Below are 62,425 nucleotides of genomic sequence, written 5' to 3'. Positions count from 1 at the left end.
GATAAGACATAGTAATAAAAAGCATTGAATTAAAGGAAGTACTAACCTCCGAACAGTTTCTGGTCAGACATCAAATGGTCACAGACATATGCAAAAGCAAGAGACCCCAACACAGAAGCAATTTTAGCTGCCATTTTTCAATCCAAAAACTGCGCAATCAAGATCAAGTAATAAAAAAATTATCCCGGATCATGATGTATAAACACGCATCACACTTTGAACTTATTGGGAAAGATTAGCGGAAGAAAAATGTTTGAAGGTGAACTGAAACTAGAGGGAAAGAAAAGAAGCCAGATAGTAGTTTTGAGTGAACACATGCAATTTTCGAGATGATATGGGCATGAAAACCACTACTCGACGGACATACTGAGCAACACAAAATGATAGTTTACCATGGTGTCTCTGATACTCTCAGTCAAGCATACAAGATGTATAGTATGTTTTATAAAAATTAATTAAGCCTGCAATTTTGTCAGATAGACCACTTGCATTAAGTTCTGTCCATGGTTCAAAGTCGCGGTATCAATGATAATATTGATGGGTATTGTTCCACATCGATCGCAGCGTATAGAGATATCCTGGGACGATACCAAATAAATATATTATATATTTAAAAAATTCTAAAGAAAATTAGTAAAACTATAAAAACTACAAGTGTCACAAATTACTATTTAATATTACAAACAAAACTTTTATGATATCGAGCATTGTTAAATTAATCATAGAAGTGATTAAGAAATTGATACATATATAAAACTAAAATATAAGCACACAAAATATACTGCAACAGGGTTCTCTCAACTATATTTATTTCTCAAATGAGTGATAATTCAGTAAAAGTTTTGTCAAAGTTGTCTAGGAGTATAGGTCTCAGAATAATAATAAGAGGCTCTTTAGGATGTTTAGTAAGTTCATACTATTTCTCAGCGTCTTCAAGCTTGATGCCATCAATCAATTTCATATTAAATCCATGCAACAAATTAGTCAACATTATCTGAACAATCTTAAGTGGACACAAACATTCTCAAGATTAATTTTCTTTGTATCAACTAAATGAGTTCCAATAGAAAACAAATTCATGTTTTGATCAAAATAAACCACAAAACAACTTATGCTTATTGAATTTCAAAGTGTTTGGAGAGAATTTTTTTTAAAGAAATGGCCATATGAGTTTTGGGAAGAAATTTTCTTTTGTTTTTTCGGATAAAATCGAATATTATCGGCGATAATATTGGATACGAGCGATAGTATCATTATACCGATGACAATAAATCAACCGATATCATTGGATGTTGGCCTGTACTTTTGAACCATGGTTCAATCTGAAGCCTCCCAAAAGAACATACCATAATAGCAGGAGGGGCGCTCATCTCCACCTTTATGCAAGAGTTAATGTGAACTGTAAAGGTAACATGAAGAAAGCACTGCCGGTGAGTGCCACAAAACGTTAACTTCAAACTATAGGCTGCATTTGGTTCAAAAAATTTCGATTTAAGGAAGTAAACGAATAGCTCAAAGTAGATGTCAAGGATTAGAATACAAAGAAAGATCTGACGCAGAAAAAGATCCGACCAGAAGCAAACAATTACCATTTCACAGTAGCCATATACGGAGATACCCATCACTCTTATCCCACAAGCAACAGATCATTTCCGCGAACAAGAACACATTAAACACCTTTTAATTATGAATAACACCATACCAACATATTTGCGTAACATGATGCATATTAAATATTTGAAAAGAGAAAAACAGAAACGCCAAAAAAGTTCTCATTTTGACAATTAAATCGAACAGCATTCAGAAATCAACCGCACAGTCACTAGATCCCAATATTACCAACCAACAATCGACATGAGTGCGTATATTTCCGCACGTAAAAGTGACACAACTCAAAGCGCGCATCAAAACTTAACCTCGATCGACGATCGTTGAATAAGCTCAAAGTTCAGAAACTCGATTGCTAAAAACCAGTACGACGGTCGCAATATGCAGCAAAACACAAACCTCGAACTTGCAGTTTCTAAAATGTGAAATTTGAAACCCAATTCAGACCAACAAACAGAGAACAAAATCGCATCACAGGCACGCAAACACTACACACCCCATGCATATGAATGTACGAATAGAGAGAGAAAGCTCTTAAGCGACGGATTTGTGGGGACTGAAGAATCGGTCAGGTGTGAGTGGAAGAACGATGATTCGCCGCTGCTGAATCGGTCACTGATGATGATGCAACGCTATATATATATACACACACACTAAATTTTTAAAGGACAGATTGCATTTGATGCGTTATGGTATTTTTTAATTCGGGTACCAACATAAATTTTACCCTTTATTTGAATAGGATTAATTTTATTATTATATTAAAATACTAAGTGTGCCATAAACTATATGAGTTCAAATTATTGTCAAGGTGTTTGGTGGAGGTATTCAAACGTCTAATTTGTGTGTTAATTTCATGTGACTAGGTCTTACTTTTTCGCGATAATAAATCAATTATAAGGATTTAAGTCGGTCCACATAGTACAAGCTTAATCTTTCTTGCCGGATATACGAGGTACCATCCATTGTTTCCAATTTTATCTAAAAAGAAAGAAAAAAGTGTTCCATGAAAATACCCAAAAACATTTGAAAGAGATTGAGCTGAATAAGTACATTTGTTAAGCTCAATAGCCTAGTGTAATGTGGGAAAAAAAAAAAAACAATAAATAAGCTCAATACCCTAATTGTATATGTAAACTCTCTATAATTTGAAAAAACTATATTAAATACCTTTGAAATTTGCTCGTGTCTAGCAAATAAGTTCTCCCTTAGATAAAATTCACCAAATTTGTTGATGTTAACAAAAAGAACTAGATGAAAATTCATATTTACCCCCTGATTAGCTTGTTATTGATCATTTATCAAACTATCCTTATACTTTTTCATATACTAATGCTTGTGACGAGGTATAGTCAAAACTCAATAAGTTGAAAAGATTTATTTGACTTGCAATAAGTCAATTGAGAGCAAATATTGATATTCATCAATTTTTTTTTTATTAATATTAATAAATTCGGTGAATTTCGATCAACGGGGGACCTATTTTGTTAGACGTAATCAAACTTTAGAAATACTAGATATAATTTTCAAAACAACAGGAAATTTACATATAATTACACCAAATTTCAAGAGAATGTGTGTAATTATCCCTTTCTTTTATTTACCTGCAACAGCTGAGGACAATTTAGGTATGCATCACTTGAATATAAACAAGTAAAGAAAATAAAACTCAGTGTTACTAAATAAATGTAAACCCATCCCACATTATTTAATTATACACTTATCAATATCATTCATTAATTTATTATCACATATATATAAATATGAATATAAATATAAAGTAGCCCTATGTATATATAAGAGTAAAGAGAGTAATATGATCAACTCCCACAAACAGCACTGTTTCCTGATCAGTACTGGTGAAGACAAAATACACAATTCCTTGTCATAATTAACGTAAAAATATGATGTTGAAACATAAAAACTGGACTCATCATTCTTGTCTTGTTTTTTCTTTTTTTGTTTTGTACATGAGAGAAAGGGTCTAAAACTAGCAGGTACGTACGCTACAAGAGCCCTCACACCTTTGCTAAAACCTGAAAGTTCATCACTTCCACACCTCCGGGAGGACAAAATGCTCCAAATTTATGCCCCCTGCCCCTTGTGCTATCGCTATGTGGATTTTTACACAAATCGGAGAAAGAACAAAACTCAACTTTAGTCATACTGCAAATCCACAAACTCGAAAAACTGGCTCTTTCTCTTGCCTAATGCGATGTTTGCTGCTTGTCGGGCGCATTTTTTAGCATGTGGGCTCCTGCCGTTGTGAGTGCAAATGAAACGGCTGTCGTCTTGCGTCTTTGTCAACATCCGGCCGCTTTCAAGAAGTTGTCGTATGGACTTGATGCTGGCAGGCTGAATGAGTGAGGGTGGTGCTGGTACTCAGTTGCACATAATACCGGAGGCCCTCCCACCGGTAGGCCAGGAACTACTCCTGGCATGTTTTGATCCAAGAATGGATTTCCACTCTGCCATTTTTTACCGATGTTTCATAAGATACACGTAAACCGATCAAATGATGAAAAGGTAGTACTAATAAACGCTGTGTTTCATTACGTTCTAAACGTCCTCCGTTTCAGTTTTTCAGAAGATGCTTGTAGTAGTAGAAGAGACGTACCTTATGTACACCAGAATATGGAGCTATCTGTTTGTCCGCTTCGCCAAAATTCCGTGAAGGTATTGCCAGCAAATTCCCATGCCTAGAATTGGTGCTTATGAGATAGGACATTTTCTGCTGCTTCCCTACCAAGAGCGTCTCGCAATGATTAGCCATGTCCCTGTAAGATGTATCGGGCGCTGTGCTCACAGACATTCTGCCTACATGATGTGCTGTCTCCAAAACCTAGGTGCAAATACACAAAATAATATGGTTGAGCTTATAAGATGTTTTAAATAAAGGTAGCGACGTATTCTCTTGATCTGTATAATGAAACAACTTACAGATTGGAGAAGTTGGTCGACACTTAGAAGACTGGGAAACTCAATAGTCAATTTCGCATTTTGTGGCACGTTACTTTCAACTGAATCTGTACGAGGATCGTCATCTAGTCCAAATAATGAGACGGCCTGCAATGCGGTAATAACCTCTATGAGACCTCAAGGAACAAAAATTTTGTATTATGTTATTTTGGCCCATGACCTTTATTCAATAGGCCTAAGCCCAAGCACCACCCAACCCACTTGGATGGCTCAAGCCCCATCCACTACCCAGCCCACCCCAATCTCCCAACCAATTTCTACTTAACCCTACAGAACCCTAACCCCAATTCATTTTTAACATGTTTCCTTGATTTCTGTCTCTGCATTCCACCCCTCCTCCCTCGATTTCCATAATCGCCATTTTCTCTCTCACCGATATCAATAGCTTCCCTATATATTTACCACCTCCGGTAGCTGTAAAAGAGAAGATAACTGAAGAAAAAGAATAACCCTCTTCTTCTTCTCTCTTGATCGAAAGTTCTTTGTGAACAAAGTTTCCTAAGTGGAATTTCTCAGTGGTTTTGAGTGGAAACCTGTGTGGTCTTGGATTGGGGTTTGAGTGGTCCTTTATGGACAAGTTCCTTAGTGGATTTGGGTTCTAAAGAAACCTGTGTGTTTGAGTTACCGACCTTTGTGTGGGCTATCCTTTCACCGGATCCAGCTCCCTGAATCGTTTACTATTGCTGTTTTTCTTATTATTATCTACTGTTAACATTGATCTGTAAATATATTATTTATATTTATGTATTCTTAGATCTGTAGATTTATCTGTTAATATTCCTGTATTATTGATTTGTAATATTTGGGGTCTTAATAATCTAAGATTCTTTGTAATAGTTGAGTAGGGTTTTGTGTTTTTGGGCTCATCACTGCTGGGCTAAACCCTCAATAGTGGTATCAGAGCCGCGGTTTTTTCTTTCCGACTCCGACGCGGTATGATTGTTTTTTGTGCTTGTGTAGATATGTAGATTAGTAGATCTGTGTTGGTCTGAGTGATTATCTTCGTAGATCTATGTGGATCTGGCTTTGTGCCTATATTCTGCTTAGTGCAATATTTATTTTGTTTAATCAGTTCTATATCCATTAGATATGTTAATTCGATATTTGGCTTTGTGAATTTGATCTGCTGTATGCGAAAATTTATTCTACTTATTGCTTAATCATATTGCTTGGTCAATTTGATTAACTACTATTTACTACTGTTTTCTATTAATTGGCTTAGTGTTATTCTTCAACAAAATATCTAATTACCTTGCTTATTTCTCACTTGGCCGAGCCCTTGAGGTTGTCGAGTATCTAGTTGAGATTAAGTTAAGGATTCTCCTATTTATCTGTTAATATTGTTTTTGCATTTGTTGCATATTCTCTTGTTATTTGTTAATATTATTTTCTGCTTTTGTTGCTACTATTAGATCTGTTGAACATTTTGGATTTACTGCATTGATAGTAATTTTTACTGAAAACTGGTATTTTTACGTTTTCTGCCAAAAAAATTTCAAAAATAATGGCTGGTAATTATTTGCAACATTTTGATGGTAAATCTGACATTTTTACTTGGCAACAGAAAATGAAAGGTGTTATAATTCAACAAAAAAAATTTAAAGCTATTGATGGAAAATACCTTAAAAAATTTTCTGAAGAAAAGAAAATTGAAAATAATCAATATGCTTATTCTTCTATAATTCTAAATCTTTCAAACACTGTTTTAAGAAAAGTTGGAAAACAAGATTCAACAAAAGATTTATGGAATAAATTAAAGAACTTCATACTAAAACCTCTTTGCCTAGTAAACTATTTTGACTTGAAAAGTTTTTCCGTTATAAATTAGATTTGCCTAAAAATATTGAGAAAAATTTGGATGATTTTACAAAGTTAATCCAAGACACTAAACTAACTGGAGATAAAAATATAGATGGCTATTCTCCCATTGTTTTATTAAATGCTATCCCTGAAGCCTATAGTGATGTAAAAGCTGTTATAAAATATGGTAGAGGTAATGTCAGTCTAGACACTGTAGTTAATGGATTAATTAAAGAAATAGATCTTAAAACTAGTAAACCTAATCAGGACTAGAATGAGGTTAATTATATTAAGGAAAGATCTATAAATAGAAATTCAGACTATAGACATAGAAGACATGTCAAGATAGAAGTAGGCCCAAAACTAGGGGTGAAAAATCTTGGGATAAAAGATGTTATAATTATGGAGAAAAATGACATTTTATTAAAGATTGTAAATAACCCAAAAGAGATAACAAAAATAAAGAAGATGTAAATGTAATCACTGAAGAAATTTCTGGAAAGTATTTGTGGATTATTAATTCAATTCAAGTATTCTTTGCATTTTTTCTAACCCATATATGTACAAGTCTCTTTTTGTTTTGTAGGTACTATCTCTGGCTAAACGACAATGATGATGTCGGATCCATTATTGGACTAGGTTTCCTTTTTTTGGGTCCTAGTCCAAGATGGGGAATGTTATGTTATTTTGGGCCATGACCCTTATTTGGTAGGCCCAAGCCCAAGCACCACCAAACCCACCTGGATGGCTCAACCCCATCCACTACACGACCCACCCCAATCTCCCCATTGGTTTCTACTTAACCTTGCAGAACCCTAACCCTAATTTATTTTTACCCTGTTTTCTTGGTTTTCGTCTCTGCATCACCCTCCTCCCTCTCGATTTTTCATAATCATCGTTTTCTCTCCCTCACCAATATCAATGACTTCTCTATATATCTACCACCTCCAATGGCTGTAAAAGAGAAAATAATAGAAGAAAAAGAATAAGCCTCTTCTTTTTCTCTCTTGACCGAAAGTTTTTCAAGTGGAATTTCTCCGTGGTTCTGAGTGCAAACCTGTGTGGTTTTGGATTGGGGTTTGAGTGGTCTTTTGTGGACAAATTCCTTAGTGGATTTGGATTCTAAAGCAACCGATGTGTTTGCGTTGTTGGCTTTTGTGGTTGTGGGCTACCCCTTCACCAGATCCGACTCTCTGACCTATTTACTGTTGTTGTTTTTCTTATTATCATCTGTTGTTCCTGTTGATTTATACATATAGTATTTGTATTTCTATATTCTTATATCTGTAGATTTATCTGTCAATTGTATTATTGGTTTGTAATATTTGGGACTTTAGTAACTCAGATTCTTTGTAATAGTTGATTAGGGTTTCGATTTTTTGGGTTCATCACTGTTAGGATAAAATCCCAGTTGTTGAATGCAATAAAAGTAAACTTACCTTTTCGAGTTTACCGTCTTGTCCTTTCTTCGGGCTATCATTGAATAACTGCCCTCCAAGAGAACACAAGTCATCATGTGAAAAGTCCTCGAGCAACTGTTGTCTTACGCTATCCTCGTCCAACTGTAGCACGTAATGTTATTATGAAAGAACTGCTTAAAGTCAAAACTAAAACAACTATACTAAAAATACTTACCTCTACCTCGCCCATATTTTTAACAATAAGCGAAACAAGGTGTTCCCTCATCTGGTCCTCACTGAGCTTTATTTCTGAGAGACACTTCAGAGCAGAACTGTCATCTTCTTTCGATCCGTAAGCAACATGCCCTGCTCTTGAACTGATCTCTAACTTACAATCTTCTGCCAATGTCAAATACGGATCGATCTGACAGAGAATACCAGAAAGAGCTCAGCATTTTTATGTATATAACGGAGGAAAACTAACGACGAACAGTAACCTACCACTCTATCAGAGATTGTGACCTTGACATGTGGGACGACAGGAAAAATGTTGTAAGCCTTTGATGAGAAGATAATCATGCAAGTCGACAGTACAAAAAGGGATCTGCGACGTGATGGTGGCAGAGTCCCTGAAAGGAATGATATAAGTTTCGTTAAATAAAATATATTGATCATTTTGAAGGTGAATGTGCATACCTCCGTCCTTAAGAGAAAGGATCCTCAACGTAAAAGCCAGTTGAAAACTTCGAATAAGAGCATCGACATAGGAGGTCTGCGCCAAACGAAGAGATTTATGTGAAATTTCTAACCTATAGGGGCAGTCACACACTATTCAGATTGGAGCATTGATCTCGGTGAATTCTTCAAATAGGATAACTCTATTTCAAAGAGAAATACAGTATATATGAAGTCGTTCATCATCATGTGATTCTTGATGAAGCCGATAAATTATGATATTACAACTTACATTCAAGAATTTATGGCCAACGGATGGTTTTCAGTGTATGGCTTCTAAGAAATTACTCCAACTGTAATTTACCTTAGCTCGAGAAAAAAGCAAAACCAAGCTGTATGTGTGAGCAATAGCTTCGTAATTTTCGGGCATGTTTGCAGGAGACAGAGATTGTTCCCAAATAGAAGAAAGCAGGAGGGTGATCTGGTGGCTGCTCAATCTAAGAGGAACGGCATCCTGAAATTGAAAGGAAATATAGTCGTAAGTGTGCATCCTAAATTTCGGCTTACCTGTGTCTTAGAATAGGTTGAAGAAACCTTTTCCCAATCTAACTTAGCAAGTTGTTCGGACGATCACAGAAAACAAGAAAAAGTAAGACAACGTGAGTTGTAGACAGGCAATTAATGAATCAGAAACGATCACGTTTAGCAGAGATCTAAAACTATGGTCTTATTAGAAAGTAAGATAAAACACTAACGGGACGCACCGGTTCTTTACTTGGGTTGGTTGTTGTAGCATCAGCGCCTTCTGGTGCCGGTGGATGTCTGAAGCTATATACTCGACTGTATGTCGACCTAATTCTATTCAATACTCCAGCTGGAGGAGGTCCGTGATCAGCTTCTACCAGAGGTCTTTGGATGATGGGTTCAGGAGGCTGAGGACCTTTTTGGTTTTTCAACTTCTCAAAAAGGGCAGCTGATGAAGAAAACACAGAAACAGTTCTTGATAGTGTTCTTGGGACGACCATGTTGTTCTTCTTAGCAACAGTGACAGTTGAAGTCGTTTGAGGGCAAACAGAAGATGGCACGAGGACAACGGAGAATATCTGATGAGCTCCTATTCGAGTCACGTAATCAGGATGGAGCATGGCCGGGATTAACTGATGAAATAAAGCCTCTGGGAAAGCCTAATGATAAAAACAAGTACCATCAATCAAGTAAGTAGCTCAATGAGTGAGTGAGTGAGAGAGAGAGAGAGAAGCAGCAGAGGCCTTGCCTTATTCTTATAAGATATGATTGGCAATGAAGCTATAATTTGAGCGGTCCGATACACAGCAGAAATAGTTGTTCTAGCTATAACAGTAATGCTTGAAATGTTCTCTAACATAGAAGCCATTACGTCAAGGATTAAACCAGCGTCTCCAACCTGTTAACAATCGAAAAGAGACGTAAAAAATGACTCTGGGAATTCAACCAAGTCTGAAAGAAGATAAAATGTCCGAGGGAGGCGACCTTTGATGACAACTCTGTGAGACATTCGTCGACTACTTGATGGAATTTTCTATTCCACTTGATCACTTCATTTCCAAGATTCGCATCATCAAGTGTATAATGTATACTTTTTCGTAAATGCCTCATGATGTCACTCACAGCGCTGACTATAGCCACTGAAGACTGGACTTTAGTGAGGCGAACGAGGGCAGTGACAACCTCAACAATGTCAAGCTGCATGTCGGGCAGCTTAAGGACGTTTTTATGGTCGAGATGCTTGATTAATATAGACAACAAAAAGTGGGTGTTCTGCCCTGCACAACCGAAAGTACAAAGTATAACATTATCACAACCGAGTAGTTCTAATACTATTCCAAGAATCAGTAGGACAGAAACTAACCAGAATCATCCATCACAAGCTGCATGTCTTTGAGAACGGGAAAAGCAATCCCGAACTGTATAGGCCAAAGATTTCCATTATCAAAATATCGAAACAAAGATTCCAAAACACGTCGCATCGTTGTAGCCTCTTTGCCAAGCTTGGCCATGTTCTGCAGGCACACCCTAGACCAAAAGGACGGGCTCTTCGACTCCTCTCTGTTTCATTTAACCAAGATAAACTTCATCTGTGCACTCAAATGGTGATGGAATGAAAAAATCAAAGTTGAGACAAGAAAATTACGTGGTCACATTAAGTTGTCCTTTTTCATCTACAATAAGTCTCCAAGAAGGAACTCTCGCAACGCCTTGATCAGGAGAGGTAGTTCTCTCGGTTTCACTAACTTCTTCCGACTCCTTATCTTGACCTCTGTAATTTTCCAAGACTACGGAAACAATCTGAGGAATCGGAGAATAAGATCGTTAGTTAAATGAGATCTATACCGATAACACAAGAAAAAATTTTCATGAAGTAAAATACTTGAATTGCTATGTGAACTCAAAAATCATTATCTTGTCGCATAATTGATATGTCAGAACTTTATTATGGATAGAAAGAACAATGACAAATAGCTAATAAAGCGGACAAAACTGATAAACTTCAATAGTTGACACAACTTACTGCAACTTAACATAAGAAAAGAAAGAAAGCTGCTTGAAATCATAATGTCCTAAAACTAAATCAAGAAATTGATGAGAGGAACAGATGTATAGCTGTCGACATGCAGATAGCAAGCATAACAAAAGAGATAAAAGAAGATCGATGATAAAATTAAAAAAGATAAGAAGCATAACAAAATAAATAATACAGCTTATAAATATATGCTTACATTATCAAATTCAACTGAAATATGGGAGTTCTCACCCATGAACCAAACCTGTGCGACACAAACACACAAATAAGTAACCAGATGGACTAAACAAATGTCCACATGAAAATATAAGAGAAATAACAAAGTCGACTAATAAAATCCGGAAGTAATGAATTTAGTTAGCATTATGCTTTCAAGAAACTGCACGCCAAACAATCTCTGGTGCCAAAAGAATACTACATATTTGAATGTTTTTCTCCATTAATGATTTCAAGAACGAAGTAAAATTCTTTAGATAGTTTTGAGAATGCTACAGTGAATTCCAGTCTGCTCGAAAGTGGAGTTACTTAAAGTTCCCTTCCCTGCATCAGTAAGTTACTTCTATACCACCCCGTTCATTGAAGTAACGGGACCTAACAGATTCAGATTGAGATCCTTCCTCAAAACCATCAATCTTAAACACAATCCAAAGATTGATTGAATGCAAAACGAACCATAGCAGATAGAGCTTGCAGGGCAGCTGCCCGTAGATTTTCTGCCCTCTCATCGTCTCCCGGTTCTTGAGCCAGTTGGCACAGTTTTGGTATCAATCCTTCTAGGTTAAACATGTAAGTTCCATCATTCTGGAAAGCATACAAGAATTGTATCAGCGCAACGTTCCACAAGAGGGAAAGAAAATGCTAAAACTTATATCAGAAGCCTGTGGAGGAGCTAATTACAGCTTCCAAAAAACAAAGAATCACAAGGCAAGACGATACCTGATTATTAACGAAATCAAAGACGGAGTGGCATCCAATGACTAACATTTCATCTTGGCTTGTCTGATCCAGCAAGGTGTTGATAATAGTCAATAGACTATTTGCAAACAATGGCCTGAAATAAAAATCAAACAGTAAGTTTCATTGATGAAAATCCACCGAGAAGCTAAATGCAACGAAAGCGGCAGGAATTTTTCTTCGAGGCAGCTCACCGAGAAGAATAAAATTTTCAGATGCCCATTGACAGATTACACCAACAAGAAGCCGACTCAAATGATGAAATACTACATAAGTTAAACACCTCTTGCACATTACTAGAAACATTTAAATGGAAGAGAAAAACAATAGCAGCAATGACTTACATTTGCTCCTTGCAAGCTGACAAGAATTTCCTGTAAATACACATAACAACTTTCACTGCCCGAAAGTTTTCATTTCTTAGTTCCTTATAGCATCTTTGTTCAAGGCTATTAGCTATCTGTATTCCAAAGCAAACGACATAATTAGTAATTAGCTTTAACAGAAGATGACAAAGTAATCCTCATGCATACACATTGTGGCCAGAAAACAAAATGTTATGAAGAAAAACGAAAAAAACGCACTATACTAGTTTTTGCAAAAACTATTTCAACAGTCAAAAAACAATGAGTTTTGCCATTCACCAATCCCCAAGTATTCTTGGCCAGACCCCTAGGAGTAACTATTGAAGTTTATCTGTTTTCATATTAACGTTCATCTACTTAAATTTGCAGTTCATTGAAATCGACCACATAAATAAATAAAGCAAGAATGGCAGAAGGATGTGCAAGGGGGAAAAGAACCTTCAACCTACGGGTCTAAATAGGAGTATGTTTAATAACTCTAAGCATTTAAATTCTTTCAGAGAAAATGCATTCTTCGTCTGGCAGTGCAATGATCAACTGACAGCACAATAACCGTATTGCTGAATAGGAGAAGCAATTTTATAACGAGAATACCTTCGGAATGCGCAAGGGGTTCTTTGCAGCATATTCGCATAATTTCCCAATCTTCCTATCATTTGGTTCTTCGTCCTATAAAGCAAAAGAAATAAACGGTTGTTTAGTTAAGCAATTCTAGAAAAAGTGATACATGCAGCATCAAGAAGCCACAAATTCACTCATTTCATAATGTCCCAACATAACGTAGACACAAGTCTCATATGTTCACCAATGAGGAAAGTTTAAGGTGACTGATAAATAAAATGCAGCACCTGAAATCAGACAGCACTAAATTTGTGTCCATTCGTCCAAAATAAGTTAGCTAGAGCAATGCAGCTTTATATATGACTTAATCACTGCGTTGAGGTATATGAATGCTACATGTATGGGGCATATAATCTGACAATTTTGCTCATACCGAATGTAACATCCAAAAGTAATACCATTTGATTCATGAAACTCACCAGGGACTTGGGGAAAATATCCGAAATCAACTTCTTGTACCTCTTCACAGGCTGTCTAGACCTTTCCCGCAACGCGGGACAAAAGAAACAAAGGCTGCCGCATGCTGGCAAGACTTGCCTTGAGATCACACCAGAAACAGCAGCACTCATTTTTATATTATCAATTCAATGAACTCTTCTTTTCTCCCAAATCCACCTTCAAAATTCACTGTTTTCTTTCCTTTGATCTCGAAATATACGTACACGAGATTCTTGAAAGTCGAAGGGAGAATAAGAAGGGAAAGGAAAGCTGGTAAGATCAAGCAGGCACTTTCCGGTTTCGGGTACCAGCCTACAGAAATCCAAATATGTAAACATCTCACCTTAGAAACAAATTCTCATCAACCATTCCAACAAACAATAAACTTCAGCAAAATTCAAACAAGAAGGGGAGTCTTGATCTATATTCATGCAATTACTTTAACGAAAAATGGGCATTTTTCAAGAACTGATAAAGATCATTCAATTTCGTTCAAAACTTCAAGATTCTTCAACATATACAGATCATATCACTACTAAAAAGCTACAACAATCTTGATAGATAACACAAAATCACTCTACATATACGAATATAACATCAATGGATCTTTCTCTAACATCCTTATTTTTCCATAGTTTTTCTTGAATTCAAGAAGAGAGTGTTATGTTAGATTTTTACCTTCAGATCAATGCCTGTAAGGATCAGGCAGAGAGAGCTGGTAACCCATTAAAGATTTCCAACAATGTACCGATTCTCCAGCATTTCCCGAAACTTATGACTCTCTTTCTCTCTCCTCTCTCTAAAACCAAGAAGTGGGTCAATGCAATAGCAATATAAAGAAATCATCATATCTATATTTTTTTTAAAAATTAAATTTAAAATTTCAGCGGCACTGACATTAATGATTGAGAACGTGTCTGCTTCCACATTCCCGACATGCACTGGCTACACGCCAATCAAATACAAAGAAAATACTTTCAAGAAACGTTATCACAATTTTGAACCATTTCTACACGTATACTTAGGTTCTTGTAATAGTGTATACATAGTTCTTGCATTATTGTTGGTTGACAGTTGTTTCATAACATAACTCCATAATCTCTATAGAAAAAAGTTTTATTTTTTTCAATGGGTTTTAACTTCGTATTGTAATTTTTAAGATTTGTCTTTGACGTCAATTCACATAATTTGTGGGATTATCAAGAATTTTTATATTTAATACGATTCCACGTTGATAATTGATTTAGATTTATATTGTGTCTGAATATCTATAATAGATTGTTCTTATATTTTGAAAGTATTTATCGCGCAAAGCAATATTAGTAAATATTTATTTCTTTCAAATATCAAATAATTCCCATTAATGTTCATTTGCAAAAGTGACGAGTGGTTTGTGTAAGTTCACTTACAGCTTAGTTGAATGTTATTGTAATTTACTTTTAAAAAAAAATAGTCAACGAAATGCTATAATAATGCGCAATAAATGTACATTCTTGATAATTGCAGCTTATTTCCTTTGGGTAAGTATAATCCTAACTTATTTGCCATACAAATGTACGACTTCTATAAATGTAATTCATAAAACCCCGCTCAAACAGTCATAACGATTCAAGCACAATGTGCGGATCTCATTATAATTATATTTTTACCTTTTTTTTGTAAAATAATTTATTTCCATGTAAAGAATAGTGAATGTGTCGAAATTTCTGGGTACATTATTTTTTCTAAATTTAGCTCACTTATAATTATGTCATAAACTTAAATATATGTTTAACTTGTTATGAAAAATGATATAACCAGAGACTTTTCTTGCTAGAAATAGGATATTCATAAAGGCAAAATTTCATTTTTAGTTTGGTAACTACAGAAATATTGTATTCTTAGTCTTTTTTTTTTTTTATATTGCAAAAACACGTTTAATCATTTAATATAATGAGGTCAATACATTTAGTCCCACAATAAATGTGTCCATTTTTCCAATCGGATCTTCAATCGCTAGCGAATTTGGGACTAAGTGTGTCTTCTTACAAAATTAAAGAATTAAATGTGGTGCTAATATTTAATTACAGGACTCAAGCAATTACGGGATCAACTTTGTTAACCTCATAATATTTTGAAAATTAGAATATATTTTTTTAATATGTAAAAGTTAAAAAGTATAAAACCCCATAAGTACATGACTAAAAATGATATTTTGCCCATCTAAAAATTGCACTAATCCATGAACAAGAATAATAATTTTTTGAAGTAGTTCACGTCGCTTGTCCTGTAGTGTGCACAGAGTGTAGCCTTTGTTGGCGCAGTTCAAACTTTTTTATAATAAATTGATATTAGTCAAAAGGAAGGCCTAATTTGGCCTCGCAATAAGCACTTCACATGTATGTGAATTCTAAATAATGCAAAAGACAGAATAAGTAGCTTTCTGTTCACAGTTTCAAATTTTGACCAACACTTCCGATTAGGCTTTTAAAACACCTTCATGTTCCCTCTCAACATGGTCTACGAGGGTAACAGGATCGCGGAATCCTTTACTACATTTGGGGCAGACATCGAGTGCCATGTTCATAATCCCATTCCTGTCATGGACCTTTTCCACATGATCCACCAGCGCCCCAATGGTAGAGAATCTCAAATTGCATTGTGGACACACTTCTATTTGTCCAGTTGCATTTTCAGTATGGCTGACAGTGCTGCTCTGCACCGCTCCATCCCTGCCTAATGCTTGATTGAGTTCAACGCTCAATCTAGCCATTCCAGCTTCAGCTGTTGCTCGAACAGATGACGGTGTAAATCTAGCCATTCCAGCCATTCCAGCTTCAGCTGTCGCTCGAACGGATGAAGCTGCCTTGAAGAAACTTGTAGCCCAACTTGATGAAGATGCACCTGGAGCTTGGTTTAGCTCCTCTTTTCTACTTCTATTTAATAATCTCATAAACTGAAAAGCTACTTCAGATTTCTTAGGTCCAGCACAATTGTGGTCTGGTCCAAACCTATGTTTCAAACAATGATCGACACTGCAATCCCTACACTTAATCGTGTTTGAGAATGTTAGAATCCCTCTGCATCCAGGTACAGGACATGTCCTTTTCTTTGTCACTTTGTCATAATTTGATGGGTCGCACTCAACGTCTACATGTGACTCCCAAGTAATATTTGGATCTTCCTCAGGAATTAAGCGAACTCCTTTAGCGCAGAGGGGGCAGATGACAACAGTGACATTACATTCCTTGGCTTTTATACATTGGTGTCTGCTGTAGCTCCGATGCTCAAGACAATATATCTGCAGGAGGTTGCTAATAGACATTAGCATATGAAGAAACATTCTAAATGTATTTGCATCGTACAGCATTAATGAGCAGAATAAATCGGACAATTAACAATAGAGACCATCCTAACCTATAACACCACAACTAAAATCATTGGCTAGGGCAATAACCAAAAATCAGGGGAGAAAGAATCCAAGAACAGATCATAAAACATACAACCAGCACTAACTTCGAGCCTTGCCAGACAAACAATCAATAGATAACAAAAATGAAGTGGGTTGATTGAAGTAAATTATGTATGGACGAGTATTACTGCAGGTGTCTTCCAATCTTCCACACAGCTCAGTGTAAATCGAGAATTTATCGTCTTCGAATTTCTCATAGCAAGACTTCGAAAAGCGTAACTGACAAATATGGAAAGATTACCAAGAGAAAGCAATGAACTTTGCTTTGGAAGCATGTTGCATGATAGAAAAAATCAGTATAGATAATATAGATTGATACAAGTCATCTAATGACTTCAACAAACAAGTACCATCCAACCAATAAAATTCAGACGAGCATTGATATTATAGCTAGGAAGACGATGAGAAACAAACATTAATGAACAACAGTGACATTCAGAGTCACAGAGCAAAAGAAACAAAAGGCACTTTCCTATTTACAACATATATGAAACAGAGACCTATATGTGCGGAGGATTAGAAACCACGACTCTATATATTTCCTCTAACTGTTGCATGCAACAAAACTAATTTTCTGCTCATCAGTTCATAGTCAGCTGCACTTCTTTTGAAGTATGATCGCTGTAAATTTCATAAAGTCTCAACTAAATCAAAACATTAATACAACTCATGCCCACTCACAAAATTTCAGTTCGGAAAACATCTTCTAATCGAAGAACATATCCAAATCTTCTTAATTATTACACAAAAAGAATTCTGCGACACTCTTTTGAAGCACAACATCCACATATTTCTTCTCGATCACGCAACAGGAAAAACCATAAAATTCCAACTCCTCAAGCAGAATCAAAATCATTGCAGAACCAAAAAAGAAAACAAAACACACAAATCAATCAATTGCATAAACACATGAAACTACAGGTATACCTGGCGGCAGCAATCGCAGGTGAACGGCAAGAAATCAATCTGGCGGCAATCGTCAACGCTGCAGTGTTTCCCGAGATTTGGGATTGCCGGAGTCCCCATTCTTTTCCTAAAAAAGGAACCAAATAATCCCGGGAATCAGAGTTATGATGCTGAAATTCCAGAGAAGGAATTGTATTCCCTGGAATCGAGGCTGAGTATGGGGAATTAAGGTCAGATTTCTCCCCTGCCCGAAATTCCGCGTCTGAAGCAGAGAAAACAACAGCGCGTAATCGGAACTTGGGGAGTTCCTCTATTCAAAGTCTTGCTCCGTTTTTCTTCTCCTTCTTTTCCTTCCTGAATAAAGAAATAAAAGTGTAAATTGCACTTCACTCCAAAAGTTTACTATTATATCATATTAACCATCATATAGGGGTGATCAAAAAATTTTAAAACAATCCAAAATCGTGCCAGTCAAATCGAATCGAATTATTTTTCATAATTTATTTTTAAACTGTAATTCTAAATTTAGAATAAAATCGTACTACACTATTAATTTATTTTACTATAAAACTTAAAAAAATCATCAAAAATTAAACCGCATCACTAAATATATAATTAATTTTTGTAAATTATATATACATAATAATTCGATAAAATAATTAATTTTTTGTAAGAGTTTCATATTCGAATTATATAATTAAGAATTCATATGTTATCAAGGATCCACATCACAAAATCCAATTTTATAAAAATTTTATTTGAACTTTATACAAAAAAAAAAAAAATATTTAATTTTTTAAACTCGTTCAAGTTTTAAGCCCATCTGATGATTGTCTCAAATTTTCATTCATTCTTCTCCCTGTTTATTTCCTCCCCCTTTTCCTCTTATCTCTTCGCACAGACAGAATTCGAAAAGGTCAAATCTATGATGATTCCATCATCTATGATTGAGTTGCGAAAACTTTTGGATAGGTATCCTACATCTGCACCAAATCCTTTCTGGTTAAAGAATCTCTTTCTAGTTGCTCTGGAACAATTAGGAGATTCTCTAGAAGAAATATGGAGTTGTGGAGAGTGTTGGTGGTCTATGGTGCATAATGTTGTTTTTTTTTTCTTGCTATATACAAACACTAGTTTTATTTTTCGATTTTTGCCAGTCACAACATCTTATTTTTGTCATAAGTATTAAAACCGTCCAGAACTGCACATTTAATTTTCATTTTAAAAGTGATAATTTAAAAAATTTATTTATAAAACCACCAATGAGAATTCAAATTAAAAATAAGTTTTAAAAAGTCGAAATCACATCGTAATTCCCAATTTTTTGTTGGAAAAAATTTTATGAAGTTAAAAATATCCTTTATATTAAAATAAGTAACTTATTCGACTTTTCAAAATTTACATTAATTGATAAATTATTTTTTTTCTTTTTGTTAATAATGTATTAATTTATATATTTTATATTTATTTATAATATATTTTAAAGTATAAAAATTTATTTTATTATATGCACATAAAAACCACGTGTCAAAGCAGGTGGTTTGTCTTTAAACAAGCTGAGTCTTTCAGTTCATCTTACTATAATTTTTTTTTTCAAAAAAATTAATAAATTATTTTATATTACAAGTTGAGTGGTGAGTGGCCCACACACTGCAATGCAGTGAACATAATAAATAAAAGTGTAAATTATAGTAAGTCATTTAAGTTTGGCATAATTGTAAATACCTTTTTATTATTTGAAAATTACCAATACCCCATAATTTTAATATTCGTCTAGTAATTAGCTCAATCCGTTGGGTTTTCATTCATTTTTTGTGGTTAATTGATTAAAATACCCTTGTGGATTAAATTTTATAATTTTATTATTTTTTAAAATTTTTATTTTTTTTATGAACTAAGTAGATAATTTTTTTAAAAAAAAATCATACACCCGTTCAGTTTTTTTATAAGTTTTTAATTTTTTAAAAAATAAAAAAATATAGTAAATGCAAAGTTAATAATTTCATACCTCAATTTAAGAATTATATAATTTCATCAAATATTATAGAGGTATTTATAATATTTTAAATAATAATAAAGTATTCATAATTACAATAAATTAAAAAAAAAATGTGGTGTAATTTACCCTAAATAAAATGTGCAGAGAGGAGAGCATTGATTGAAATGAAATGTGATGATACATATATAGTAGGTGAAATTTAATTGGGGTGAGGAGAGATGAAGTGGTTCCCAAAACAATACTTACTGCATGCAACATGACAAAATAGCCAACTGGTCAAAAAGGACCGGACGCACTCCGCCGCATAGAAATACGAGCATTGACTGCCACAACCCCGCTCGGTGGAGTGGAAACTGTCTTATAAAATTTACATGTAATTATACCAAACCTCTGTGGAGTGTTGTGTAGTTATCTGTCAAAAAATTTATATGTTATATAATAATAAAAATTGGAGCGTTCGGAAATAAAAGTTAAAAGTAAAAAAGGAAAAAAAGGTTAGAAGTGTTAGAAAAACAAGTTAGTATTTATAATTTTAAGATCCAAATTATTATTATTATTATTATAAATAAAGAAGATCCAAATTAAGAACAAAAGCGATTGTGGGCATAACGGCATTGCTTTTAAAAGTTTCTTTTTGTTCTTACAATATATCTCTGTAATAATTGAGATTTTAATCATATCTACCTCTTTTTATGCCCTCTGTCTCTCCCTCAAACACACGCACAGTTTGTTGTTTCTTCTCTCTCCTCATCAAACGTTGTTATTCGTAGTTAACTCTCGCATTAATGTCAGGTCAACTGCCGCCGCTGGTGGTGGTGGAGGCGGCGGAGCCCAGCCACTCCACTCACCGCTCAATCGAGAAACTCGTAGTGGTGCTGGCGGCCATCACAATCCTCGGAGTTATTGCGGGTATAATTGCTCGGCTCTGCGGCGGACAGCATTTTGGCGGCTCAGGGGAACATGACATTGAGGGATGGGTGGAGAGGAAGTGCCGCAGCTGCATAGACGCCGGCATAGCGACGGCGCCTCCGCCACCACCTCCACCGCCGCCCAAGGAGGAGCAACCAAAGCTAGCAGCAAGTGAAGAAGCCAAGAAATGAGATACTGAGGGTTGCTGCAAAGCTCCATTCGGAACGGCTCCGTCGCAAATTATATGTGAATTTCTATAATTTTTATTTGTTTAATATAAAAAAGTATGATAGGAGATCTTTTGCGGAATTATAGAGATTAATTAGGATTTTTGATGCTACAAAAGGTATTATTCTATATTTTTGTCCTCAATTGTAATTTTGTTAACTATTCATTTGCTGAGTTCCGATAGATTTTCTTTTTGATATTTTAGTCCCAGAAAATAGTATTAAGGGTGAAAAGTGAAAAAAAAATAAAAATAATCAAGATAAATATGAAGAAAATACTATCAGCATTTTTTTGTCTCACTTTATGTGAATTATTATAATTTATTTATTATATTTAATTATATTAATGTATTATTAGAATTATGCATTACTCAATTTATTGAGATATCGATGTAATTATATATGTAATTATTTTTTTTTTAGAAAAAACCAACAAATCTTGATGTAATAATATAGATATTTGAGTGATTTGTGCTTAAATTATCAATAGCATAAATATCGGTAAGTATAAAGTGAAAAAAATAAATCAAATAAAACTTAAAATTATAAAGTTGTATAAATAAAAAATCATGGTACTTGTTGATATTTTAAAATAACGATTATCTTCCACACGTAAGTATTAATGGCTGATTATGACTCCAATATAAAATTTTATTAACTCAACTAAATTGTCTCGTACCATGTGCACAAAGCGGAATCACGAAGATTTAAAAATTAATTAGCATTTGTCACGATCTTACTAGACCCACCCGAAAGAGACCTGCCATGTACCCCGCCCCACCAACTGAAAAAGAAAATAAATAACGTAATTGCAAACTATCGATATTTTTTTGTACTCCTTCTTTCATTTGTTAAACGCAAGAAATTAAAATTCTTCCATGATTCAACTAAATTATTAATTTTCTCATCAAATAATATCTTTTTACGACTTACAATAAATTATATTATACAAAGAATACATTTAACTAATATTTTAGTTTTTAATAAATAATATCAGTTTAGATTTAAATACCTCCATGTAGTTTTTAATCTCAAATGAATTGTTTAAGACAAAGAATACATTCAACTAAATTATTAATTTTCTCATCAAGCAATATCATTTTACGATTTACAATAAATTATATTATACAAAGAATACATTCAACTAATATTTTATTTTTTAATAAATAATATCAGTTTAAATTAAATACCTCAATATAGTTTTCAATCTAAAATGAATTGTATAAGACAAAAAATATGTTCATCAGTTCATCTAAATTATTATTTTTTTTATCAACTAATTTTTTATATTTTGTATTTCGTATATAAAGTTGGATACATGCAAAAATTGCTTAGGAATTTTTATTAATAATATATTATACACTACAAAAATTTTTTTTTGTAGTAACGACTTTTGTAACTGCCACATTATTAATTTCTAACTTTTTTTAAAAATTTGTAACGTCTTTTGTAATGGACATCCCTACCGCGATTTTTTTTCTGCGTTACAAATATTTACAATGGCTTGCTTGAAAACTGTTACAGTTTGTAACGGTCTTTTTACTGGCCACGCATGAATTTGGATCTGCTTTTGGAATGACTTAATTAATTTTGATTTAGTTGTTATTGGGACGATCTTTGCAACACATATAGGTATGGTTTGACTTGCACTTTGGCTCGATTTTCGATTACACTTTTTAACAGTCTTGCATTATGTTATAACGGTTTTTGTATCAAGTTTTGTATTTTTTTTCTAATAATTTTTGTAACGATCTTTATAACACCTTATGGTATGTTGGTTTTGGTTTTGTATCTGTCTTTGTTACTTTTTTTACACTGCTTTAGTAACGGCTTTTGGGACGGCCCTTTCCAAAATTGATAACCATCTTTTGCAGATCGTTGTAATGGCTTCAAGATTATGTGACAGTAATTCGTATTCCAAAAGTCATTACAAATACAATGACCAAAAAAATATTTTTTTAATATTTAATTGTATTTATCTTTTTAAAATAAATTATTGAAATTTTTGTTATATGTAGGTAGTTTTAATTTCTTAAATATGCAATATTAAATAAAAAAGCATATAATATAACAAAAAAATAAAAATAATTTAATTACAAAAATAAAAATATTGTTTTTACATTGTATTTTTATAATTAAAAAAAATCCTAATTTAAATCAACATCCTCTTCAGCCTCGTGTTAATTGTCGTCGCGTACCTGGGAATCAGCTAGAGGCTGGGGCACTAGAGGATCAGGTCAGGTGGGATCCATCCATTGCATCCACTCCTTGAGCCTCGATACCCAATCATCAAGATCGGGACGCGACAATTGTGGTGGCAAGGATGATGGAGCAGTGAAACTGCTAGGCTTTGATGGTCCAACAACCGTGTGGTGGGCTTAGGAGTTGAGACCGAATACTTGGCCCCTTTTTCAGACGCCGGCTGCTAATAGCCACACCTATTACTCATTCAGGGCCACGGAGTCCTGAGAAGACAATGGAGGGTCTTGATCACCGTTTTGCTGTCTTTGGCGTGCCTCCATCATCCTCTTGAACAACTCCTACAAATAGATTAAGTGACTAGATTTTTGAAAAAACTAAATTTAAAATAACAAAAGGTAATCTAAAATAACAAAACAATGTCGCTTTGCTCCTTTTTGTTCGAAAAGCCATTATATCTGACAATTAATTATTTTTCATTAAAATGTAACAAAAAAAATCCCGTGTTGGACAATTTAATGTTCTAAAAATATATCAATTATGTGGAACAATATAATTGAAATACATAAAAAAAATAAAATTATAGTTGACATTGATACATTTTTGCAGTATGGAATAAATTAGTATATTAATAAATATTAGTATTACATTGATGTAACTATTATCCTACATTATTGAACTGTGTAGGTTAATAGGGCCAACAAAATTTAGATAAAATCGTTAGATATGATCACACTTATTAAAGAATACATTTGGCCTAGTTTTAGCCTTATTGGATATTAGATGTCGATATGTCGTACTTGGAACATAAGAGTAATCATTCAAAACGATATATTTTTGAGTCAAGCCATGTGATTTTAAATCATATCGTCTGATATGACTCACAAATACATACTTGTATATATTTAAATTTGGTATGAGTCGGGACCCGAATTTTAAGATATTATAATTCCCAACATGAATTTTTGAAATAGTTTGTTGTTTATAATGACTTTTTAAACGACTTGTATAATTTAAATTTGTACCTGCCTTTGGAACAGTTTTTCTAACGACCTTTGAAATAGAAAATCCTCCCTGTAGCACATCTACTCACTACATATAATTATCACTATTTCGTCATTTTCTTATTTACAACTCATTCTATAAGTAATTTCTTTTCAATTCGTACAATAAATTCTATTTTATCAATATAATATATAAATATCATAAGAGATAATAGATATCTTCAAAAGTTTATATTTACTCCCACCAGATATTCCCATATGCATAACCTCAAAGGAAAATAGGTAACAAACAATAGTACAAAATTTTAAATACAAACCTGACAAAAGATTAGAATATGTAACAATCAAACAACCAAAACTCTGACTTCAAATGTCATGGCCGACCCACCTAATAAGAACAATGTCACAATTCTAATCCAACATAGTTAATCAATGTGACATATCCCCTTAATAGTACATGACAAGGGGTGAGTTAACTTGCTCAATAAATATAACTAGTGAGTCCCTCCCACTGGACAGTACAGCTTCCCTTACACGTTCTACTCTCTCCACCGCCGCCGCCACCACCACCACCACCGGATTGATTGATTTACCTACCTGCTTCAGTACGACCTGGAAGGCTGAGTTTTCTTGATGCTGCCTGTACTTTCATTTTTTTGATGTCAATCGAAGAACAGACCATGCCAATAATTTGACTCTGTTATGCCCTGTTTTCAATCTCTGTAATGATCCGGGTTTCAATTTGTGTACCCTTTTAATTGTTGTCCTGTTGTTCTTTAGGCTGGTTTATGAGTAGTGGTCTGCGGGATTTATGAAGTGGTTGGTTCAATGTTAATAGTTTACTTTTAGATCAATGTCTTTTGATTTATTAGGTCAAATTGCCCTCATTTGGGATTTTTCATGTTTTGGGATTTAGCTTTGATTATGTGGGTTTCTCTGTGAGCACAGATATAGCAATCTTCTGGGTTTGTGGAGTTCTTTGTTTTTGCGTGTTTCGAGTTAAATGGTTTTTCTTTGGCTCTGTGTATTTGATTATCAGTGTAAGACAGATCTTTGATTGGTAGAAGTATAATATAATATAAGCATTTTGATTTTATACCTTTACACAGGGAAAGGAGGGAAGTTTTACATAGCTAAGGAATTGAGGTGAAATTGCTTGGAGTTTTCGTTAGGTAATAAATTAAATATGATGATATTTCTCTGTTTCTGTTGAAAGATTCACAACACTTCAAATTTTTCGGGCATATGCTTCAAGTTTGCAGACTCGGTTATATACTCGATTAAATGTTATTTGAAGGCACCCCGTTATCTGATTAAATCTTTAGAAGTGATCATTGTACTTATTTGTATAAACTCGTTTGGTTTTACATTTTGAAAGATTCAGAAGTTGACATGAATTTTACTGACTTGATATGAATTTTGATAAGTTCTTGTTTTCATAGAACTATGACTTTTCTACAAATAGAAATAGACTAACTTATGAATTTTGATAAGTTATTGAAATTAACTCCTGCTTGGAGAAGATGCAAGATGGAAATTCACTTTCTAGAAGAGTCAAGCAATTACTCATTGTGCCATGAATGCGATTTTCAGGGTCAACCAGCTCTAGTGCTAATGCATGTTTTGGATGTTTAATGCATTATACATGTGGTCCCTCATCCTAATATGAACAACTTAATAGAATTCTCCCCAAATTGCCTAAGTCGTCAATAGGTAATCTAATCTAATATACTAAATATAGCGAATTTTTTACTTCCTGTAGGTAAAGGTTTCCCGCCCCCTCTTCTAACCGTACCTTGTTGATGTAAATGGCTGTGCTCACCTATTTTTCTATGATAAGGTTAGTCACCAATTAATACCATACCAAAAAGATTGAAGGAAACAACTGATTTCAACTTAGTTGAGAAGAATCAACCAAAAAGCAGAAGGATGGACCAACCACAACCACCACCAAATACTGAGATTTTGGATGCCCCCCTTCACACACTTGGCTTTGAACTTGATGAACTTTCTGCCCACAAAGTTTCAGGCCACCTTGTTATCACTTCAAAGTGCTGTCAGGTGTTACTCCTACCATTCACTTGTTTTATGTTGATTCCATCTCCATAGCTGACCTTTATAATCACATATATATATACAAACATACATGTCAATGTGTGTTTGTGTGCGACTGATTGACTGCTGAGTTGAGCATTTGAGATCTGGATGGGCAGCCGTTCGGAGTGCTGCATGGAGGAGTGTCAGCACTTATAGCCGAGGCTTTGGCAAGCATAGGAGCTCACATCGCCTCAGGTTTCCACAGGGTAGCCGGTATACATCTCAGCATCAATCATCTAAAAAGTGCACAGGAAGGTGACTTTATCGTTGCTGAGGCTACACCGGTCAACATTGGCAAATCCATTCAGGTAAACCTTTTAATTCTCTGTTATCATTTCACCCGGCACAAACACTACAGACAAAACCCCAAAAGGAAAACAAAGTATTATTATCGTAATCAGGTGTTGTGATTTGCTTGATCTCGCTAAAATGCTACTTCTGAGCAGTTGTGGGAGGTGCAACTCTCCAAATGTGATCCCTCAAAGCCTGAGATCAAAATGCTGATTTCGTCATCAAGAGTCACTGTTCTTTGTAACTTGCCTGTGCCGGAATCTGCCAGAGATGCTGCTCAGAACCTCAAAATATATGCAAAATTGTAGCTACATTTGGGTCTTCTGCTGTATTCAACTGTCAACTCTGAGTGGAATAGCTGTCTCTGGTGAAGAATAATTCTGTTGTATTCTTAAAAGAAAGTAAATCGATTCGAACGGCCTACCGATGCAGCCATAAAAGCCATTACATGATCTTGCTTTTGAGAAAAATAAATCACATTTAAGGAATTGCAGAGGGCCACAGACGATGCATCAATTACCGAATTATTGGCTGCCTAATGTAGATGAATTAGACAAGCATTTTGATTACTATTTGAATATAGTGAATGTAAACTGTTGTCGTTTTTTATTAGAATGCTGTCGTTTTTATGAGAATAAGTTCGAAGGATGTAACAAAGTTTGCTAATGGAAGAAAACCCCGAATGGGAACACCCATCAACAATATTTTATATATTTATGAGATACACGACACATTGGTTATTGAGTTACATAAGAATTAATGTACATAATCGTATCAATAATTTACTGCAGCCGCCCTAGCTAGAATAACTTCATGAAAAGCAATTGAGTGTATTATATATATTTGATGTGGGATTAAGAAGAGGTGCTAGGAAAATACCAAAAATGCCCATCATTAAGGGCGTTTTAGTCATTTAAGTAAGGATCCGTGTCTTCTTCTTCGGTCGGGTCGAAAGGACCCGACTCGGATCCGCCTGTCTTTGAAGACCCGGACAATTGCAGCCGTCCGATCATGGACGCCGGCTAGTAGGATGAGACCACGTGGTTGGTCGACGCTACCCTGCTGCGCCCTATATATAGACTCGAAACGCTGTCATTAAAGGTAATTGTTCTGCATTTATTGAGATCGAACTTTGTGATCGCACACTTTTATCTCGATCAACCTAACTTGAGTGTCGGAGGGTCATTGTCAGGGACGTGCCCGACGAGCTCACTGTTCTTGTCTTATTCTCAGGGAACCTAAAATCTGATCTTAGAGGAGTTAGCTATCTGCGACAAATTCGTGACTCGGGATCACTGAATTAGAGCCGGATCAATATTTATATTCATGTGTATATATATATATGCTTTTCTGACTTCCCTACAAAGGGCTCCTCAGTCCTCAAGGGCTTGAGTTAAAAAACATTATAGAAGTAGTCCTATGAGATCAAATTTGTTAGATTTTGGACTATATCATAAAGACTTTTAATTTTATGGGATAAAAAATATTAATTTTAGAAAATGTCGGACCAAAAGTATAACAATTCCTATCTTATGAGATTAAAAATATAATTTTATCATCCTCAATTATATATATGTACATTTAAATAGAGGTGTAAATAAGTCGAGTATGAACATAGCTAAAACATTATTCATGATACTGCAAAATGAGTTTAACAAAAATTGGGGAGGTGGTGGGTTATTTCAGTGGCTCCGACCCGCCAACCAGGTTGACATCTGGTGGGAACTCGGAATAAAAGGAATCATGTGGGGGTGGGGGCTTTGGTTTTGTGCTTTTATTGGTTTTGCAATAATAAATTACTCGACTTCCCAATGGCAATGGAGACGGATTTTTACCTACTTCAGTACTACGATGGCCGGCGGTGGCTATTTTTCCTTTTTGCTATCAATCCAAGAAGAATCGAATCGATGCCCAATTGCCCAACCTTGTGAAGTTATTTCATGTATCAATTAATACTGTTATATCTTTGAGCAAGGGATCAAATTGCAATTAAAAGTCAGCCATGATTTGTTTTTTAGTTATATGTCACTGCTCTTTGTGTGTCCGCATTTAAGAGATAATTACATTTGCACCTCTTGATCTGTATTCTGTTTACATAAAACACCACTGCTTTTTAGATAATTATACATAGAACAATTAAAACTATAAACATCATTTATGCAAATAATTCCTATCTTTTTTGAAAAAATTACACATATACTTCTAATAAACGTCAACATCATTAAAAAGAACTACCCTTGCTTTTTTCGTAACTTATAAATAACAAATAAGAGACAATTAATATACGTACTCTTTATTGAATAATAATTAAAAATGAATCCAATATAATTCTAATTAACCCTTTACACCAATAAACTCAATTATGCCCTAATTTCCAGCAAGAAACAGTCCATGAAAACCAGTTGAGTCCTCCATATATATGCTTTCTTGACTTCCCATGCATCAAACCTGAATCCAATCAAACAAACATGTTTTTACTTCAATTATCATTTCAAAAACTGAAAACACATAAACAAACTGGCCCTAAAATTCTTGTAAGTAAATGATTCCATGCTCATATTTTACATAAATCTTACCTCGTCACGAGAGTACTATGTATCAGTTGGTGGTTGGCTGCTGTAAGAAACACCTCTGGTCTTCATGAGATCTAATAGAGGACTGTTTGGCATAATCTTCCTTATTCAACTTTTCTGTCTAAATGTATATTTCCTACATGTACACAAACCCTAAATTCACACGCACACAGACACACGCTATATGTATTAGTGTTCTTGGAAATTCAATTAATTAGGGCAAACAGGTGAAACATTTCCTGAGTTCTGAACATCAACATTTTTGCAGACAGCTTCGGAATTTCCACCATTTGCAGCTTCAAGATTCACATTTTCCAGCACAATTCCCTGGCATGGATAGCTCTTACTGCACTCGAGATCGATAGCTACAGTAGAAGCACTTGTTCCCTGGATGTTTTCGTACACAACATTCTTCACTTGGACAGCTGAACTCTGATGAAATATATATATGACAACATCAAATTGTTTTCGTATGTTTTTTTTTCAGACAAGAACTTGATATCTTGCATTAATCTATTGTAAAGAAGTTGAAGGGTTCTTTTGATTTTTCTATACTATACCTGATCTTGGCAGGGTTCATCCTGATCGCAGTAGTTTTGATCTATGATTATAGGGTTTTTCACGTTTTCCATCTCTATGTTCTTGAATCCGATGTTGTTTGCACTTCCGGATCCACCCTGTAAATATAATATACTTTGATTAACATAATAAGTTAAACAAGGTGAGTCTTGAAATATAGAGTCCAAGATGGGTGATTTGCGTTTTGGTTTTTTAAGAAATGAAACTTGCAATTTTTTTGAGGATACATTTTGCTGAAAAGTTCTAAATCGGCCGGAAATTGGTACGTGCAAGTCAAGTGCGGCTTAAATTTGAGAACACACGTGACTTACATTATAGTTTTGCACCCAAATTTCAAATATCGGACAAGATCTGTTCTCACTCTGCGAAACTTATAAAAATAATGGACTAGATTGTAAATTTCATTTTTTAAAGGACCAAAATACCGAATTCTCTATAATTAAAGGATCAAAATTACAATGGAAATCGAATCTCCTCTAAATAAAGTGGTGTGGTTTTTTGATAGTCGAAATCTTGGAAAATATTAAAAATGACCCTGTAAAATTTACCTGCCATGTCTTGATCCTAACTCCATTGGTGGTTCCAGAAAGCTTTGCTCTATTAACCACAACATCCGAGACATGAGCTTCTGAATTTCCCGAACCCAAGCTTCCAATACTGCAGAATCAAGAAGAAAAAGAAATAAAACAAAAATAGTCGGGATTAATTTTCTATTTTATTTTACAATTAACTATATATAAACCCATCAATCTGTTCATATTAAATTAATGAGTTTGAATCCAACGAACCTGATGCCATGGCCAGGTCCACAGGTGATATCTGAAGCTCGAACCTTCTTCGATCCACTTACAATCGATATGCAGTCATCACCTAAACAAAGTCATGAAATTAATTAACTTGTTAATATAAAACAAGGCCCGAGCTTGTAAGTGTCATGTGATCAAAAGAGCTATATTTTGAAAGATATGGGGTCAAAAGTAAGCACCACGTAACCAGTTGGACCAAAATTAAAAAACTCTAAATTATAGGACGAAAAGTGTTACTTCTCCAAATTAAGACGAAGTTACTAATTTAACTTACCAGTGGCTATAGTGCAGGTAGAGACATGGATGTCCTGAGTGGCAGTGATATGGATTCCATCAGTATTAGGGCTGTTTTCAGGGGAATTCACCACAAGCTTGGATGCCTCAACACTTTTGCACCTCTCAAAGGAGACATGAATTTGCTGTGCATTTTGGATCTTCAGGTTCTTTACTACCAAGTCTGTGCACTTGTAGAAGGTTAAAGCCTGCACCACAAATTTTGTAAATTATTCATGATAAAATTAGTCATTTATTTAGTTACGCGACCTAATTGCATAAATGATTTCCAATAAGACAAAAATTGACATCCCCTATAATTACATGATCAAAATTATACCTTTGGTTCCATTAGATAGGGGTTCAACATTTTAATTAGTCACATGCATTACTGGATTTTCAAAGTGTAACTAAAATTGAAAAAGCTCGGCGCATTTAGCCCCATAAATCTTCTAAAGCTACAACACTAAATGTGCCGAGTTTTCTTAATTTTGGGCTATTTTTGAAATTTTCATAAAAAAATAACTAAATGCGTTTTAGCTAGTTTTCACAAATTTAATTTTCACAAAAATAACTAAATTCATAAAAAAAATAACTAAATGTGTTTAGCTAGTATTTTTTAAAATTTCGTACAATAGAAGAGTAAATATGTTGAATCATCTTTCGACTAAAAACGTGATTTTACATATATAGATAGAATATTGCTACAAATAATTATGATGATATATAACACAAATTAATACTTGCAAGACATAAATATAAAGAGACGATGAGTGGCATACCGTGGGAGCATCCTTGCATGGCTGCAAGAAAAATTACAAAATTATTTATAGTATATAGATATAAAGATGCAAGAATATTTAAAATGAATTTTTGTGTGGATTATTAATGTTTATGATTCTGATCACCTTATTTTTGTTTATTTTGCATGAGTTCTGCCACCAAACATTCCCATTGCCGTCGATGGTTCCACCGCCTTCCACCACCAGATTCTCCACGCTGTCGAACCTAAGCCAGTGTCTCTTGTCTTTCTTGTAGTCGGAACGATCATCGGATGCTATGAGGGTTCCGCCAATCTGCAGTAATTAAATATTTTTTTTAAATAAATAAATTTCATGTTTGTTCATCAATTAATTAATTCATTTTCAATAAACAATTAATTAATTACCTCCATTTTAATGATGTTGGAATTGCAAGGGCCAGAAAACCTAAGTGGTTTCAGAAGGTAACTTCTGCTCTGAGGTACGATGAAAGTGACATTCTCCGAAGATGAACATGCTTCTTCCCAAGCATTCTCAAATGCCTGCAACAACATATACATATATGATCTATATATATATAGCTCAAAATCTGAAACTAGGGCTCATGCTTGTATGTGCAAATTTAAAAGAAAAAAAGATTATATATTTGGGAAAAAGGGCTCTCCAGCACATGCGTTTTTTCGGCAAAAAATTGGATTAAAAATGCTAAAATTTCAAAATTCCACCCCTAAGTTATAATTAGACGAAAATTACAATTTTTCTTTTTCCATTGCCTAATAAAATGATAATCCATTTTTACATCACAAAATGTAATAGCAACATAAGTACTAATTAATTAACAGAATATATATGTATGTATATTATATATATATATATTAATTTTTTTCAAAGATATATGCACACCTGCAGATTTTGATGTTCATTTAGTCAAATAAATCGTAATTTAAGCATGATATTGATTTACTCAAAAATTAATAAACTTGACAAAGAAATTCTATTGTAGGGACAAAACATTATTAACCGAACTAGGTTTTGCAAATTTAAAACCAGTCATATTGTGACTGTGACTGCATTTACTATGTGATTGACTGTGTACTCTATCAATTACATATCAACCAATCACAGAAGTTTAGTTTCACGTAATGTAAGTTCAGGTATGACCGAGCCTAATTTGAATTATAATTTTATCTTTAAGTTTAAAGTACATGCATGGGTTCTGAGTTCTGACAACGATGCAAATTAACAACTATGTATTAATTACCTTAGTATCATCAGTGCTGCCATCACCTTTAGCTCCGAAGCTGAGTACATTAATTGTCTTAATGGAAGCAGCAAGTCTTCTGAAGATCATCGTCCTCGCCGAATTGTCCAAGTTTTTAATGCCCTCAAAGGGTCTAAAATACGACGGATAAGCTTCAAAACCATACGTCCCATACTCTTGTTGGGAGTAATGATGATCATGATCTTCGACTAAGTCACGATCATCAGCATGATCCATGCTGTTAACTGTGCAGATTGAATTTAAGGACAGAAGAACGATCAAGAACGTCGAAATGTGCTTTTCAAGCCCCATAACTTACTCTTTTTTCCTAGTGAATTCAATGATGATTGTATAATCAAGATTTCAGAAAACCCTTTTGTGGGATTGTAGTATGGATGTTATGACAAAGCCATGCCTATACCTCGTATATTTATAGTATTTGTTCTTGTCTTGGGGGGTGGGGGGTGGGGGGGGGGGTGTCATGTTCTCTACGACTCTTTTAATATGGAAATAGGTATGGGGAAGATTTAGACGAAATGGTATCTAAAGCAGTTGCTGACTTTTTGCTCCATGCTTTTGCACAAAAACGTGCCAACTATTTGTTATTGATGAAAGTTTTATTTGAAGAAGAGATTTATAAAAAATAAATGTAGTATTATTATAGTAATGCAAAAGTAGTTACACAAATTGATATTTATTTTTCAAAGTATCGATCAATACATGCTTGCTCAGACGACAATCAGTTTATATATATATATATACACTATTAAAGTAATTTATATGTTTTGAAACAAGTGGATACTTCTTGACTGTTGTAACCTTAAATTACATCGTATGTTTGCTAATAACATGTAATATTAATAATATTGATATATACATATATTTGTCTATAGATATAGTTATTTTATTTTCTTGAATTCTCATATTATCACATAATTGTCGAAATGTTATATGTTGTGACAAAAAAAGATACGTTTTTATATTTGATAGTTATGTCACGTCTGAACGTGTTACGTTATAAATAATCTTTAAATAATTATTTGTATTCTTTAATTAATTTCTCATGTATTAATGTAATTGTGAGAAGTATTATTAATTCTTTTGTTGAGTATAATAAACTATATATATATATATATATATATATTGGCATGTGATAGGATGTTCTCCGTCATTGTGACATAGGCATGATCATAATCAACAATTTTGAAGATTATTTGAGCTACTAAAATTATTGAATATATGAACCACAAAAAGACATCCTTATATATGCCGTAGATTAATTAATTACATTTGTGTGTATTTATGTAGGACATGTATCTAATGTACTTGTGATCAAGAATCATCAATACTTGTAATGAAGATGTTCTAGACAAGTACTCCTGTGCCTGCTAATAATTAAGCATATATTCATGCTTGCATCATAACTTGTTGAGAAGTACTATGTTGTTTCATGCAGTACAATTAATGTGGTTATTGATTATACCATGTATGAGGTAAGAACGTTATTTCTTTTTTTAGGAGTCCGTTTATATGGATACTTATATACGTTTTTGTTTATATTTATAGTAAACAATTACTATTTTATCGTCTTCTAACTCTCTTTATAATAATTCGCTTGTTGAGGGCGAAGCAATATTAATATCGCTCATTTTCAATATTCTAAATATTTTTTTAGGATTAAATTTCTTATTATTTCGCCTCAACTCTATTTGTATTCTCATTGATTATTAATTAGCATAAGGTATGGTACATAATAAATTTAATTATTTGGATAAAGTTTCTGAAGGGGCTTATCTTAATTGTCTCTTCAAAGTGATAAGATCAAAGACTATTTGCACTAATTCTTACATTTCTTCATGTATCATCATTACCTCCTATTCACTTGTTGGATTATTAGTATCTTATGTCAAAGGATATTACCATCATACATTTAAGGTAAAATATACATATCTATGGATAATTTTAAGTAGAACAAAATTTTGTTATTTTTTCTACTTAAATTCTTAATGATCACGTATTCGTAGCAGGAAACTACACTTAAAGGAGTCCCGTACGTGATATCATAAACCCCATCCACAAATTTCGTAACACGTGGAACCGCCAAAGACCCTTTGTAATGCTCTTTGAGTTTGATAGAATTTGGTTCAATGAATAATCATTTCGCACTTGATTAGAAGACTCGATGTAAATTAGGTTAAACATATGATCATGGTTACGTCGAGTCAATCAAAAGTGCACGACAAAATTAATGTCAAAACCTAGTGAAGGAAAAGCCACTCGAGGATAAAAATGACATTTCACAAGGAAGATTGAAGTAAGACCGCATACAATTGTATATATTTACTAAATTAACCATGAAAAAAAAATATGGTTTATATGTAGTCGATTAATTGATTAGGGGTAAAATTGACTTTTTTTCCACCCATGTTAAATGCATTCTGCAGTATAATAAATAGGGCTTCAAAGTAATATTGTAAAAGGGGTATTTTGGCTGAATTGAAGAAGACAGGTTTCTAGCTTGACATTTGTCATCGTGTTAAGTGTGTTTGAATTGCTTACTTCTGATTTATTCCCCTTCTAAAAAAAACCCTAGAATGCCATTAGCAACAATTTGTTTATAACAAAAAATTAGGGTAACGGATTGAGTAAAACATCATACAAATTACCCACAAAAAATCTTGTGCATGTGATTGAGAAGTGGACAATTGTGGAAAAGGCATTTGTTATACGTTGCCCTACTTGTACATGTCTTAACTAGGTCAACATAAAATATTACACTTTTATGGGATTGAATGTCGAATACGTTGGATGATGGTGTGATGTAATAGGGCAAAGTTTCAAAGTAAGATGTATATTAGAGTGGAAGAATCAAGTACTAAAGATGGTGATCGTTTCAGACTCTATGGGGGTACGTTTGCAACTGTTCAAAATAAAAACTTATCGAAAAAAATATAAAAATAGTATTTTTTTTTTAATTTACAAATTTTGCTTTTAAATTAATTTAAATCAAAAACTATAAATTGATCTTACCAACTTCTATAGCTAATTGATAAAATCATAAATATAAGCTAGTTTTCCAAAAAACTCCAACTTTAACTTTCTTTCTTTTACTTATTAATTTTTGTTTCAAATACTCTAAATTTTCGATACTACTTAACTTACAATTTTTTTTATACCTTATTCCACCACAAAACTAGAAGCTATTGCAAATGCTTTCTAAGACTCTGAAGTTACAAAATTACAATTTTAATCTCATAGGACACAGGAGTCATGCATTACAGGATTTTTAGAATTGTCTCAAACTAGAAGAATGTGAAAATTTTGGTTCTATATTTTATGAAATTTTCAAAATGATCTCAAAATTGGAAGAATCGACACATTTAGTCCCATAAAATTCGGTAAAGCAGATGATTAAATGTATTGAATTTTTTTAATGTTTATTACCATTTTAAAATCCATAACATAGAAGGCTAAAAATATTGATCTCTCTATCCCATAAGATTAAAAATGTAATTTTGCCACTATGAAGCTGATAACTATACAAATTGTCATGATTTTATAGTGATTTAATCCTCCTTTTTGAGCCAAAAATACTCCTAATCTTATGAATTTATTACATATTAAGCTACAAGGGATGATTTGGGATAAAGATGGAAAAATCGAGCCAAAAATAGATATTAAATACATTAAAAAGGGAAAAGAAGATTTCAAGGCAGTTTTGCGGGATTGACTAAACGTGTCCAGGCTTAGTGATTTGGTCAACACGGATGAAGAAGAAAAAGACATGATTTTCGCAAGAGAAAAAAATGAATGATTTGCTGGATTTTGGAAATGACTCCTTTAAATACGTGATTGATGATTTATTAACATTTTTAGAACCAATCATGTACTTATCTCCCCCCTATGTCTAGATTCGTAGGAGACTTTTATTATAAATAGGGGGAGTCTCTCCATTTGTAGGACACACTTTTGAATTGAAGAGAATACTTTGAAAGGAAAAGTATTATTTTAGTTCGCTAAGTATACCTAATTATAAATTTAGTCCGATAACTACGTCCATTTTTGTTTAGGTCCAGTAACTTATGAAATTGCTTACCTTTTATCCTCTGACAGATTTTCGGATAATTTTACCCCTATGCAACTTTTGAAAGGTAGTTTTAGTCCATATGCACTCATAGGGGTAAAATTGTCCGAAAATCTGTCAGAGGATAAAAAGTAAGTAATTTCGTAAGTTACTGGACCTAAATAAAAATTGACATAGTTATCGGACTAAAATTAAAACTAGGCATACTTAACGGACTAAAATAATACTTTTTCCTACTTTGAATTCAATAGATTACTTCACTTTCATACTCTCTCTTTTAGTTTTAATTTGTTGCCGGGGTTAATGGAATTTCACTTTTTAGTGTGTTCTTCCATTAACATGTCCGACTAAATTCATTATTTTCTGGTTAAAGTTATAATGATGATTGCTTGATTCGTAACTTGTTGTGAGATCTGATTTGCTCTTTGTACACTTGTTAAATAAGTATTCATGTTATTCTCTGTGTCTTTATTACAAACATATGATTTTATGAATAATGTGGCTAATTGTTCATTATCAAGAAAGTTTCCTTTAGCTAATTGAACTTTACAAATCAGTGTAATTGTTTGTTTAGTTCAATGCTTAGTAGCAACATAGTATAATTAATTATGTCAAAGTAGTTAGTTATGTTATGTGGAATGCATCTAATTTAAATGAATTATCCTTGTAGGAATTTGTTAATTAGAATCAGGCCTTTGTAATTCTTAATGCTGTTAATAGATTAAATCTTGTGGACGTTCCTAGGATTGTCTGTTAATTAGGGATCTAGTCAACGGTCGTACCTTGGCTTACGAAAAGATAAGGAAAGGTGAGATCGTTAGGTCGTACCAATGACCATAACTGATTTATTTGTTTATACAAGTGTTATATTTACATCAATGATCAACTCATAGAATCAAGCATGATCCTAACCTTAACTGAAAAGTCCCCTCTTATATCTTCGCCTGGTAATTTTAATTGCTTTCTAGTTCATTTTAGTTTTTAATTATTTCTCTCTACTATTAAATATCCCCTCCAACTATTTTCTTTTTCTTTTAAAGAAATCGACTTAAATCCGTCTCTGTGGAATCGATCCTACTCCCACTTTTGCAAGTGTTGTATGAATTATTTTTTGTGGTTTCGACACCCATCATAAGCTCATAGGAATAACAAGATTTGGAAACCTATTAGGCTAAGCCCAAATTTTATGGTAGGCTGGGCTGATATAGTGAAAGTAGTGAAATTGGCCCATGAGCTTTAGAGCCTTGGTAACTATGCAACCCGAGACTTTCTTTAATGCCCAATCATTGACAGATTCTTCTGTCTTTCGATTTCTACGATGAAGAAAAATAGCAAAAATTTTGAAGAAGCAACGACAGGAGAGCTGGCAGAAGAAGAAGAAGAAAGATTTGCGTCACTAATCAGAAAATGTCCCAACATGAGAGTCCTCAATCAAATCCACTCCCACCCGCCCCTCCCTCCGTCGATGCTTTTGTTTGCACTTTCCAAATTTCTCTGCTTCGCTGCCTACCGCAATATTCAGTACGCGAAGGCGGTGCTTTCTCAAATTCCGTATCCAAGTATATTCTCCTACAATACGGTGATGAGGGGGGTTTTGTTGCAAAACCCATCTCCAGAACCCATTTTCTTGTTTAGGAGGTTGGTCCAGAAGAAGTTTTCGATATCAAACACCTTTACGTTGGCTTTTATGCTGAAGTGTTGTTCGTTATTGCCAGCGTTTGAAGATGGGAAACAAGTTCATAAGCACGTGATTGGATCTGGGTTGGGTGATAATTTGTTTGTTCGGGCCTCGTTGCTCAATTTTTATACGAATTGGGGAGGAAGGTGTTTGATGAAATGACTGAGAAGAATGTGGTGGCGTGGAGTGCGATGATTGGGGGTATCCGAAAGTTGGATGGTGAATGAGGCTTTTGGGTTGTTTAGGGAGATGCAAAAAGGTGGGGTAAACCCGGATGAGGTGACAATGATGAGTGTGATTTCTGCGTGTGCTATGACTGCGGCGTTAGATTTAGGGAAGTGGCTGCAAAAATACATTAATAAGAGAGGGATAAAATATGATCTTCAGGTGAATACGGCGCTTGTAAATATGTATGCTAAGTGTGGGTGCGTTGAGCGAAGGAAGTTTTTGAGGCCATGCCAGTTAAGGATGCCAAAGCTTGGAGCTCCATGATCATAGGATTTGCTATCCACGGCCTCACGAAAGAGGCATTGGAGACTTTTGCAAATATGGAAGAAGCTAAGGTAATGAAACTAGCAGTTCTGGTTTCTGAGTGAATCAGTGTGACGACCTGCATTTTCCCAATTCATCCTTAATGCTTGCGGTTCTTTTCCACTGTAACGCCCCAAAGATTATAATATATAATTGGGGGATTAATTGATAAATTTTTATGAAACTTAGTTAATTAGTACATAAATTATGGGCCATAATTAGAATATAATAAAACTTGAACGGGTTAAATTGGAGTCTCGTTATAATATTTGAGAGCAGATTATATTAATTAAGAAATTAGGAAGGACGTAATTGATATTTTGAGAAAAATTTAATTAAATAAATAAAATAATAATAATATTATTATATATATAATATATATTACTAAATAATATATATATGTAATAACATGTGTACATATATATATATGAATGAATTAAGGGGAGGAAAGGATTTGGGGGTGGGCCACCACCCACCGCCCGAACCCCTATATATATATATATATATATATATACACATGTGAGTTCAATTACTCACAATTTGATATTTATCAAATTGTGCAATTTCCATATCTGTTCGATAGTTCGCTGCAGAAGGTAAAGTTCTTATTTTAATTTTTATTAATTTATATAATTATATTATTATTTAGTTCGTTTATTAAATGTTGTTTATATTGAGCGATGTACTATTTAATCGGAATATTTTACGAGTTTGACTATTTAAAATAGTGTCGAATTAAATATCGAATTGGATATAAAAATGATATCATTGGTCAATTAGATTATTAAATTTATTAGATTTGAATATTATTATAGCTAATTTATATAATTTCATCAGAATTGTTAACCAAATACGCGATTATATGTATTATTGTTCAATTAAAGAGTATAATAGCGAGAAATTGATAGAAAATTCATAGAAATATTCTGAAAATTATATTTAATAAATGGTATGTTAATAAAGAGGAAAAACGAAGATTTGTATTTCGATAGAAATAGAATATTAAAGAATTATTAGAAATTGTACAAAATGATATTTAATATTATATTTAAAATAAATTACGATATTCTTGATATATTAATTGTGTGTGGTATAACTCATTATAGGATACGGGGGTAAAGTGAAAAGACCGAACCACTACCTATTGGATAGATAAAGGTGTTGTAAGGTCGAGGTAAGTAAATAATTAGTACTATCTATATATGTTCTCTTTATTTGTGGTATTACTATTATATGAATTTGTGGTTCATGCTGACATTGATTTATCTGAAAATATATGAGTGGTGAATGATTTGATTTGATTGATGATATTGTGTACGTGGAATGAGAAAATACGTTGAAATATTATGTTTGTTGTTTGATGTGTTGTGGATGTCTGAAAATGAGAATATGTTGATATATTATTTTACGTTACTAGTTGCTTACAAGAATGGTGATATGTGGAAATGAGGGAGTCATGGAAATTGAATGTAATTGTGGTGTGAACACCCCTTGATGTGTTGAAAAGCCTATAAGGCGAAATGATATGAAAAGAGCGATGCTGCGATATGAAAGAAATATGATATAAAAAGAGCGATGCTACGATATGAAAAAAAAAATATGTTATGAAAAGAGCGATGCTGCGATATGAAAGAGCTATGATGCGAAACGAGATTGATGAGCCGGTTGTCGAGGGAATTCACTTAAATTTATATAACGGTGAGATTGAGTTGACGGGAAAAACACGATATCACCTTCTGGTAAGCAAACTAGGAAAAAGGAAGTTTAATTGATTATTTTATTGTGAGATAGCTATGTGGTATACTACAATTGATTATGTTGGAATTAAATTGACTGTAATCCATGCATGTTGCCTACTTATCCTGTTTGGACTGTGTTTGATATACATATATAGATAGGGCTGGTTATTTACTTACTGAGTGGCAGGCTCATCTCTCTGCTAACATTTTCTTTCAGGAGTAAACTTTGAGGTGTCTGACTGTTGAAGAATAGTTCTACGCGCTATACTCAGGCAGGTTGAGCCAGTATGCTGTTTTCTTCTCTTTGTCAGTTAGAGTACAAAACACATTTTGTTGTATAGAGAGAAAGTAAGCATGAAGATTACTGATGATTGATTACTTGTGGTATTTGATGTGCATATATGATATTGTAGGTTGATTACGCTTGTTATGACGTTGGGGTTACATATTCATATGGATCAAATTATTATGTGCATTTACATTTATAAACACAGGGATTACTATAAGTATAACGTTTAGGGTAGATATAGCCCTTGTAGCGAAGGGGGTGCTACATCCACACTCCAACTCTCTCCTCTGAATACCTTGTAATACATCTTATGAATTTCATTTCAGGTTGAACCTAACCATGTGACACTTATCAGCGTGTTATCAGCATGTGCTCATGGTGGCCTAGTTGCTAAGGGGAAAAAGAATTGGTCCAGCATGCCTAAATCTAGGATTGAACCTTCTATGGAGCATTATGGTTGCATGGTCGATCTACTTTGTCGCGCAAATCAAACTGAAGAGGCTTATGAATTTGTTAAGAACATGCCAACTACCCCAAGTCCTACAATATGGCGTACCTTGCTTGTGAGTTGCAAGAAGAACAAGATGTTAGAGAAAGGTGAAATTGTAGCAGAGCAGCTTCTTTAGTTAGAGCTACTCAATGCAGAGAATTACATACTATTCTCAAGCTTGTATGCATCAGGATTGGATTGGGTGAAAATGAGCCGTGTTAGGAGGCAATGAAGGAGAGGGGTATCAAAGATGTACCAAGCCACAACTCCATTGAAATCAACGGTCATGTGCATGAGTTTGTAATGGTCTCACCCCAAAGCAAACGACATAAGAAAGGTTTTATGGGAAGTTTCAGAGAGAGTTCAAGGCATCGGACAAGAACCTTGGATCGCATCTGTATTGCTGAATGTGGGTGATGGAGAAAAACAAGATGCTCTTTGGGAATATAGTGAAAGATTGGCTATTGCTTATGGTCTTTCGAAGACTAAACCGCCTGTAACAATTAGAGTAGTAAAAAACCTTAAAGTCTGTGTAGACTGTCATGAAGTGACAAAGACTATAAGTAAATTGTATAATAGAGAAATCATTGTTAGGGACCGGTTTTGATTCCACAAGTTTGAGATGGAGTCTGCTTTTCCCGGGACTTTTGGTGAATTTTAGTGGCTGGACAACCCGGAGAATCTTGATTGCCAAGTGAATTGCGCATTTCCATGTCGTCACAAGTGTGAATTCGTCCATTTTTGCTCCCCCTTTCAACCACTCTATCACGACCCAAGCATTTGGCAAGGGACATATTTGGAATTTGATGAAAATAAAATCGGGGCGATAATGGAAAGGAGAAGAAGTGTGAACTGTTAGAATATGTGACCAAAAAGTCATACACCGATTCTTTTATGAATACCCATCGAAGTTGTTACATTGTTTTAGTATTTCTCATTCACGTTTTGCTTTCATTGTGGAGTGAAGTGATGGTAGCTTTATATTTGGTGGAATAGTGTAAATCCGGACCGAGCAATTAATAAGAATTCTACTCTCTTCTGCATTATATTCCTCTTGATTTATCTCTACATGTTTACGACAAATATAATCGCATCCGTCAATATGTGCTCTACCTCCGACACACTGAGACATGATACACTCTTATAAGTGGGTGATAGTTTTGAATTTATTAGCCTATTGATCAGGTACTATTTGGTTTGAAAGATTGCCCAAGCTTGCAAGAGTGTCGGTGTTTTTTTTTTATAATTTCTTTTAATAAAAAGAAAGGATATACGAATGTTGATTTCATTCTTTAATTGTCTGCTAATTTTAACTCACAAGAATTCATCTCCATGTTCAGTTCTCCTATATAGTTCTTGACAAAGTTTTTTTCCCCTTTTCAAATGAAACCATTTAAAAACAACAAGAATTGCATATAAGTACGATGCAGTCACCATGTAATTGGAATTGGGTCTACACCAGAATTTCCCTTTTGAGAGTTGGGAAAGAAAGGAGAAGCAAAGAAATTGTTTGAGATGATAACAAAGATAATTATATTAGAGAAAATGTTTTACAGTATTTATTTTTTCCAAGTAGATGTCTCCCTAAAATCCTCACCCTCTATTCCCTCTGTCACTCAAGAACTTTTCCTAAACTAATTAGCGGAGCAGGAGCAAAAGCACTTGCAATCTTTTCAAAGCATGGAGACATCTCAAACGAGGATCTCAACTTTGATAGGATTTCCATCTAAAATACCACCTACTTAAACCTGGATTTCAACAGACCATTTATACATTTCCTCGACTGGTACTGGGATCATCAGAGTTACCAATCCAGTGGCATCGTCATAGTTAAAATCAGTTTCGGTATTGTCCACGGTCAACTTCAGTGGCCGTTGAGAACAGTAAACCCCAAACCTCCCACATCCTCTAACCTTGAGGGTGATTGTTGCCACGGGCAATCTATCTCCACTTAAAGCCTCAGAACCACTGTTGTTATCCAGACACTCTAGGTTTTTCTGGATTTCCAACTGCTCCACAGCACCGGTAGAGTTGAACATGTCAAGCAAGCCAATGGATGCGAAGGAGATGGTTTCTGTAACATTCTGTGTTTGTAGAAGAAAGTCAGTCAATCACTTATAGTACAAGTCAATGTAATTTTATGCTAAAAGTATGTATGATTACTCATAAACAGCTCACCTTCACTGGGCAAAAGTGGAAGAGTTCATATTCAAGAACCTTCAATGTCACTGGCAATGAGACCCCTTTTGGTAGCCTAACAACCTCCCTTGACCTATGAGCATAGACTATAGTATCGCCAGTCCAATTTGGTCCAGCAATTTGAGCTATAGTATCCACATCTGTGGCTTGGACAGAGCCAGTAAGAGTGCCAGGGGAGGCATCATGAATGCGGGTCTTCTTAGCCACCTTGCACCACCCTGCACCCTGGCAGTTGAACACACCGACCACGCCAGAACACTTGTTCACATTCCAGATTTTAAGCAAGCTGTAGAACAGACATTGGAAATTTAATTCTATGACCAATGACTCAAGACAAAAAGGTGTTAGAGGTCAAGACGACGAGACAAACCTTATCCCATCTCTAGCTGGATCAACAAAGAGACAGTCCACTGTAGGTCGTCCGGGCAATTGTGCTCTAAGAATGGATCCATCAGGAAGGACCAACTTCTTCAAAAGCTCAAAGTTATGGTTACCAGGTTTGTCACTGAACAGTCAGCAAGAAAAATTTCGTGAGATCAAACTTAAACAGGCATAATAGAAAAAACCTTAAATTTGACTGAAATTACCTGACATAAATTGCACACCCGCCGACAGAGCGAGCTGCAGCATGATATTCAGCAGCTGGGTGCAGGCTCTATATAGAATAATGCAAGAGTCAAACCAGTAATTTGTATAAAACGAAAATTTTACTGTTAGTGAATTAAATATATAAGCACTCACATGGAACATGTCCCAATCAGGCTGCATAAATTCTCCCAAGAATACTGTATTGTACGCCACAGATGAAATGTGGATGGTATGGGAAGCGGGATCGCGTGGATAAAAATCATCAGAAGCTCTAACCACAGCAGTCTGCTTAGCACTATAGATCCCATCAGTATTGTGACACATGCAAGCAATGCAGCCATTATCGGGGAAGTTCCTACTGATGGAAGCTTCAAGGGCTTGGTGATAGCTACGAGTGAGGGAAACTCTACCACCATGGCCAGCACCAAGAGTCTCGATTATGTTCTGCACGTCAACCTTGACTCCATCTACTCCGCATGAAGCCAAATAGGCATGAAGCTCGTTGTAGAAATTGAAGACCTTCTTAGGGTTAACAAGGCCCAAGCCATGAACAGCAAGGCTATCCATAACAATGTCTGGTTGGTTGCCCAGAACACCAGGAGACTGAACAGGGTACGCCAAGGCAGTCTCGTAATGTTCCATACCAGGACCAGATGGATGCACTCCCCCCCAATAGCCAGCTAGAGCGTGCCACACATAGACGTACCTAGATATATATAATAACAAACAATACTCGTGCCATTACAACTCATATACCAATTGAAAACCACTCTTTAGCAGGAACGTTATAGATAAAGTTTCGAATAAACAACACACAAGCAAAAACAGCAATTGGTGAGCAGAAGGACCAAGTTCAATCTTACTTGACATTGTGCTGCTGCTTGGCTTTTTTCACAACAAGCTTCAGACCTGATTCGTGTTTGTCATCTTTTCCATTCTTTTGAAACTTTTCGTTCTCTTTTATTCCTGTAAGCCTGTTCGCAAACCTGCGCAAATAGGAGCGTTAACTTGAGATTTTAACAGCTAGATGAAATATGTGGAACATTGTACTGAAAGCTTAATGCTACTTGTAAGAACCAGATTCTATAAACAAAACAAGCTATTAACTAGCGTAGCTCTACTAAGACAAACTATCTGAATCACTTTATTCATCTTCTTAGGTACAAAAGAATCTGGAAGCAAGTAATCCATTCGAAATCTTATTTCCATCATTTTAACTGCCAAACAATCAGTAGGTTCTTTACTAGGTCAATTATATTGAAACAAGATGCAAGATTAGTTGTCTTACTGAGCTCCTTCTTGTACAACACAATTTGGGTCTTCCTTGACCTCACTCCCAATTTGTTGCCAGCCATCATCGATGATCAGAAAACGTGGAGGTGTACCTCCTTCGGACAAGCTGCAAGAAGAAATGGTTTAGCAACTTAATTCCAAATTTAGACCTTGATATCAAAAAACTACCAAATATACCTCTTAAGTCCTTCTTCAACACCCTCAGCTGTAACGTCTGTGTAAAAAGCATCCCATGTGCACCAGCCAAACCAATCAATGAATGAGGGCAGCTACACAGTTAAAAGTACATAAATATTAGCATGAGTCAACTTGCTTCGGTCCCAATACACAGTCAATTCTAAAAGTTCTCACAGCAACACGTTCTCACCTTCTTCTTCTCTCGGTGTTGAAATGTTTGCAAGTGTTTTTCAACAGCTCTGTTTCACACAGAAATGATTGTTGTACATCAAAAGAAGAATCAGAGAGTGCATAAATCCTACAACAAAAGCAATACTTACTTCACAGCCTGGTTGATCACTTCAAAAGGATTGGTCCCAGCATGCATGTAAACAAGGTAAAGCCCTTGATTGGTCTCAACAGCATTATCTCCTGTAACCAAATTACACCACCAAAAAAGTGCACAAGTCATTTCATCTATTTCTAACTCTTCTGCAATTTTTTTCCACTATGACCTTCTTTCCATGGATGAGAAATGCTCACCGCTCTCAAGGCATATCTCGAGCTCATTCTTCTCGTTTCCCTGAAGAACAGCACGGAACTGTCCTTCAAGGAGAGGCAGGAAAACAGTATAGATAGTCGGGCTATCTTCATGCTCACTTTCACTTGAGTCTTTACTCTCCACGAGCATGAACTGGGTCTCCAAAGGAATGTCCCTTCCGCAGGTTCCCATTCTTTGAGTCATCCACCAGAGTTTGAAGCGGAATAAGCACATGAAACGGACACCCCTTACCACAGAAAAACAAAAAAAATCAAACAATGTTCAAATTATAACTCAAACAATATCTCAATAGTTGTAAGAGGATGAATATAAGAGTTAAGGAACAAAGCTCAGAAACAGATGAGAATTTGAGAATTAATAGTCTAGTGCTCACTCTAAGACACCAACTGGGAAAACATGCAGACTTTTGCTATGTGAAGCTGTGGCTCCAATGAATGCACCCGCAACAAGGCCCACACCTGATCCCGGGGTAAGCACAATGTTATCGTGCACGCCTGAGAGTATAGTTTTTCCATGAACCACAAGGTTCCCGTCATTGACAGAGATCTTTGGAGTCACCGTCATCTTTGCACGTGCTAGGACTCTTGGAGATTTTACTGCATAACCAGAGACTTAATAAGCATACTTATCAGTGTCCCGCGAATTACATGAAAGAAGTTCAAGAGTTCATGAAGATAATCGAAGCAACAAAATTATATAAACCCGAGTCACAATTCAATCTATTAGATTTCTTCAACAGATTGAGTGATTGAATCTGGTCCTTATCATAATCAAGGATAGATAAACCCATAGAGTTGTGTTGGCAAGAAAGCAAAATCATTTATGAAAACTGTTTAGACAATATTCAGAATCAAAAAATAACCTATCCACCACCAATTTATTATGTGACAACAAGAAGGGGTATGAGTTGATTATCCTTATCCACCACCATACTTATTAGAATATACATATTTACACATATGGGAACTACAGATAATAATACATAGGATGAAATAAAGTAAGAACTCCAAAGCCAGGGAAAGTAGCATTTACCATGCTGCAGAAAAACTTTGAATCAAAATCAAGAACACAGGTTTAAATTTTGGAAAAGAGAGCAACTTTGGACCACTTCACCAAGATCCCAAGATTTACTATAGATCCATTTTTTCAGACAGTTTCATCACTCTTTGTCTTTTCACTGTCCCAATCCTCTTTTTACTACACTTTTTTCTCTAGGGAGACAAACATAAAGGAAATAAATTTTTAAAAGAAAAAACAAAAACAGTGCAACAGAAAATGAACCATCACGGCGGATGAATGACAAAGCTCAGAACAGAATCAGCAAGCCGGGAAAAATAGTTGTTTGGAAAACAAAAGAAAAGCTGAGAACTGAATGAAAAGAATCAGAAGTGAATACACTGAGAAGACATCTAAACAAAGTTAGGATGATAGCAGAAACTCTTTTATTGAAGAAGAAAACTCAAAAGGCATACTTATCTAAGAGCACTTCAAACCTATGAAGATCCTACTCGACCATCGCAAGAAAGGTCGAGAAGAGCAGGATTCAAATTAATATATATATATTTACTGGGAGGTTATTCTAATTTAGGAAATCTTGAGGATATATATATATATATATATATATATATATAACTTCAGCGTCGGGTACCGCCTAGAAGGCTTCACCTTTTTCTGCAGGAAAATCAGCGTGGCTTCAGAAGTTAAACTCGAAGGTATGAAAACAGAGAGTGACAGCACGACCACCGTAATTCACCGTAACTTTTAGTTTCCAACTAAAAGAAAAATAGGTAAAAATGAAAATCTCCAATAGGAAGTTTTCACGAATGCAACTCCGGATAATCACCTCCAGGGAGCTTCGAGTTCTTCGACGGATTCGAAGGTACAACACAAGCTTGACGTACAACCATATTCTTCCGCAAATGCAAACGCGGGATGAAACACCCGTACGTTGATAAAACAATTGCTCGACGTACAACCATTTTCTAAGAACTATTTCCACCAAAATTCCGATGAAAATTGTCAAGAAAGCTAAAAATTCACCGTAATTCACAAAAAACAAAAATCACAAAACCACCTTTTGGAATCAAAGAACATGTCAAAATAAAAAAAATCAACCAAAACTCCGAGCACTATCCCTCCGAATTTGGACATTCCTCTGCATGCAAACTTCAAACCTCCGTTTACACAATAATTCCACAACATCCTTCACACAATTATTCATACAGAATAAAATAACCCCTCAAAAACACCAGGAGTTTACCTTAGTATCCCCCGCAAGTAGCTTCAAGAAGCTCAATCCTCTGAAACGGAGAGCTGCTTATGTATGTATATGTATAAGTATATATTTTTATATATATAGAGAGAGAGAGAGAGAGAGATGGGTGGGGGGAGAAATGCGGTGATTCGAAGCTCAACAGAAGTGCAATCCGGAAAGGAACGCAACTTCACGTGACAGAGAAAGAAAGCGAGAAACCAAGCGATGAGCGGTATGTATGAGTTTGCAGAAGAGACCACCTGTGGCCTTATATAGTGAGCTCGTCTTTAAACATCAAGCAGGTTCTCCAGACAAGGCGATCAAGAAGAAGACACGTGGCCTGAAGCTGCTCGACATTTAATTTGTCCCTACAACGACAGTGTTCAGAGCCCCGAGTATGATTTTGACAAAAAGAGGAGATGGAAAGTAGTTTGCTGTTTTACTACAAAATCAAAAGCGCGCTTTTTCATTTTTCTCTTCGCATGAAAGGAAATGAAAATGCGACTATGACTAGAAGCACCGAATTTGGCTTTAATTGGAAATATGGGATTTTTCTTTTGCTTTTTTTCTGTTAGTTCACTTGTGGCGCCAAATCGTTGTATTTGGGGAATCGAATTTTTCTATTTTAAATTATATTTTATTTAATATATATCTAACGTGTATTATAATATTATTATGTATTTTATTTAATTTAAAAAATTTATCTTGATGACTAATATAATAAAAATTACAGTAAACATTGAAAGAGAAAAATCCAATCCCATCTTTTTGTAGTTGTTTTTTAGGAGATTTTAGTTAATTAATTATGAGAAAGATGAGTTTAATCATCAATTATTATGGTTTTATTATAAGGGTTGATTATTTCATACTCAATTCTTGAGGTCTAAGGCTGGTTTATTGGGATTTAAGCATATGTCATGATATGTATTTGTCTTTCAATTAATTAGAATTTTAAATTTTTATAGATTCATGATTTTATAGACTCATGATTATATTGATTGATAAAAAGATTTTATATATATAATTTTTATTTCAAAAAGAACGTGCGTCTGTCACATATTGGTCCGTAGAGTTGGGTATAATTGATTTATTTGATCCAATCGAATCAAAATAAAAAAAAAATTATTTGATTTTGATTTTGAATACCGATTAATCAAACTGAATTAAAAAATTTTAGTATATTATTCATATTATATAATATACATGTAAATATATTATATATATACATTATGATATAAGTATAACAAATATTACATATTTATTTTTTTGGAATAAATCTATATTTCTACATATTTATATGTATTTTCATAAATAATAAATATAAATACAATAAAAATAGGATATATTTTTTTAAAAAAAATCAATTTATTCAATAAAATCGATCCAAGCATTCCAATTCGGTATTCGATACACTATTTCAGCATATCGAATTTTGGGTTCACTTTGGTACAATATCATCAAATAATGAAAACTAGCGATAGTATCCCTCTAAAACTTCTCCATTTAATGAGACTCGTGTTCAGAACTTTTAATAAATTTCGAAAAAGATATTATTTTAGTCCGCTAAGTATGTTTAATTTTAATTTTAGTCCGATAACTATGTCCTTTTTTGTTTAGGTCCAGTAACTTACGAAATTCCTTACTTTTAGTCCTCCGACAGATTTTCGGACAATTTTACCCCTATGAGTACATATGGACTAAAACTGCCTTTCAAAAGTTGCATAGGGGTAAAATTGTCCGAAAATCTGCCAGAGGACTAAAAGTAAGCAATTTCTTAAATTACTGGAGCTAAACAAAAATGGACATAGTTATCGAACTAAAATTAAAATTAAGCATATTTAGCGAACTAAAATAATACTTTTCCCATAAATTTTCAACAATTGATTTAGTACAGCATAATCCCACCATGCTTAATTAGTTGACGACTCATCTCTTTACACGTGCACTTATGATCATATGTGTATATGTTATAAGTCGATTATGGGTATATGATTGAGTATTGATTGAAACTATATATTATAAATAAATAAACTAATGTTAAGTGAATACTCAAAATTGCATGATTGAGTTAATGGTCAATGATGTTACTCTAATTAATTTAATAGACTTCCCTTTCAATGTCATGTACACATTATGAAACAAAAATTATATAAATTTTGTAATATGATTATATTGATATCGACATTCATTGAAATTTCACATACATATACACATCATTTATATAAAATTTAATGGTCTATTTTTACGCACGTGACGTGTATATGTGAAATAAAATATAAAATGCAACAGGAATTACAAGAGAAAATTCAGTCCAGTTTATCTGTACGTATAAACACTCACGATCTTAAAGTATACCTTTGGCAAATAATATGTTAGTTACTCATATACCCTTTTTGTATACTTATTTCATCTGTTAATAATTAATTATATTAGTACTTTATATATATATGATCATAAAATTTTTTATGATCAAATTACCCTTATATATCTTCACACGTTAATGCATATAGTGAGTATATTTTCATTGCTATAAAGGCAATTTAGTCACAAAAAAATATTTAACCTATAATAAGTCGGCATTTAGGATAATTAATGATAAATATCAATTTTTATTCAGTGTTTTTTATTAATATCGACATATTTAGTGAATTTTAACTAACGAATAGATTTATTTATTTCACGGACTCAAATCTCGTATACGTATATAATGTTTCAATCACAAAAATTTTACGTGTAATTACATGAAATTTTAAAGGTGTGTAATTGTCGCTAAAAATAAACAAGCTCTAAAACCATGGTACACTTTTTTTTTTTTCTTTTATCAACTTATGAACTATTAAGTTTGCGCCACGTATATACTAATCATGGATTTAATAAATCATTTATTACAAATAATTGAGAAAGTGGGCCCTGAATTTGAAGACAATAAAAACATTCCTTAATTATGTCAACGTGTATATTTTCCACGTCAGATACTGCCTATCAGATCGTTCCGTGAAGCACTTCGCCACGTCATCTGTTACGATGATATAATATTAGGGGTTGGTGGAGCTCTGAGTCTTCTGACACTTTCTCTCTCTAGATCTAGACTGAGTAGTTCTTTCGTTGTTGTTTTCCACGTAAGCAACTCCGTGAATGTGGGTCCCATGGACGGTGGGTAGAAGCCAAAAACCTTTCCGGCATATATCGCGCTCACCACACGAGGTAAAAAATCTGGCCGACTTAGGTATGGGAATGCATACGTGGTCATCCCAACATAAATATAAAATATCATATATTTTTTAGTTATATAAAATAAAAAATTAATTACAATAATTTTTTTTAAAAATTTTCACAATTATAACTATTTTTTATTATTCAAAAAATTATAAATTATCATTTAGTATTAATAATTATTTAATAAATTCGCTACCGTGATAGTCCATTATAAGAGTGGTCTTTATTGTATAAATACCCACACCCGAGGTTTGGTTGAATTATACGTAGATTCCCTATGATTTGAAAAATTACATCTAACGTTCCTGAGGTGTGCTTCCATCTAACAAATAAGTCTATCCGTTATAAGAGGGGTCTTTATTGTATAAATACCCCACACCCGAGGTTTGGTTGAATTATACGTAGATTCCCTATGATTTGAAAAATTACATCTAACGTCCCTGAGGTGTGCTTCCCTATAACAAATAAGTCTATCCGTTAGCCAAAATTCAGCGAATTTGCTAATATTAACAAAAATATAAAAAAAAATCGATATATACCCCTAATTGATTTATTTCTGATTTAGAGGGTATTTGGCTGAGTTTTTTTAACTATCTTATAAGCTCTTACATCTTATAAGATGTTGGATCTTATTTTAAAGATAAGCTCTTGAAGTGTTTGGATAGAATAAGATGTTAAAACTTATAAGATATGATACACATCTTATAAGATGTTAGGGCGTTTGGCATAATAAGGTCTTTAATTGATAAAATGACTAAAATAAAAATGATACCATTAGAATCAAATAAGTTGTTCTTTCTTGACATATTTTATTTTAATAACTTTTAAAATATTTATATAACTAGTACGCATTAATTTAATTTTAAATAAAAATCTAATAAATAACTTTTTTCCGAAAAATTAAAAAACAAATTATTACCTAAATTTTTAATTAAAAAATAATATATATATATATATAAACATTCATGCTAGTCGAATATTAATATAAATATATAATTGATATTTTTTTATTAATGCAATGATTATTTTTAGTCATATAATTTATAATACAGTAAAACCTCTATAAATTAATACTCTATAAATTAATAAACTCTCTAAAATAATAAAATCTTCCGGTCCCGACTTGGGCCTTTGTAAAAAATCATCAAATTCGATAAGATGATAAGATAATAATTTTTCGAAAAATTCCTTTATAAATATTAGGTCCCATTAAAACTCTAAATTAATAATTCATAAATATTATAATTATAAATATTATGGTAATTTGCTCAATTATGAAGTCTGTAATGCTTTACGCATTGGATCATTCATGGATGATTTTGCGATGCCTTTTAGATGAAGACATGGTTGGGTGTTATGAATTATTTTATTTTCATATTGAGATTTATATAGTATATGTTTCATTCATTATAACATGAATATATTTAATTGGCTATGATAGTTATTTAAGTGCAACGAATTAATGTAAACATGTACATTTAAGTAATTCCAATGAATTGATACATGCGTCTACGAATATAATAGTTAATTGTATAAAATGAGAATATATTTAATTAGTTACAAAAAATTGATTGATGCATGAATATAATCAAAGAAACATATATGAATTCATTTATTTTCAGTACATATGTACTAAATTTTCTGAATTTAAAATGTCTCTCTTTTAATTAATAAAATATTAATTTATCGATAAATTAATATCTCTCTAAATTAATAAAATTTCATGGTCCCAAGGTTATTAATTTATAGAGGTTTTACTGTATCTTGAATTTATATTTCTTAATAAATTCAATATTAATATCAACTTGATTTTTATTTAACTATAATAACTTATTATTAAATAATAAAATATTTTCTCCTTTTTTTAAATATTAGAAAAATTAAATAACAAAAAAAGTTTTTAAATCCAAGAGTATGTTTGTGTGTGTGTGTGTGTGTGTGTGTGAGAGAGAGAGAGAGAGAGAGAGAGAGAGAGAGTGGAGACGCGTGGGTATGTGTGATAGAGTATAAGTGTATGAATGAGTATATTTTTGTATACAATATATTAATTTTACATAGCTTATAAGAACTTATAAAAAGAACGTTACGAAAGTTATTTTTTTCAAAAAAAAAATTTATAAAACCCAAAACATCTTATTTTAAGATCTTATAAGCTCTTTAAGAAAAAATAACCAAATAAATATTTAGAATTTATAAGCTCCCAAACATCTTATAAAATATTTTGAAGAACTTATACGCTTAGACAAACACCCTCTTATTGCATGTTAAATAAACCTTTTATAATTAAATTACCATCATACGTCTTCATGCGTTAATATATGTGAGGAGGTATATCTTCATCATTATAAGGGTAATTTAGTGTGGAGAAAATTGTTTGACCTGCAATAAATCAGTAATAAATCAATCAAGAGTAAATATCAATCCTTTTTTTTTTTTTGTTAATATCAACATATTCAATGAATTTTGACCAATTAGGGACATTTTTATTATATGAAAGCAAATCTTAGAGTGCTAGATGGAATTTTCTAAATACAATAAATTTACGTATAATTACATTAAATCTGATGGGAGAGGAGTGTATTATTTTTTTAAACAATAATGAGATATTTAAAATTATAACAAACTTTAAAAAATTTTATTATAATTTACCGTAATATAAAATATAACTTCTTGTTGCATATGAAAATTATATATTTTTATATAAGTATTTATGTTAATAATGAACAAAATATTAAATATGAATATCCACATAAATTTATAAAAAAAAACATAGATGCAATTATAAAACAATAAAATATATTTTAAGGGTTAATTATATTTAAAAATTCTTTTTAAAAATATGAAACTATAATTTTTTTAAAAATAAATTTTGAAATTATACTTACAACTCTTCTGTTAGAATTTGGAGGAAAAATACTGATGTGAGCAAAAAATATATATAAATTTTAAATTTGCCCCCGTTTAACATTCTCATGTATATTTTTGTACTTATAAAGGGATAGATATAATATATGTATATATGTATGTATTGGGTGCAGTTAATATTATTACATTTAGTTTTCAGTTTCTGAGACAGTAACTAAAGTTAAAACATATTTATTTATACATATTTTCATTGGAATTATATTGATTTAATACCACAATTCAATATAACACAATCTAATTAACTAATCCAAATCTATTCTCATTTCAAATGAAAATCTTTACAAAATTAAAAAATATTATTTCCCACTGAAACTTGAAAATGAAAACACAAACAAACAGGCTAACGAAAGAGGATCAGGGTATAAATAGTAAATTCCGGTCGTGGGTGTAAGTGTAATTTTGAATTTATTTGAAGAAAATATATAATTTTATATTTTTAAAAAACGTCTAAATGTAATTAATTTTAACTTTAACTATAATTAAAATAAAATAAGAAAAAGTAGAATTAATATGAGTAGAAGTGTCGAGTAAGTTCTTTTTAAATTTATAGTAATAATAATAATAAAATTAGGTTATTTTCTTTCCTAAAGTCTCTCAAAAGTGATTGTTTCCTTTCCTAAAATATAATAATTAGGCCAATTATGGTAAGGTCACGACATGATTGCAATCTTAATTATTAATTAATTAATGTGTCGAAATTCGAGCAAGACATTAATTAATTATTCAGTTTTGTTCTAATTATCCAGTTTTGTTCTAATGCCCACTACCCCTTTTCTCTACCACCTTCAAGATGCATCCACATATTTCTTTTCCAAGTCCCACTAATTATTGGTTATGGACTAAAAATTATTACAATTTAATTATTATTAAATAAAATTGATATAAAAATTTAACTTATCCGCTATGATATTACTATGGCTATAAGAGCTATGAAAAATATATTTTTTGTAACAAATGTTTTAGCCGTCTTGTAAAAACTACAACCAACAATCGTGGTGTGGCAGTGAAGTAAAGTGATATATAGTTGAAATGTTAAAAAAAAAAAGGGTATATTTTTCTTCACCATTTTTTGACGCTTACTCTTATAATTTCTACGTTCTAACTTTATGTGATTAGACCCTCATTCGACGATGCTTTTCCAAACTCTATTACATATAATAGGTTACTTTTTTGGGATGAATCCCAAAAAATCTGGATAATTTATGAACCTGGGGATTTGGGGGATTTCGATTTGAAATTTCCTACAAAGAGAAGATTGATCTCAATTCAATCAATTAGTTGTGATTATGCCGTCTTACAGAAAAATTTACAGTGATATTATACTTAAATCTCTTTTAATTTTATATATTTTTTTAAAAAAAATTAAAATTACACTTGCACATCCATTTCGAAAGTTTTTCAGTTACACCTGACTCAATCCTTTAGGATTTAAATGAAAAATACTAATGTCAAAAAAAAATATTGCATAAATTTTCATGTATATTTTTGAATTTATAAGGGGATAAATATAATATTTATATATATGGGGAGTAAGGTTAATATTATTATATTATTCTCTTATAAATATAAAATTATTAAATGAGGTAAAATTAGAAATTTATGTAAAGAAAATTTAACATCAGCATTTTTTATTCAAATCATAACGACATGATGTTAGGTGTAAATGGTGAATTTTTTAAAGAAGTGTAAGTATAATTTTAAATTTTTTTTGAGGAAAAATATAATTTCGTATCTTTAGAATGAATCTAAATATAATTAATCCTATATCTATAAATCACTAATTTTTAATTTCAATATGACGAATTTGAATATCTGTAATTTAATTTGTATCCAATCAAATCAGAAGTTGAATTTTTAAGACAAAAGTAGCACCTAAAAGATAACACAAAATCCGACCAAAATATTCGTATTATTGTCCATCAAATCAACCTCATCTTTTTGGTCCTTCGATCGTAAAAACCCAACCGACCAAACTTTTCTCATTTCATGTCCAATGGCCACAATGTCGGAGCCATGATTTAAATAGTTTGAATCTTTTGTTATAAATTAAGATCATATATTATATCATATTTAATATATAAAATCATATTATAATTTATATAATTATTAAAAAATCACAATCTATTACATTTATATAAATATAATATAAAGTTAAACAATTTATGTAATAGAAGATCAAGTCGTTCAATTATAAAATCACCCAAGCAGATATTTGATGTCATATTTATCTATATATGAAATTAATAAATGTTTTTCCCAAACTTTGATTAAAAAATGCACCGAGTATTTTTCAATTTTATATTATTATCAATAATGTCTGAGCCTATCGGTGAAAAATAAGGCTACTGTTTCATAGATAAATTTAAAATCATGTGTTTGAGTCCCACCGGACGAACGGGTGTATATCTCATTTTATATGAATTCTTATAATTTATTTATCATTATTAATCACATTGATTGAATTGATGTACTGCTCAATGTATCGAAATAAATTACTGTAATTTATTTACTATTATGAGTAAATAAAAAAAGAAAATAGAAAGTATTCTCCTATTTGTAATATGGTAATACGACCAAGTTAAAATAACCACCAGTTGAGCACTGTTGTACAGTACGATCTTGTTTTATTAATGAAACTTACATTTATTCCAAAAAAAATAATAATAATAACTATATATATGCATGATTAGAAATGTAATTTATTTTTTTCAATTTTCTTACAAAGAAAGTAATAGTTATATATAGATCAATAATTAAAACTTGTAAGAGTTGCTAAGCTCATTCATAGATATCCAATTCCCTTGCATGATTGATTTGTTTCCCATCATTTAAATTTCATCCCTTATATCTTCCTAAAATTGTGGGACAGTGTAATTAAAAATAGGGATAATTGCATTTATATCCCTAATTTATAGTCTATTTAAACAAATAATCTCTATCTTTTAAAAAATTATACATACATCCATTAAAAATATCGTTTTATTTTTTTAAAAAATAGTTATTTTCTTGATAATTAACTATAAAAAACCTTGTTTTGCATGTGTAATTTAATTATATATTTGGATAAAATTCAAAAAAGGGATTCATTTTCAAAAATATTTCGTCATTATTGGTCACCTAAATCATTTAAGATAACATAGGCCCATTTTATTTGTAGGTTTGTACACTTGTGATCCGACAACACCCAAATCTTTACTTAGATTTTCTTCTTGTCTTGTCACGAACACCATTCATTTTCATGCCCACCTACGACAAAACAATCATACATAATTTCATATCCAAATATATGCAAGAATTATGGGTGGGTGGCCAAGACCATGTGTTGGGAAATTCTTTGATTGGGTTTGATCGAATTTGAATTAATTATACTTATATAGGTTAAAGAAAGTGATCAATTATATGATAATTAAGTATATTATATTTATTTTATAATTAATTTGATTCGATTAAATTTAAATTGAGTAAGATTTTCTCAACGTGCATTGAGCATTTTCATCAAACCTGTTTATAAACACTTGATCATGTGATTCGATTTCAACCTAATTGTTGAATATCTATTAGATATTGAATTGCAAGATTTTATGATCGTGTCTTTATATGTTTCAATAGGGACTTCAGATGGTAATACCGTATCGAATTGACGCCAAAATGATCGTACCACGTATCCAATCAAAATTCTTTATCAATTCAGTTCGGTTCGATAAATTATCAAAAGAAAATGAATTCTTTTAAAGAAAAATCTTATTTTTACTGTGTATATTTACGTATATATTTATTTTTAAAAATAAATATGTATTTATATATTTATATATAGAGTAAATTACAGTTATCATTCATGAGATTTGACATAATTACAAATATCATTTCGTTTGTTTGAAAAATTACAAATACCTTCCTCAACAAAACATAATTATGTAGCTCCTAATGGTAAAGTGGACATTACTACTTTAGCCTTGCTAATTTTTTTAAAAAAAATAAAAAATATAAAAAAAATTGTTGTGAGTAAAATAAATAACCCATAGGGAATATGGATCCATAAAAATATTTTAAAACATTCTAAAAAAGTGTATAAAATTATAATTCAAAATTAAAAGGGCATTTTCGATATTTCACTATAAAAATAAGATGAAAACTAATGGGATGTGCTCTTTGTTAACCGGATGTTAAAATTAAAGGGATATTTGCAGTTTTTCAAACAACAAAAAAGTATTGTAATTATACTAAATCTCATAAAAAATGACTGTAATTTCTTAAAATTAAATATGTATTTATATATAGAATATATAAAAAAATGGGTATTTGGATCAGTACGGTTGACCGATATCTAACATCGAAACCAAATCAAATACCAAAGGAAATTTTTTTTGTATCAAATAGGGAACCAAAATTATGGTTGGATTTGGGGGGTAAAGCAAAATATCCACACCCCATCATTGCAATGAAAAATGATTTAGATCATCGGCATTGATTCAGACACAGACGAACACATTACAAGATAAGGAAATGAAAATCAAGGTTTTGGAGATCAAACGGTCCCCATCGTCTAATAATGCAATGCAGACAAAACCAAAATTGAACCTCAATTCTGCGTCCATCTGTAGTTTCGTGCACACTTAGGATTTCTAGTCACAAATCAGCACATTTTGTAAGACATTGTTGCATTTCTGCTCAAAATTGACAGCTCAAATTATTGCACATCCATTAATACTAACTTTTTTACATAAATTGTTGATACACATATATATAATTACAAAAAATACTGTGTGTTCTATGTCTTGGCAATCATGAACTTTGCGTGATGAGTAGTGGGATGACAACGAATCAGGATTTAAGGAGGTAATTCGTGCGGATTATTATATCACATCAGTAAACATAGATCTCAGTGTTAAGGTGATATGTATATATATATATATATATATTGATTGATTGATTGATATTTTTACGTTATATAAAAATGAGTGATAATAATTATAATTATGATAACAATGTGAGTCAACAATTGTTGGTCGACGGAATTACTAACATTATTTGACAATAACGAATGAAGATGCACAACGGTCGGACCGACACGAACCAGCCTGGAAAAACCCAATCCATAACCAACTTACTATTGTTTATGGTATGCTTTGGGATGGCCCTAAGTCTTTAAGTTGACTCTAAATTGGGTCTATTTTTAAACTCAAGCCTGATCCATACCCGGATGAGGCTCAATCGAGGCCCTAATCAAGCCTGATGGGCCTATGTTATTTTTATTTTTTATGAAATTGAGGTATCCTTTGAATATTTAATTAAATTTGTGATTGTTTTATAAAATAAATAAATAATAAATTAAATTAAACAAAAAATTTTAACTAGAAAAACAAGTAGTTAAGACTATGAAACTTAACTAATTTATTGACTAACAAGCTTACAATGATATGAAAAACCAAATAAACTTTAAACAAACTTTGAAAAATAAAAATAAATAAATAAAATTAATATTAATGAATTAATTTACTAAAAATTTATGATTAAAACAATAAAAATAAAATTTTTAGAATTTCAAAAATTCTATAAACCTATTAGTAATTAAGTTTAGAAAAGTAAAATTAATTTTTTTATATGTCATACATTATTAAAAAAAATTACCTACTTCGGCCAACCTATTAGCCTGAACTAGGCCTAACCCGAGATTATGCGTTCTTGGGCTATTGGGCTGGGCTAGGATGGGCCGATCATTTGTATTGGTACTTAGGATCGGCCCGGCCCGTTGTATATCTTGAAATTCATGAAATCATTAATTATTCAAGAATTTAATAATTTTATGTTGAATTAAGGCCCCCCAAATAAACAATTAATCATTGGGCCACGGAGTGAGGAAGCTACATCATGAGAAAGATGGAAAGTCCTGCAAGCATGCTGAAAATTTTCCTTCTTTTTCTTGTGGGCCAAAAGGCCCAAAACCATTAACAGCCTGCTTTGAAATTCAGATACTGGCCCAACATACTAACTACCTCGTAAAGTGACGACAATTTGTCTGTAAAACAGTAATGATGAGTATGCACATACCACCCCTGCAAAAATATCGAAACACCCTTCATTAAGGGCAGTGTAGTCATTTCGCGATTAGGATCCGCGTGTTTTGTAGCGGGCGGATCGCGGATGACCCGACCCAGATCGCACAGACTGACCGAAAACCCGGATGATGACAACCATTCGATCAGAACATACACTGATAAGATAAGGCCACGTGGCCCAGTACTTGACGTACAACTGTGTTCTGTAAATGGACCCCGAGGCGACATAAATGAGGTAACTGTTGTGCATTAACTGAGCTCGAACTTTGAGATCGCATATATTTCTCTCGATCAACCTAACTTGAGCGTCGGAGGGTCATTGTCGGGGACGTGCCCGATGAGCTCACGGTTCGTGTTTTATTCTCAGGGAATCCAAAATCTGGTTCGGAAGAGTTAATCCGTCTGCAGTGAGATCGTCTCAGGAGATCAAATAATTCGACCCGGATCAAGTAATTAAAGTAAAAAATATATTTGTTTATACGTAGTATCATTAGAAACAAAAATAATTCTACCATTTTTTATAAAATTTGATATAATTATACATAAATTCGCTGTAATTTGTAAAATTTATATCTAGTATTCTTAACGTTTGCTTTTGTCTATCAAATGAATTCATCTGTTAGTCAAAATTCACCGAATTGTCTAATATTAGTTAAAAATAAATTAATATTCATTTCCAATTGACTTATTATTAACTTATTTGAGGTAAAAGAAATTTTTTTCTGATCACACTATTATCATTATACATATTCACACATTAATGCATGTGCGAATGTGTAGTGTATTTTCATCTTTACAAGGATAGTTTTGTTAGAAAAGATTTTGACCTACAATAAATGAGTAATAAGTCAATTAGGAATAAATATGAATTTTTATTCAAATTTATTTTGTTAATATCAGCAAATTTCGTTGAATTTTAACTAACATATGAACTTATTTGTTAAATAAAAGTAAACGTTAGAGGTACTAGATGTAATTTTTCAAACTATAGAAAATCTATGTGTAATTATACCAAATTAAAAAAAATGATATAATTATTCATTAAAAACATATTAATTTAAAACTACTACTATTCAATATAAAATATAATTTTATTAATTAATCTAAAAAAATATTCTCATTTCACACTACATTTTTTGCGCTAAAAATGAAATGGTAGCTTACTGGGGCCTAAGACATGATAAAAGTTCTCTTTTTCTGGTTTCTTTGGTTGCTTGTCAGACATGATACGATGTGCAGTGAATGTCTGTCCGTCCAGCGTACGGCATGTCAGAGGCCACGGCATTGTAAGCTGTCAAGATTGCAACGGCCACTGCATTTTCAATATTTTTCATTTTTTAGTTGTTTATATTAAACTAATTGCTCGCTCTCTCCCGACTTCTACATTTGATTGATCCGGTTGTGAATATTAAGTTATTTTCTCAAATACTTTAATTTCATTTTTATTTTCAGATACACCAATTTTCGTTTTTGTTCGCGTCACAAAAATAAAAGTTATTGCGAACACCCGTTCCTCGATAGAACCTTAAAATTTTCAAAATTTGCCTAGGATTAAATACAGATCAAAAAACGGAACAGAATCTTTTCATGTCAAGAAAGACTAGGAAACTTTATATGATCAATAGAAGC

General features: G+C 33.0%; 7 protein-coding genes across 19 annotated transcripts; 3 read left to right on the top strand and 4 right to left on the bottom strand.

Moving 5' to 3' along the window:
* On the bottom strand, window positions 3,379–14,187 carry LOC105162543. The gene is made up of 20 exons (XM_011080600.2): window positions 14,079–14,187; window positions 13,382–13,712; window positions 12,936–13,010; window positions 12,321–12,436; window positions 11,959–12,073; window positions 11,695–11,823; window positions 11,219–11,266; window positions 10,633–10,787; window positions 10,351–10,547; window positions 9,972–10,264; window positions 9,736–9,885; window positions 9,227–9,646; window positions 8,827–8,976; window positions 8,484–8,559; window positions 8,289–8,416; window positions 8,023–8,211; window positions 7,827–7,949; window positions 4,549–4,674; window positions 4,226–4,450; window positions 3,379–4,076 (listed from the first exon to the last, which is right to left on the bottom strand). The coding sequence occupies exons 2-20, from the start codon at window positions 13,529–13,531 to the stop codon at window positions 3,912–3,914; spliced, it is 3,030 nt and encodes a 1,009-aa protein (XP_011078902.1). The 5' UTR covers window positions 13,532–13,712; window positions 14,079–14,187; the 3' UTR covers window positions 3,379–3,911.
* Window positions 15,798–18,095, bottom strand: LOC105162542 (zinc finger AN1 and C2H2 domain-containing stress-associated protein 16). The gene is made up of 2 exons (XM_011080599.2): window positions 17,779–18,095; window positions 15,798–16,680 (listed from the first exon to the last, which is right to left on the bottom strand). The coding sequence occupies exons 1-2, from the start codon at window positions 17,875–17,877 to the stop codon at window positions 15,859–15,861; spliced, it is 921 nt and encodes a 306-aa protein (XP_011078901.1). The 5' UTR covers window positions 17,878–18,095; the 3' UTR covers window positions 15,798–15,858.
* On the top strand, window positions 20,398–21,192 carry LOC105162541. Its single transcript, XM_011080598.2, has one exon. It carries the CDS (start codon window positions 20,542–20,544, stop codon window positions 20,854–20,856), a length of 315 nt encoding a protein of 104 aa, XP_011078900.1. The 5' UTR covers window positions 20,398–20,541; the 3' UTR covers window positions 20,857–21,192.
* On the top strand, window positions 24,568–27,104 carry LOC105162540 (1,4-dihydroxy-2-naphthoyl-CoA thioesterase 1-like). 10 transcript variants are annotated; one of them, XM_011080597.2, is made up of 6 exons: window positions 24,573–24,700; window positions 25,205–25,267; window positions 25,689–25,808; window positions 25,936–26,156; window positions 26,309–26,500; window positions 26,639–27,104. In XM_011080597.2, the coding sequence occupies exons 4-6, from the start codon at window positions 26,025–26,027 to the stop codon at window positions 26,789–26,791; spliced, it is 477 nt and encodes a 158-aa protein (XP_011078899.1). In that variant the 5' UTR covers window positions 24,573–24,700; window positions 25,205–25,267; window positions 25,689–25,808; window positions 25,936–26,024; the 3' UTR covers window positions 26,792–27,104. The 10 variants fall into 10 exon arrangements, with proteins under 10 accessions (XP_011078895.1, XP_011078893.1, XP_011078899.1 ...); XM_020693626.1 differs by having other exon boundaries at window positions 24,660–24,817; XM_011080593.2 differs by lacking the exon at window positions 25,689–25,808 and having other exon boundaries at window positions 24,568–24,700; window positions 25,205–25,262.
* Window positions 28,756–33,120, bottom strand: LOC105162539 (polygalacturonase). Its single transcript, XM_011080590.2, has 10 exons — window positions 32,737–33,120; window positions 31,883–32,017; window positions 31,623–31,790; window positions 31,497–31,517; window positions 30,716–30,923; window positions 30,424–30,505; window positions 30,184–30,292; window positions 29,617–29,733; window positions 29,060–29,488; window positions 28,756–28,931 (listed from the first exon to the last, which is right to left on the bottom strand). The coding sequence occupies exons 1-9, from the start codon at window positions 33,046–33,048 to the stop codon at window positions 29,267–29,269; spliced, it is 1,374 nt and encodes a 457-aa protein (XP_011078892.1). The 5' UTR covers window positions 33,049–33,120; the 3' UTR covers window positions 28,756–28,931; window positions 29,060–29,266.
* Window positions 38,187–42,344, top strand: LOC105162612 (pentatricopeptide repeat-containing protein At1g26900, mitochondrial-like). 2 transcript variants are annotated; one of them, XM_020693738.1, is made up of 2 exons: window positions 38,187–39,061; window positions 41,384–42,344. In XM_020693738.1, exons 1-2 carry the CDS (start codon window positions 38,954–38,956, stop codon window positions 41,681–41,683), a joined length of 408 nt encoding a protein of 135 aa, XP_020549397.1. In that variant the 5' UTR covers window positions 38,187–38,953; the 3' UTR covers window positions 41,684–42,344. The 2 variants fall into 2 exon arrangements, 1 of the variants encoding a protein (XP_020549397.1); XR_002287073.1 differs by lacking the exon at window positions 38,187–39,061 and adding an exon at window positions 41,021–41,053.
* On the bottom strand, window positions 43,057–48,843 carry LOC105162538 (probable galactinol--sucrose galactosyltransferase 2). Of its 3 annotated transcripts, none has more exons than XM_020693953.1 (13): window positions 48,606–48,843; window positions 46,719–46,956; window positions 46,327–46,571; window positions 46,125–46,215; window positions 45,995–46,043; window positions 45,805–45,896; window positions 45,623–45,733; window positions 45,198–45,320; window positions 44,488–45,040; window positions 44,334–44,401; window positions 44,117–44,251; window positions 43,726–44,032; window positions 43,057–43,631 (listed from the first exon to the last, which is right to left on the bottom strand). In XM_020693953.1, exons 2-13 carry the CDS (start codon window positions 46,907–46,909, stop codon window positions 43,290–43,292), a joined length of 2,307 nt encoding a protein of 768 aa, XP_020549612.1. In that variant the 5' UTR covers window positions 46,910–46,956; window positions 48,606–48,843; the 3' UTR covers window positions 43,057–43,289. The 3 variants fall into 3 exon arrangements, with proteins under 3 accessions (XP_020549612.1, XP_011078891.1, XP_020549611.1); XM_011080589.2 differs by having other exon boundaries at window positions 46,719–46,941; XM_020693952.1 differs by lacking the exon at window positions 48,606–48,843 and adding an exon at window positions 48,189–48,334 and having other exon boundaries at window positions 46,719–46,941.

This window comes from Sesamum indicum, linkage group LG5, assembly GCF_000512975.1.
Source record: "Sesamum indicum cultivar Zhongzhi No. 13 linkage group LG5, S_indicum_v1.0, whole genome shotgun sequence".
Lineage (NCBI taxonomy): Eukaryota > Viridiplantae > Streptophyta > Magnoliopsida > Lamiales > Pedaliaceae > Sesamum > Sesamum indicum.
This window is presented reverse-complemented; position numbering and strand designations above follow the sequence as displayed.

Coding starts and splice junctions, on each gene's coding strand:
- LOC105162539 (XM_011080590.2), bottom strand. CDS start 33,048: ATGGGGCTTGAAAAGCACATTTCGACGTTCTTGATCGTTCTTCTGTCC. Junction 31,518..31,622: donor GCAAAATAAACAAAAATAAG/GTGATCAGAATC, acceptor TTTTTCTTGCAG/CCATGCAAGGATGCTCCCAC. Junction 30,293..30,423: donor GGACCTGGCCATGGCATCAG/GTTCGTTGGATT, acceptor TTGATTCTGCAG/TATTGGAAGCTTGGGTTCGG.
- LOC105162542 (XM_011080599.2), bottom strand. CDS start 17,877: ATGGGGACTCCGGCAATCCCAAATCTCGGGAAACACTGCAGCGTTGAC. Junction 16,681..17,778: donor CCTGCGATTGCTGCCGCCAG/GTATACCTGTAG, acceptor AACCTCCTGCAG/ATATATTGTCTTGAGCATCG.
- LOC105162538 (XM_020693952.1), bottom strand. CDS start 48,324: ATGGTTGTACGTCGAGCAATTGTTTTATCAACGTACGGGTGTTTCATC. Junction 46,572..46,718: donor TTCCCAGTTGGTGTCTTAGA/GTGAGCACTAGA, acceptor TTCTGTGGTAAG/GGGTGTCCGTTTCATGTGCT. Junction 43,632..43,725: donor TCCACTTTTGCCCAGTGAAG/GTGAGCTGTTTA, acceptor CTACAAACACAG/AATGTTACAGAAACCATCTC.
- LOC105162543 (XM_011080600.2), bottom strand. CDS start 13,531: ATGAGTGCTGCTGTTTCTGGTGTGATCTCAAGGCAAGTCTTGCCAGCA. Junction 12,074..12,320: donor TCAGCTTGCAAGGAGCAAAT/GTAAGTCATTGC, acceptor TTTTTATTTCAG/GCCATTGTTTGCAAATAGTC. Junction 4,077..4,225: donor CATATTCTGGTGTACATAAG/GTACGTCTCTTC, acceptor AAAAAATGGCAG/AGTGGAAATCCATTCTTGGA.
- LOC105162612 (XM_020693738.1), top strand. CDS start 38,954: ATGCCAGTTAAGGATGCCAAAGCTTGGAGCTCCATGATCATAGGATTT. Junction 39,062..41,383: donor CAAATATGGAAGAAGCTAAG/GTAATGAAACTA, acceptor ATTTCATTTCAG/GTTGAACCTAACCATGTGAC.
- LOC105162540 (XM_011080593.2), top strand. CDS start 26,025: ATGGACCAACCACAACCACCACCAAATACTGAGATTTTGGATGCCCCC. Junction 26,157..26,308: donor TCACTTCAAAGTGCTGTCAG/GTGTTACTCCTA, acceptor CTGGATGGGCAG/CCGTTCGGAGTGCTGCATGG. Junction 26,501..26,638: donor ACATTGGCAAATCCATTCAG/GTAAACCTTTTA, acceptor ACTTCTGAGCAG/TTGTGGGAGGTGCAACTCTC.
- LOC105162541 (XM_011080598.2), top strand. CDS start 20,542: ATGTCAGGTCAACTGCCGCCGCTGGTGGTGGTGGAGGCGGCGGAGCCC.